Here is a 65,910-nt window from a genome sequence, read left to right on the forward strand (position 1 = left end):
TCGAGTGGGAGCAGTGATGTGAGTGAGCGTGAGTGTGGACTGTTCCTCACAGCGGCTTCTCAACAAAGCTCAGACTCTCCTGCTCATGTCCTCCACCCACCAAATCTGTGTGAATGGAATCAACTTGTCTACATTCAAGGTTTACTAATTCTGTAAATTTTGAGCAGTGAATAATCTGAGTGTTTGGGTATCTGTAGTTAAAATGTTCTCTCCTGTTTAATTTTGTCCTTACCATCAGATGTAGGGTCTCTGTGGAATCAATGCTTTTTTTTTTTTTGACTTTCTTTTTCTTTACTAGGATATTCTCTGTGTTTATTTGTTACGGTTTTCCAAGAAGCCTCATAAGTAACCCCTCAGAGTCTCAGGGAATTGGTCTTCCAGCACTTACTCACTAAAGGAAATCTTTCTAAAGAAGATCTTTTTTGGGAGGGGAAGAGGAAGATCAGCCCTGAGCTAACATCCGATGCCAATCCTCCTCTTTTTTTCTGAGGAAGATTGGCCCTGAGCTAACATCCGTGCCCATCTTCCTCTACTTTATATGAGACGCCGCCACAGCACGGCTTGACAAGCGGTGCGGCAGTGCGCGCGCGGGATCCGAACCTGCCAAACCCCTGGCTGCCGAAGCAGAGCGTGCGCATTTGACAGCTGTGCCACCTGGCCGGCCCCAAAGATTTTTTTTGAGACTACGGCCTCACTTAATCATCACATTACTATTCTTATTACTTGTAGATATTCGTTTCTTAAACATAATTTCTCCTTCTTGATTTGATCCTTCTTTTCTTTCATTTTCTACTTTTTTTTCTAGTCTGCTTGCTTCTAGTCAAAGTGTATTCCATGATAGGTAAATATCACTACTCACGCGCAATAACACAGATAATTCCTAAGACACACAATCTTATCCCAGGCCCAAATAGGGGTTCATGAATTATAGGTAAAACATTCGTTTATCTTGGACTATGTCTGTAATTCTTATCAAATTGACAAACTTCCAGATGGTTTGTTCTGATGCAGTGTTCATAGCAGAGCACTCAAGAACAATAATAGCTGTCGTTCACTGAGCCTTTACCAGGGGCCAGGCACTTACCAGGTTCTAGGCACTTTACCTATAATAAAACAACAACCCAAAGGGGTAGGCACTATTGGTATCCTCATTCTAAAAGTGATGAAACTGAGGCACAGAAGGTTTGTTAAGTTGCCCAAGGTCACCTAGGTAGCTGGGAAAGCTGCACACAGGCAGTGCAGCTCCAGAGTCCTCATTACTCACCACTGTGCTTGCTCTCTCTCCGAGGATGTTTTGGATCTTAAATAGGTGCACACTGAATGACAAACTTGTAGCCATTATTTGGTCTCTGTAATTATCAAATCCAGTTACCACTGGCTAGCAGTTTTCAAGTAACGGTGATAAGCTTGGAAAGTTTTATTTAGTTATAAAAATATGAAGAAAGAAAAAAATTGTCAGCAGAATAGAATAAGGTGGGGCGGCACTTTCTGAGAACGTCTAGATCAATCACTTTGCTTTCCAATGAGCAAACTGAAACAGGCCTGTAATTACATTTTGAAAATGACTTAGACCCATGCCTTTTCACACTGAGCTTGGACTTTTCCCTTGAGTCTGTTGCTTTTTAGAATCTGAGCACTGAAGTTCTATTTTGAGCTCTCTCAGACTCTAAGAAGCATTGTAATAAAACCATGTCCCATTGTCCTCTACATCTCTTTCCAGTGTCTATTTTCTCCTCCATCACTACTTTTCTCACCCAAAGAGTTTTTGAAAAAAAAATTACTATCTGCTAATGTAATAGTTGGTGATAGTCGTGAGTCAGTTCAGTTCTGTTCAGTTCAAAAGTATTTGCTGAAAATTTAGGTAGTGTTATATGTGTTAAGAGTTATGGGATAGGCAAAGATTAAATGGAGAGAATCACAGCTTAAAAAGCTGACAGAGAGTCAGACCAAGTAGTTACTTCAGGGAAAAATGTGCTAAATAACTTTGTAGTTATTTGATACAGTGCAATGTCTGGTTTCTTGAAATTTAATGAGAGATTCATGAAGACCGAACATCCTTTGAGACATGAGGACTGAACATCCGATAGTGGAATATCATAGTATGAAGTGAATTATTCCAGAAGAGACGTTATTTTTGGTGCTACATATATCATATTGTAAAGGCACTCACCACAAATACTACCAACTCAAAGGTCTGACTCTATGTCAGGTTATTTATGGTCTATCATCACAACCAGAGAGTAAGTTTCTGGAGAATAAGAACCCTTTTCCTGTTTGTCATTGTTGACTTCTGTGCCAAGAACTGACATAGTTTAAATAAGGTTCTATTAAATGCATGATTGACTGTTGGACCTTTCATTACTCTTCTTTACAGAATATCTGCTAAAATTTACAGATAGAACATCTTACTTGTAGCCTAACAAAATCATCTGAGGAGAAGTAGAATTGTCAAAGGAGGAGGTAATAGGCTTTTTGTTAGAACTCAATAGATATTTACTAAATGTTTATTGTGTGTAAACCACTTAGAAGACATAAGGATGAAGATGTGCTCCATAACATAATGGATGTATTCACGGTTGTGTTCACAATTTCATTACAGATCCCATTCTTCTGAGCTCTCATCCCTGAAACAGGCCTTATAGAAGTGTAAATGAGACACAGTAACAATATAACAGAACTTGTCCTCCTGGGCCTCACTCAGGATCCTGTGGGGCAAAAAACATTATTTGTCATGGTTTTACTCATCTACATTGTGACAATGGTGGGCAACCTGCTCATTGTGGTGACTGTTTTTGCCAGTCCCTCTCTGGGCTCACCGATGTACTACTTCCTTGCCTATCTATCCCTCATGGATGCAGTTTATTCCACTGTCATTTCACCCAAATTGATTATAGACTTACTCTGTGGTAAAAAGACAATATCCTTCCCAGCTTGCATGGGTCAACTATTTCTAGAACACTTATTTGGAGGTGCTGAGGTCTTCCTTCTTGTGGCAATGGCCTATGATCGCTATGTGGCCATCTGTAAGCCGCTGCACTACTTGACCGTCATGAATCGACAGGTTTGCATCCTGCTGTTGGTGGTGGCCTGGGTTGGAGGTTTTGTGCACTCTATGCTTCAAGTTCTCTTTGTGTACAGCCTCCCCTTTTGTGGCCCCAATGTCATTGACCACTTCATCTGTGACATGTACCCATTATTGGAGCTTGCCTGCACTGACACCTACTTTGTAGGATTCACTGTGGCTGCCAATGGCGGAGCAATCTGTATGGTCATCTTTATCCTTCTACTAATCTCCTATGGAGTCATCCTGAATTCCCTTGAAACTCACAGTCCAGAAGGGAGGCGCAAAGCCATGTCTACCTGCAGTTCCCACATAACGGTGGTTGTCCTCTTTTTTGTTCCCTGTGTTTGCATGTATGTTAGACCTGTTTCCAACTTTCACATTGATAAATCCATAACTGTGGTTTATACGATTATCACTCCCATGTTGAATCCTTTAGTATATACCTTAAGAAATCCGGGGATAAAAATTGCTATGGAAAAACTCTGGCGTAAAAAGTTAACCTTTGGTAGAATAAGAATGTGTCCTCCATGCTGAACACATTTGTTACTAGTTGCAATGTAACAAACAGAGGGTAAATTCTAAAATGGATGACTTAGTGAATTCAATGGATTATCTAGGGATGTTTTCTTTATTTATACAAAAGCATCAAATAAGCAGAATAAATTGTCCTCTGAGGTTAGAACTTCTCTAAGAGAGAAATTCTGGAGAATCAATAAAAGGCACAGATGTTTGTCCTATTACAAGGAAGAATAAACTAAGATCACCTTGTAACTTTATTTTTCTCAGTTTATAATGAAATGAGACTTTAGAAGAAGGAGTTTTTTCTTTTCAAAAGTGAAAAACAAGCTACATTTGAAAATTCATTTTCACTCAGAATAATGAGAAAGCAATTTGGCTAATGCTTAGAACAAATTTCTGGGGATGACGTTCATGACTATGAGCCCATTGTTTTGCTGTGATATGGGCTTCCTGATTAAAGGTAATGTTAGGTGGGATTTAATGGCAAGGAATAAAAGAGTTTTGTGAATCCATGTACAGGAGTGCTATGAAGAGAATGTGTCTATTCCTGTGTAGAGAAATCACTGTCTCTTTCATGATCAACTGGGCCTGATATAATAAGCCCAATACCAAATATTTGACTGGTGCTTTATTGTGTTCTCTGCAATGGCCTTTATTGATGCTAGGTCGAGCATTAAGCTGCAAAAGTTGCCAGAAAAATGTTGGCGAGGACAAATCCATATTGTTAAGCCCATGCATAATATTAGACTGCTATTAGATCCAATTTTCACATGGATCCATTTAGCAAGCAGTGAGAGCTTAGAAAGAGCTTGACTGATATTCACAGATGGGTCATCTTGTCAACTTGCTCATCAAGAGTCTTCTTCTTGATATCTGGTGGGCGTTTATGTGGAACAAATATCTTTACACATCACGCTGGTTCCCCGAGGTCCATTCACTGCCTTATTATCTCCCATACCTTTTTGTCATCAAACTTTCAATCTTTTTCTTTCTAGGTTGCTGACCAGCTAGCCAAACCACGAATGGGGTAGATCTATGCCTCAGGTCGTTTTTTCTTTGCAAAGATCATAATCAGATATGCCTCCTGAAATAATGCCAACTGGGGATATTTCTTTTCACTACTTCCTTTCAGGACCACCTTTGTACGACTGTATGAAATAATATTTTTCCTGAAGTCAGCACAGTGTGTAAACCCATCCATATAAGTGATTTTTTTTATCTTAAAAAAACATATAACTCTGTTAGGTGACCTTTTTTGATGCCCTAGATGTGAATGAGGGAGAAGTGATGAAGCAGAAAGAGCAGTTAATAAGGAACTTTAAAAATAGATTACCAAGTTTTAATCTTTAAAAAAACTTTATTTTTTAGAACAACTTTAAGTTCACAGCAAAATTGAGTGGAATATATAGAGTTCTCATAAACCCCCATCCCAAAATAGGCATGACCTTCCCCATTATTGACATGCTACAACACAGTGGTATATTTGTTACATTTGATGGATCTACATGGAAAGATCATTATCACCTAAAGTCCACAGTTTGCATTAGGATTCACTCTTGATGTTGTATTTTCCATAGGTTTGAAAAAATGTACGATGACATGAATCCACCATTGTACCATTGTACAGAGTAGTTTCACTGCCCTAAAAATCCTCTGAGCTCTGCCTGTTCATCCCTCCCCCCCCCATTAACTGATAACAAACACTGAACTTTTTACTGTCTCCACAGTTTTGCCTTTTCCAAAATGTCATATAGTTGGAATCAGACAGTATGTAGTCTTTTCAGATCAGCTTCTTTCACTAAGTAATATGCATGTAAGTTTCCTTCATGTCTTTTCATGGTTTGATAGTTCATTTCTCTTTAGTGTTGAATAAATATTCCCTTGTCCGGATATACCACAGTTTATTTATCCATTCTTCCGCTAAAGGACATCTTGGTTGCTTTGTAAATTATGGCAAGGTTTGGCAACTATGAATAAAGGTGCTATAAACATCCAGGTAAGACTTTGTTTATGTAAATTTTCAACTTCTTTGGATAAATACTAAAGAATACGATTGCAGGATCATATGGTAAGAGTATGTTTAGTTTTGTAGGAAATTGCCAAAACATCTTCCAAAGTGGCTTCACCATTTTGCATTCCTACCAGCAAGGAATGAAGAGTTCTTGTTGCTCTACATTCTTGCCAGCATTTGGTGTTGTCATTGTTTTGTGTTTTGGCGATTCTAATAGGTGTGTCGTGGTATCTCATTGTTAATTTAATTTGCAATTCCCTAATGACACATGCTGTTGAACGTCTTTTCATATACCTACTGCCATCTGTATGTCTTCTTTGATGAAGTGTCTGTTAAGGCTTTTCCTTATTTCTCGGAAGGTTGCTTGTTTTCTTATTATTGAGTTTTAAGTGTTCTTTGTATATTTTGAGTAACAGTCCATTATTAGATATATCTTTTGCAAATACTTCTCCCAGTCTGTAGCTTCTCATTCTCTTGCATTGACTTTCACAAAGCATATGTTTTTAATTTTAATGAAGTGCAGTTTATCACTATTTTCTTTCACGAATCCCACCTTTGGTGTTGTAACTAAAAAGTCATCGCTATACTCAAGATCGTCTAGATTTTCTCCTATGTTATCTTCTAGGAGTTTTATAGGCCTGCTTTTACATTTAGGTTTATGACGCATTTTGAGTTAGATTTTGTGAAGAGTATAAGGTCTGTGTCTAGATTTATTTTTTCCATGTGTGTGTCCAGTTGTTATCCTTTTGTTGAAATGACTATCTTTGCTCTATTGTATTGTCTTTGCTTCTTTGTCAAAGATCAGTCGACTATAATTATATGGGTCTATTTTTGGGCTCTCTGTTCTGTTCCACGGATCTATTTGCATGTTTTTTCATCACAATCACATTGTCTTCTTTATTTTTTATTTGATTATTTTTATGTATGTATGTATTATGTATGTATGTATGTATTTAATTTTTGCCGAGGAAGATTTGCCATGAGCTAACATCTGTCACCAATTGTCCTCTTTTTGCTTGAGGAAGATTCACCCTGAACTGACATTTTTGGCCCATCTTCCTCTACTTTATAGGTGGGTCACTGCAACAGCATGGCTGACAAGTGGTGTAGGTCTGCGCCTGGGAACCGAACACATGAACCCCAGGCTGCCGAGGCAGAGCACGTCAAACTTAACCATTAGGCCACCAAGATGGCCTCCACATTGTCTTCTTTACTGTAACTTTATAGTAAACTTTGAAGTCAGGTGTTATCAGTCCTCCAACTTTGTTCTCCTTCAATATGGAATTGCCTATTATGAGTCTTTTTCTTCTCCATATAAGCTTTAGAATCATTTTGTTGATATCCACAAAAGAGCTTGCTGGGGTTTTGATTGGGATTGCATTGAATCTATTGGTCAAGTTGGGAAGAACTGACATCTTGACAATACTGGAACTTCCAATTCGTGAACATGGAATATTTATCCATTTATTGAGATAATTCCTGGTAATGAGATAATTACTAATTACCCTCTTTGATATCTTTCATTAGAGTTTTATAATTTTCCTCATACAAGTCTTATATATATTTTGTTAGATTTGTACCTGAGTATTTCATTTTTTTGGGGGGGGGGAGTGCTAATGTAAATGATAATGTGCTTTTAATTTCAAATTCTGTTTATTCATTGCTAGTATATAGGAACCTGATTGACTTTTGTATATTAACCTTGTATCCTCCAACCTGACTATAATCTCTTGAGAGTTCCAGGAGTTTTTTTTAATCAGTTCTTTTGGATTTTCTACGTAGTTGATCATGCCATCTGTGAACAAAGACGGTTTTATTTCTTCCTTCACACCTGTTTATGTTTTATTTCCTTTTCTTGTCTTATTGCAATAGCTATGATGTGCAGTACAATTTTGAAAAGCAGTGGTGGGAGGGGACATCCATATCTTGGTCCTGACCTTAGCAGTTAAGCTTTGAGTTTCTCACATTAAATATGATATTAGCCATAGGATATGTTGTAAATATTCTTTATCATGTTAAGCTCCCCTCTATTCCTATTTTCCCAAGAATTTTTATCATGAATGGATGTTGAATTTTGTCAGAAGATTTTTCTATATCTATTGATGTGATCATGTGGTTTTTATTCCTTAGTCTGTTGATGTGATGGATTACATTAATTGATTTCAAATATTGAACCAGCCTTGCATACCTAGGATAAATCCCACTTGGTCATGATGTATAATTCTTTTTATTCATTGTTGGATTTGATTTGCTAATATTTTGTTGAGGATTTTTACATCTATGTTCATAAGAGATACTGGTCTTTAGTTTTCTTTTCTTATACTATCTTTGTCTGGTTTTGGTATCAAGGTAATGCTAATCTCATAGAATGATGATCTTAGAAGAGTTGTTGATTTTTCGCTTTGTTCAGCTTTTTACTTGTTGTTGGGATGGAGTGGTGAGTTTTAAGCTCCTTGTGTACCAGCCTGGCTAATATGGGAATATGAGCCTGTGCTCAAGCAAATTACTTATGTCTTCTGTGCCTGTTTGGGCCCAGAAATATACATATAATTTCTATTTTAAAATAGCAAGCAGTTATACATCCACAGTTTTATAATTTTTTGGATAAAATAATACCTCCTTAATGATAGACATTTTCTTTCTCATCGTCTCTTGGAATCCCGTGATTGAATTTTGTCTGTATCAAAGCCTGTTAGCAAGCTTTGAATTGCTTTGTCAAAGGGAAAATTTTTGCCAAAAGAAGAGTGTATTGAGTCATTAAAAATCCTAAGTGTCTGCACTGTGAGTCTCCTATGGAGGCTTGCCAGATACCCATATTATATCACTTTCTGACATAAAAAATTTCCAGTATGATTCATCTTCATCATCACAAGGCCTGTTTGTCAGGGTAACTTTTAGTACAACCAGGACATTCTGTAGAGTCTTCTCTTGCTCTGAACTCACTCAAAATTTGCAACTTTTTAGGGCATAAACAGAGGTATATATCTAATATTTAATATGTTGCTTTCAGAATCTGAGAAGTCAAGGGAGACTTGTTGCTTCATAAAAACAATGAAAGTACTGGTAAAAATGATCAAAATAAGCTTTTATAGAGATCTAGAAATCAATAAAAGGCTTTCAAAAATCCAAGGATTGTTTATTTAAAAAAAAAAGACAGCTGAATCCTGGTAATGACAGTGAGTTTTGTGGAATTTTAACTTGCTCTATTGCATGATCCTCTCCCCAGGACCATGATATCTTTGCAATCATGATACCCATGAAAACCAGTAGTCTGACATACATTGGAGGCAGCTGAACAGGTTTAGAGCTCCTCCAGACTTCACTCCCAGAGATTTATTTTATCTTTCAGCACCTTATATCCCCCGTCTGTAGAGCTTGTCTTTATCTAATCTGACTCAGAACTCACACTGTGAGAACATTTTCTCTGCGGCATTTGTCTAAGAAAAATTCAATGGAAAACATTAAACATTCCAGCTGCCTGAAGTGACAATAATAAATGAGACAAACAAGAAGCTGACCAAAAAACTTAACAGAAAAATCTGTGGAATGAGATATCCTTAGGGGAATTTGAAAATCTCCAATATATCCCTGGGAATCTAGAAGGCCATGTGCATGCCCAAGCCTGAATGAAATCCCAGGAATTACCTAAGAAAGCTCTAATCTTTCAATGCGAGCTAACCTTGAGGCTTCATACAAAGGAGTGAATGGTAAAGTATAGCTGTAAACTTTTTTTGTCTGTGTGAGGAAGGTAAGCCCTGAGCTAACATCCATGCTAATCCTTCTCTTTTTGCTGAGGAAGACCGGATCTCAGCTAACATCTATTGCCAATCCTCCTCCTTTTTTTTTCCCCAAAACCCCAGTAGATAGTTGTATGTCACAGTTGCACATCCTTCTAGTTGCTGTACGTGGGACCCGGCCTCAGCATGGCCAGAGAAGCAGTGTGTCGGTGCGCATCCGGGATCCGAACCTGGGCCGCCAGTAGCAGAGCACGAGCACTTAACCACTAAGCCATGGGGCCGGCCCTATAGCTGTAAACTTCTTACTAGAGCATTAGAGGCAGGCCCCAATACACACATATAACCCCTCACAAAGGCTGGGAGACTGATTGGTTTAACATGTTTAAGAAAATCTCCATCCAATAATTAGCTGGCTACTAAGCTAATTGAGCAAAGTCTTGAGGGGAAACGCATGACAAAGAATGCAGACAGTAAAATTAGCTCAGGAAAGCCAAAGAAAGAATAAGTTTGCAACAATGACAAAGAGGAACTACAAGAAATTCTGAGTGGTAGTTTTGGGGTAAATATGATTTCCAGAGTTGTCACAATATATTATTTAAATTTCCAGTTTTCATCAAATAAGCAAGACATGCAAAGAAACAGGAATGTATGGATCATATAAAGGAAAAAAATATTAGTACACTGTCCCTAAGGGAGCCTAGATTATGGACTTACTAGACAAAGACATTAAATTAGTTATTTTAAAATTGTCAAAGAACTAAAAGAAACCATGTCTAAAGAGCTAAAGCAAAGAACTATAGAACTATGCCTCAGCAACTGAATGATTTATATCCAAAAACAGATGAAAAATGATAAAAAAGAACAAAAAGAAATTCTAGACTTAAAAGTAAAATAATTGAAATGAAAAATTCGCTCAAGTGGCTCAATACTGGAACTGAGCAAGTGGACGAAACAATCAATGAAGTTGAAGATAGGTCATTGAGATTATTCAGTCTGGGGGCTGGAGAGAAAAAGAACAGAAGAATGAAAAGTCTCAGAGACCTGTGGGATGACCCCAAGCATAACAGCATATACGTAATGAAAGTCCAAGAATAAAAGCATACAGAGATATTGATAAAAAGAATATTTGCAAAAATAATGACTAAAATTTCAAAATTTCATGAAAACCATTTATCTACACATCCAAGACGTTCAACAAATGCCAAATGGGATAAACTTAAAGAGATAGACACCAAGATAAATCATAATGAAACTGTGAAGGCCAAAGAAAAAGAGAACCTTGGAAACAACAAGAAGAAAACAATTCATTACCTAAACGTTCTTCTCAATAAGATTCATAGCCAACATCTAGTCAAAAATCATGGAGGCCTGAAGGCAGTGGGATAACATATTCAATGTCCTAAAGAAAATAAAAAGCACTGACATTCCAGGATTTTATATCATGCGAAACCATCATTCAGAAATGAAGAAAATAAATATTCCCAGATAAACAAATTAAGAGAAGTAATTACTAGTAGACTGCCTTATAACAGGTACTGAATGAAAGGACACTAGATAGTATCTGGAATCCACATCAATAAATAAAGAGCATTGGTAAAAATAACTAATAGGCAAACATAAAAGTCAATATAAGTATATATTTTTGCTTTTAATTATTTTCTTATATGATTTAAAAAACAACAGCATGAACAATAAGTCAAAATCTATGTTAATGCCCTTATAATATATAAAGATGTACTTTGTATGATGATAACAACACAAAAGAGGAGGCGAGGGAATGGAGCTATATAAAAGAAAACCTTTTTTTTTGAGATATGCTTCACATATCATAAAATTCAACATTTTAAAGTGCATAACCTAGTGGTTTTCAGTATGTTTACAAAGTCCTACAACTATCACTATCTAATTCCAGAACATTTTCTTCATTCCAAAAAGAAACCCAGGGCAGAGGACTCTGGGAAGACGAGGGAGTGGGAAGAATCAGAAGTCTATCTTTTCGTCTAGACAATAATTGCACAGGCAGAATCTGTCTGATGTAACTATTTTGGAACTCTGGAGTCTGTTGAAGGCTTACAGCTTTCAGGGGAAGGCTTGGATGATAAATTGCAGTTAATTTCAACCCTTGACACAGTAGCGGCTATCTGTCCCCACGCTCCTCAGCCCTGTGGCAGGCAGCTGGTCATGTGTTCTTGAAGCAGCTTGCACACAGCTTGTGGGAGCCAGGATGGGAAACAATGACCTTACCCTCCAAATATCAGGATCTGTGCTCTGATCACTGATTGCTCTTTCTGATCACCCAGGCGCAAAGAAGTGGTGGTCACTGTTTTGAACCTCTCCCCATTGTTGAAAGCTCCTCCTTCTCTGGTTAATGTCAGTTCCAGGGTGTTTTAAAGGGAGAGATGTCTCCCTGCCTTCATTTTTCCCTTTTTCCCTTTTAGGGGACAGATACCAAAGAACAGAATATTCAAAATCAGCCGCATATACCAGGGAAATTAGAAAGTCCCCATGCACTCCCAGAGGAAGGAACAGGCTCAGAAAAGACCTGGAATGACTTAAGTTTACACCTCAAGCTGATCCTTGGCACAGAGACAACCTATAACAACAACAAAAAAAAACAATAACAACAGCAACAAAATCAAAAAGAAGAACCAAAAGTCAGCAAACCAAAAAGAGATCCCCAATTCAGCAAGCCTGGGGAAGAGGGGAGAATCTGATTTCCAGAGTTACCACATAGTTAGATTCAAATGCTTAGTTTTCAAAATAAATTGAAGCATACAAAGAAACAGGAAATTATGGCCCATTCAAAGGAAAAAATAAACTAACAGAAATTGTCCCTAAAAAGACCTGATGCCTAGATAAAAACTTGTAACACCACAGTTTTAAAGATGATCAAATAAATAAAGGAAGATGTGGCAAAAGTCAAGAAAAACATGTATGAATAAAATGGAAATTTCAATGAAGAGATAGAAAACTTCTATATCAATAAACCTCAATCAAGAGAGAGTATATTTTTTAGAGCATGTGTATGTACAGAGATTCTGATTTAAGGACCTGCCATTGTTATATAAAAGGCATCTGAATATCAAGCTTCAAATATTTCTGGATTTATTTTTTTTTCTTATTTTATAATAAGTCTCTTAAATTATACATCCTAGTACTTGTTTCTACATTTCTTTTTAAGAAAGATTCTTTTCTTTTGGGCAAAATTTCTAAGTTGGACTTTTATATGTGGAAGTTATCTCTGAGTTGAATTGAATATCTGAGTTGAATTGAAACTTTTACCAAATTGATAGCAATAATCTTGTGCCATTCTCATTAAGTCTGTCTGCCATACACAAAGACTTAATCTTTTTTTTTTTTTTTTTTTTTTGTGAGGAGATCAGCCCTGAGCTAACATCCGCCAATCCTCCTCCTTTTTTGCTGAGGAAGACGGCCCTGGGCCAACATCGGTGCCTATCTTCCTCCACTTTATATGGGACGCCGCCACAGCATGGCTTACCAAGCAGTGCGTCGGTGCGCGCCCGGGATCCGAACCAGCGAACCCCGGGCCGCCGCAGCGGAACGCGCGCACTCAACCGCTTGCGCCACCGGGCCGGCCCCAAGACTTAATCTTTTTACTTCATGCCAGTGCCTTCTTGGATTTGAGGATTTCAAATATATGTTGACCAATTGAAAATAAATGATTCTTGTTCGTGCAACCTTATGTCTTTGCTATTAACAAGTGACTGGCTCTTTGCTGTTAGATTGCTATTTTTTCACTTAACTCTCCTAAGGTGATTGTCCAAGACACGCCTCTGAAAATATAGAATGCACTCGAAGGATCATGTGGAAGGCCTCAGTTCTCTAGAGCATGATTCCTCGGTGAATTTAATTTTGAACAAGCAGCCTGGGGGAGAAATGGTTTTAACAACTCGGTGAAGTGATTTGTTGTTCACTGTTGATTAAGTGCCCAGTCACATCTTCCCTTACCTGGGAGAAGATTTCTCCTTGGGTATTAATGCTACTATCAAGATGTAAAATAAAAGCTATTACCTTACTAGACCTGAACCACATTAAAACTGTCATATGAATGCTTTAAAAAATAACCAAAACAAAACTCATTTCTTTGATTATCCAGCTCCCTGCATTATTGACTAAAAACACTTTTAAAGATTTGTTCGATTAATTTGGTCATTTAAACACAATAATTAGGTTTTAAATTTGATTCATGATAAATATTCTCAATGACAGCTTTCAAATTTGGTGATTCATCCTCACATCAATAGTATATTCTTAAAGCCAACTCTGAATAATTCCATAATCCAAACCGTAAAATGTTTATGAAAGTTGACGATGGTCATGCTTTGTGCAGGTATAGAGACATCTGTGTGTGACAGAGCATTTCTAGCTGCAGTGACTATGTGTACCCTGATCTTTCTCTCGATACACAATGTGGTGGCAATCCTGACTTGTCTTCATTAGACTTAACCATCATCTTCCAGGACCAAAGATAGAATTTTAGAAGCTTGGATTTGGAACAAGAAACTGAAGAGGAAATAGAAAACCCAGGTAACATATTTGCAAACACTCTTCACTGCTATGAGAATGGGGCAAAACAGACTTAGTTGGAATGAACTATGTGTCTTTCTTAAGAAGGAAGTTTTGTCATTTTATCAAAAGTGTTTTATGCCAGAAGCTCCTGGAATAAGATAACAGATGTATTTTCTCCATTTGATAGAATATTATTGGAATAAGCACAATGGAAATAATTTTCTCCAATATTTTATATTACAGTTGTTTAAATGCATACTGAAATACAGAAAATGTAGAGTGGAACATAACATATAACAAAACATACAATATAACATGGCATATATATGGTCTTAACAATAACTTTTTTAGATTGATATATATAATTTAGAGAATCCAACAAATATTTATTTTGAATCTTAATATATTGAAGATAATAGTAAGAATTACCATAGCTTTTTATAAATTGTTGCCTTGTGTATGGTATCTTTAAATGTTCTGGTTCTATGTAGATGTATTTCTGTTGGTAATTTTTTTATTGTGGTAAAGTATGCGTAACACATTATTGTGTATCCACCATCGTTATCCATCTCCAGGACTTTTTCATTGCCCCAAACTGAAACTGCACCCATTAAACAATAACTCCCCGTTTCCTACTCCTCCTAATCCCTGGTAACCACTGTTGTACTTTCTGTGAACATGACTATTCTAGTTACCTCATAAAAGGAATCACAAAATATTTCCCTTTTGTGTCTGGCTTATTGCCCTTGAAACAATGTCTTCAAGTTTCATCTGTGTTGTAGCATGTATCAGAATATATTTCCTTTTGAAGGCTGAATAATTTATTTTACTGTATGTATATACCACAATTTGTTGACACATTCATCAATTGGTGGACACTTGGGTTTTTACCCCCTTTGGCTTTTGTGAATAATGCTGCTATGAATGTTGGTGTGCAAATATCTGTTAGAGTTTCTGCTTTCTTTTTTCTTATATATACTAAAACTGATATTTAGATATGTAAATTAAAAGCCCCTTGTATATTACAGAGGGAAACTCAAAATCTACCATGTGGAAACCTGAGTTCAGAGAAGTTTTGTTACTTGTTAGACTCATTGAACTGTACTTATACCTTATTAGAAAGTGAATTTTGGTGTCTGTGGAAATAGAATTCATAAATTTTGTTAGAGACAAGATCTACAGAATCTCTTATTTCTGAGGAAGATTGGCCCTGAGCTAACATGTGTTGCCACTCTTCCTCTTTTTTCTTCTTTTTTCTCCTCAAAGCCCCCAGAGCATAGTTGTATATCCTAGTTGTAGGCCCTTCTAGCTCTTCTTTGTGGGACGCTGCTTCAGCACGGCTTGACGAGTGGTGAGTAGGTCTGCACTCAGGATCCAGAGCGGCAAACTCCAGGCCACCGAAGCAGAACACGCCAACTCAACTGCTACTCCACCCGGCTGGCCCCAATCTACAGAATCTTAAAGAAATTGCCAACATCTGTTTCTGCCTGTGGGTTAATGGCATAGAATTTTCTCACATTTTAGCAACTTAAAAATATTGTGAAAGAAACTGGACACATTGCATTATGCAACCCAGTTCACCTCTCAATTTATAAAAAGAAGATCCCTTAGATTAATTTTAGCTTTAATGATGCATTTCAAAGACGAGAATGAGATATGGAGAAAGACAGACGAGGGAAATTCCACACAGTAATGTGAAGGGTAAAGAAGGGACAGCTTCCGTAACTGTATGCAATAATGACCCAGTCACTCCATCCATCCCACAGGGAATGCTCCTTTGGATAATTAGGGAAGAGAGTGGACTTTGGGGAAATTCATGTAAAACTGATTGTAGAGGCTTGACACTAAAGTAACATGGGGAAACAAATAATATCTTGAATTTATTTAGTGCTTATTATTTGTCAGACAATATTCAGAGAGTTTTATTTGTATTATTGTATTTAACCTTTAAAACCATCCTATGTGTCAGATGCTATCATAAGGCTCATTACACAGATGATGTTGAGTAGAATACCGAAGGTCATACGGTTGGTAATTATAGATTCTGAAGCTCAAATTCCAAAGCAGAATTTAGACTCTGAATTCTCAAAAAGTATACTATGCAGGCATCCGGTCCCACTTGTGCAAAATTACAAAACAAAACTGAGAAAGACTATATATGAGATGGGCAATCCACTCTCTCTGATTATTGTTTTTTTGTGTTTGTCCCTAAAGTCTGTTCAACCACATTCAGGTTTTAGAGGTAGCATTTTTCCATTACCATGAAGAAATGGATTTGAAAAATATGATATTTCTTTAAAATTAATCTTTTTAAGAAAATTTGATGGCGTTTATTAGGACCTCAAAATTTTTGCTACATCATTTTTATGATCACAGCTCAATCATCTAAAAAAGGCTATTGCTTATATGGGAAACAGGTTTTACTATACAGATAGTTAAATAGAAACACCATTAGGCTTGGATTGTGATCATACGTTTCAAAAGGATCTGGACTAAAACTCAAAATTTCAGTCTATAATTTCTAATATCTTACTGATTGAAAATGTTTCCAAGTATTTTGCACCTTGCATACCATGTAAATGGTTTGTTTCTCTGCCCTATGCTGTTTAATTTGCCATAGTGTAGATCTACTTAATTTATCTTATTTTAATTGTCATGGTGGGATACTTCACATTATCATGGATTTATGTTGTTTAAGCATTCATTTATGATTTATTTATTCTCATTGAATGTGTGAAGAAATTTGAAGACTCTCATAAATATTTGAATCAGATATGTCTATTTTTAATAAGATACAATATTGATAAAGTATAGAATTTTGTACCATTCTGGGTCAAATTAATAGTTTTCAATAGTTTAGAGTAATAATTATGTTCATAAGAACATTTGCAATAGTCAAATATTTATTAATAACTAAAATGTATAACACACAATCGTAGCTTCTGGAGATACAATTATTAATAAGATATGTTTACTATCCTGACAGACCCACCAGATGATAGGGGAAAACACACTATCAAGAAGTAAGTGTTGTGAATACTCAACAGGTAAGTCAAGGGGTTGGATCCTCCTACTGGAAGCTATCTCTTGAATGCTCAGACTACTACTATAAATTGTGACTATTTTCCATTGTAAATGCAGATATAGATTCATAACTGTAAATGAAGCTATTTAATTCTGTATATATGCAATGAACTGCCAGAAGTCCTGACAATGCAACTCCTTCTTTAGGCAGCTGGTCTCATCTACTGATTCACATTTGATTTTCTCATTTTCATACTTTCTTGAAGTATAAGATTCTGAAAAGCAAGTCCTGATACAGATGTGGAGTTATCCTTCAGGCCACCTCATGATGGACAGCTCAGGAAATCTGAAATTTCCTCTACTCATAACTCATTCAAACCCCCCAAAGCAAACAGTTTACCAATTTCAAAGCATGTTTCATTCAGCTTATTGTTGTTGCTGGTTTCTGCCTTTTCTCTGTTATCTCTTATTTTCTGTCATCTACACTTATATTCTCTCTCTGATGTTTGAGTACAAATTTGCCTAAAAGCACAAAGGATAGAACAGTCTCTTGCTCTTCACAAATGATCATCTACAAATGTGGACACTGAAATAGAGCACATTTAATATAATTCTGCGAATATCAAGTTGCACACCTTACATGTAAAATTGGCTGGATCATTCCCAAAAGGCCTGACAAGTGATTTATTTTCCTCAAGTGAAAATGAATATCTTGTATTCAACATAGACTCAGATAACTAGAACTAATAATATAAAAAAGATAACTAGTCTCATATATTGATTATTAATAATCCATCTTCAACACATTGTAATTCACCCTGATTAACATACCAGCAAAAGTGTTATCGTGTCATTTAGGATAAAAGTTTCAATGACAAGAATTCAGAAACACACATCTGGAAAGATCATAGCATTTCAGACAAGAATATAAGTTGGGATGTGATTTTTCCCAAGATGACTGAGAAAAACCAAGTAATACTTCTGGATTTTTAGTATAGAATTCTTTCTACTGCACCATGATTCTGCCTAAAATCTTTATTTTGGCATTCCAAATTGAGCTAAGGATAGCAATAATTAATTCCAAGCAATTTTGAAAAGTAGGAGAAATGTCTATGTAGCACCCAAACCATTCATTTTGATTTGTATTATCCATTTTTTCCTCCAATAACCTAGGTTGTAATGAATGTAAATTTAGTTTGTGTGTGTGTGTGTATGTATCTTCAAACAAGACATTGCTTTCATTGGACTTTCTTGGCTGGGGAGAAATTAATACATTTATGTCTGCTCAGTTGCTTTCTTATGAGTGTTGATATTCAGTTTAATGAAAGAAAATTCAACGAGCATACAACGAGCACTCACAATGTGACTTTTTTTATTGTGTGGGTGACTTATTCTTCAAGTCTTGGTGCTCATAGTAAAGCAACTCAGAAAGGCAGTTATTTAAACATCGGCCTATAATTGCATGTTCCATGCAGTAGTTATTACTTTATATAAATATATAAATAAAGTTATTAGAGATGAGATTGTTTTCATGGAGGGTCTCTGAAGTCCAAAAAACATTCAAGAATAAAAGAAATCATATATAATGTCAAAAATGCCATCTTTATGAGAGATATTCGGGACAAAGTAGCTTTCTTGTTATTGGGTAGATCATCTCACAGTCACGCCCACTCACATATACCTTCCAGTTAGAGTACTGAAGTCTAATCATTGTAGTTGAAGCATGAAATTTGTGAAAAGGAATGGAGTAATTGTGGGAGGAGATTTCAAACTCTTATTTTCTAAAGAGTTACTCTGTGTGAGGCCCTGTGGAGCAAACATTGTTGAGTAAAGTGTCACATTTTTTATATAAAGCTTGTGATCCCCTCAAATTCATTATCGCCCCTTTTGTTTGCAGCCTCTGACACCTGAGTTCAACACCTTCAGAAGATCACATGGAAAATAGGAACAATGTGACTGAGTTTGTCCTCCTGGGGCTCACACAGAGCCCTGAGGGGCAAAAAGTTCTATTTGTCACATTCTTACTCATCTACATTGTGACGATAATGGGCAATCTGCTCATCATGGTGACCATCTTGGCCAGCCGGTCACTGGGTGCCCCAATGTACTTTTTTCTGGCTTACTTATCATTTATTGATACTGTTTATTCTACTGCCATTGCTCCCAAAATTATTGTAGACTTGCTTTATAAGAAAAAGACCATTTTCTTCCAGGCTTGCATGACTCAAGTCTTCGTAGATCATTTATTTGCTGGTGCTGAAGTCCTTCTTCTGGTGGTGATGGCCTATGACCGATATGTAGCCATCTGTAAACCTCTTCATTATTTGATCATCATGAATAGGCGGGTATGTGTTGTCATGCTGCTGGTGACCTGGTCTGGAGGCCTTCTGCACTCATTGGTTCAATATCTCTTTATTTATCAGCTCCCTTTCTGTGGCCCCAATGTCATTGACAATTTCGTGTGTGATATGTACCCCTTATTGAAACTTGCTTGCACCAATACCTACCTCATTGGGCTCTCTATGATAGCTAATGGAGGGGCAACTTGCACTGTCATCTTCTTCATTCTCCTAGTTTCCTATGGGGTCATATTATACTCCCTTAAGAGTCATGGTTTGGAAAGGAAACGCAAAGCTTTCTATACCTGTGCATCCCATATGACTGTGGTCTTTTTATTCTTTGTTCCCTGTATCTTCCTGTATGCAAGGCTCAATTCTACTTTTCCCATTGATAAATCCATGACTGTGGTTTTAACTTTCATAACTCCCATGTTGAACCCCTTAATCTACACCATGAGAAATGCAGAAATGAAAAATGCCATGAGAAAACTGTGGAGCAAAAATGTGACTTTAGTTGGAAGAGGGCTGTATCCCTCATGCAGAACATAATATTCATTCTTTCACAGAAGCATGGACTATTTTCACTATCAGCGATTATATTTAAAATCATTTCCTTTAGGCTGTTTTGTTTATTTATTCTGAAACAGTCATATAAATTAATCTTATCTAAGTGGAATATGTTATAGACCTCAAATGGCAAGAAATTGTATAGGTTTAATCTCTTATAAAGGTAACCATATTATGTTAAGAATCTTTAGTGGGCAGCAAGTTTTTGGTTTTATTTCAGGTTCTTGTTTGTGGGGTATGCTACCTCCCTGGTACATAAAAAATGTGACCTAATGGAACTTGTTCCCTTTTCTTCAAAGAGAGTAAAATTTTAAAATTAAAAATTCAGGTGCTAAAAAATGTTAACTAACTGTAATAGCAAATGTCTTAGTCAAATTCATTAATTTAAAATTTCACAGCACATCTTCATAGCTGAGGACAAATCCATGAGAAATGAACTTGGTTAATTTTATACTGTGATGGTAGCATGTAGTTGATTTTGTATATTTCTGATCCAGTTTTGGACAGAAAAATTAAATTGTTCAACCTCATTTTGTACATCTAGATCAATAGTCCTCCTCCAATAGTTGAAATACATATTTAAGTCATTCATATCACAGTAGAGCCCCGGAGTCTGCCTACATTTAATTAAACTCTCTGGGTATGCTTTTTTTTTTTTAAAGATTTTATTTATTTATTTTTCCCCCCAAAGCCCCAGTAGATAGTTGTATGTCATAGCTGCACATCCTTCTAGTTGCTGTATGTGGGACGCGGCCTCAGCATGGCAGGAGAAGCAGTGCCTTGGTGCACGCCCGGGATCCGAACCGGGCCGCCAGCAGCGGAGCGCGCGCACTTAACCGCTAAGCCACGGGGCCGGCCCTGCATATGCTTTTTTTAATGAAATGGATGTTTAACATTTTGGAACAGATTATTTTGTTTTACGTAATGAATGCCTTTCTGATTTTCTGTAAACTACATGTTGTTGGCCTAAGTGATAAATAAAAGGTGTCTTCTCTCTGTATAATTGCTCTATAGCAGTTTTGGGGATCAAATACCGTTTTAGAAACATCATATTTTTAAGGCTCTGGCATTACATGTTCTTTGTTAGAAGTCAACTCTCGACATAGATACTAAGGCAGAAAATATGCCTTCATCCTTTCTCAATTTGTAATTGCATTTATTTAGTATATGGCAATGTTAATGCCTCCACTTATTTGATACATACGGAATAGATGCCAGCCATTAAGTTTCATTTATTTTTCAGTGAAGGAAATAAAAAGTACTCTAGATGTTTTAATCAGGAAGAAATCCAGTACAGTGAGTTAAATACTTCGTAATGCTCAGGATTGGAGGAGCTGACATCTGGATGCTGGAGTGAACACGGTTGGGATCAAGGATGCACCACCTGAGCTGTGATGCAGAAACGAGGAGGCTGGACTCAGAGTGAAAGATCGCTGCACGCACTTCTCAAAGTCTTCATGCCCTGAGTTTGTAAAGATAATTTCCTTTAAGCGTTTTAGTTTTCCTTTTCACATTTACATCTTTAACTCACATAGGATATAAATTTTCAGGTATGGTATGAGGTAGAAATATATTTTCCTTTCCTATTATAAAGATAAATAATTTTTCCCAGCACATTTATAGAATAACCATTCTGTTTCCCAGTACCCTGTAATACCACTGCTTTCATATTTAAAATCTGTATTTCTACGATTCTATTTCTTAGCTTTCTATTTTGTTTAATTATTGTATCTATCCTTGAGTCAATACTATATTGCTGCAGTGTTTCAAATACTACTGCAGTATAAAAATCCCCAAAATTTCGTGACTTAAAATATCAGCGTTCACTTTATTATTTCAGATGGTTTTAGTGGGTCAGAATTTGATCAGTTCAGCTGCGTAATTCTGACTCATCTTCCCATGAAGTTGCAGTCAAAAATTGTCTGAGACTGAAGTCATCTAGGCTTGAAAGGCTTGAACAGTGGGAACTGGAATAGCTGGTACTCCTTGCGATCATAAGGGTATAGCTCTAATTCAATAGAGTTGGTGTCCTTATAAGAAGAGAAGGGACACCAGCGCTCTCTCTCATGTGTGCACAGAGGAAAGGCCATGTGAGGACAGAGTGAGAAGGCGGCCATCTGCAAGCTAGGAAGAGAGGCCTCACCAGACACCAACCCTGCTGTCCCCTTGATCTTGGACTTCCAGCCTCTATAACTGTGAGAAAATAAATGTCTGTTGGTTAAGGTACCCAGTCTGTGGTATTTTCTTTGGCAGCCCAAGCCAAGTAATATGATGATGATGATAAAAAATAATCTGGTTTTGGTGAACAGAGCCCTGAATTGAATCACCAGGTTCAATTGAGAAAAATCATGGTTTTTCATCCAATCACCAGATGTGAATAATTTCCAAATCCAGAGCTTTTTGAATGAAGGAGTCATTTGTCAGGTATCCTTGAATAAGAACTCTATGACATCACCACAAATAGGTGGTATAAATCTTCATCATAACCTTTCTCTGAGGGATCTGAGACCACTTACTAGGGTAACTGCACACTGAGCAAAGAGAAATACTCAAATCTTTCTGGATATTACTGGAAATAGATTCTAAGCTAACGCTTATTTCTGGGTGGCGGAATGCCACTATGGTCCACTAGTCAGAAAGCCAACTGAAAGTGAAGGAATATTGGCCCAAAGCTATCACAGTGGGCCAGTTCTACCTATATCGTTAGACTAAAAGTATTCTGTAGGAGGCATAAATTTCCATAGTGGGTCCCTGATCACTGGAGTAAAGTTATCTTGGCATGAAGGACTGTGTAGAAGTATTTGGAACTAATCTTTCTTTCCAAAATAGTAAGCAAAAAGCAGCTCCATATCCTTGTGTACCAGAAAGATCTTAGAGATGCAGGGAGTGAGTCTTATCACATTTCCACTTAATTTACTTGTTTGGCTTAGGAATAAAATGGAGAGACAGGCCAAATCTGTGTGGAAAATGGAAGCTTAAAAAAATTCTGTAACATTAATCTTTGTTTTGTGATTTGCCTTCACATGAGAAAATCTTATAGGAGAGCGTCAAAGGCTACAGTTCCTTATGATCTTTCAGCGTCTTCATTTCCCAAGGCAGATCTCACTTGGAAAACTATGAGGTTCATTGGAGAAATTATACAGATCAATTAGGCAAAAAAAACAATGTCTTTACTTTGAATTACTGTGTAACAAGTGAGAATTCCAGCTATTCCATCTAGGGAAAAGATAAACAGCTTAGGATTTAGGAAACCTAAATTCTTATCCTGAATCTGTCACCATCTGAATGTGCAATTTTGGGAATGTTTCTTTTCTTTCCTGGGTCTCAATTTCTTCCTATGAAAAGCAAATAGAGTGAATCAGATACTCTCCAATAATCCAATCAATTCCCAATGCCTAAGATTTTTTAATTTGTTTATCTATGTATAGATAAAATTATGGCCTCCATATACTTGAATTCTCAGAATATTCTCATTACAATATAAAATTGAAATCTAAGATTATTATTCTGCTTAAATTGAAACATGGCTCAACACTTTCCAGAGACTTCTGATTTTAGAGATCAGAGAACACTGTGGAACTGAAAGAAAGAAACTGCCTTTTAGTTCTACCGCTTGCTAGTTACACCATCCTGGACAAGTGGAAGTCTAAGCCTCAGCTTGTCTATGAACTGGGCAAAGTGTATTCATCTCATAGCGTTATTCGAGATTAAATAGGAAAGAGAATTGCAATAGTAAGTGCTCAATATCTGATGCTTCCTTTTAATAGCAAATTTAGGGCAGATTAGAAGTGAACAGGCATAGTATTATGTTATTAACTGACTTAATGAAGTAAATAAATAAGTAATAATAATTCTAAATTCTCCTGAGAGGGAAGATGGGAAATTCTCAGAGGAAGAAGTTGACATATTTCAAATTCCCAAGTGTTTTGTGAATCCATTTTTGAATGCCTCCACAAGGTAGAATGAGAAAATGTCTTTTTAAAGCCTTTGTTGAAAGATGGATATTAAAGAAGGAGCATGCTAACCATCTTTGTAAGTTTTTACATAGGAGGTAAGGTGGGACCAACATCAAGATCAAGACTTGAGGCCAGGCAGACTTGAATCATATCTTCTAGTCTGCTCCTCACTAACTGTATGTCCTGGGGTACAAGTTTTAACCTCTACTCATCTCAATTTTCATGTCTGTAAAATAGGAGGAACCTTCCAACCACATATAACTCTTTTTAAAATATATTAAATGAGATAATTTGTGTAAATTATTTTGCACAATGCCTAGCATATATGAAACAGTCAATATTAGTTTTTGATCATTAGTTATAATAATAATGGTTAACCTTCCCACAGAACTCTATAATTTACAAAATAATTCACATCTCTTAAGATGAAAGTAAGCTTAATTTCCTTAATTATCCTGAGATAATTTTAATATTTCTGACACCACAAAAATCAAATAGAGGTGAGAAAGAGCTGTTGGAACATTCACAAGGGTACTAAAATTTCTTTCAAAAGTGTCTTTTCTAAAATTAGAATAGTAAATAATCATCAAATAAAAATATAATATACAGAGAAGTAAAAAAAGAGAAAAATGTTAGTTTCAGCATTACAATAAACCTAGAAAATGATAGTTTTGCCCTATTTACTTTCTGTATTTTTTCATGCAGACATTTATGCAATTGTGCTTATATTATTCCAAAAAATGTATAACATTTAAAAATGTAGTAAATCAGTTTATTTCTATCAAGCTAAAAGATTTTGGAGAAATGTTTCTTTAATTTGTGAAGGCAAAAAGGGATGCCTTATCTAAATGTGCTGAAATGACTTATAGCCTTTGTACTAATAGACTGTTCAGTAGGCCTTTTCTTTCTTGAGTCACAGGTAGTTTGGTTCTTAATGAAAGAGAGCATTGCTGGGTGAGGTGCTCTTGGTTGTTCCACGTGTTATTGTACGAGAGAGGTTAGTGAAACACCATGGTTATTGGTGGAATATGTGGTTTCTGGTACCACTTTTGAAAACAATCAAACCTAAGGATGTCCCTCTCTCCAAGAATTGAGATGATCTTACTTGATAAAATATAGGAAATAATTGGAGCCTCATCGCTTCCAAATTCTTAATCCCTTTGCACAAGAAATTGCAGTCATTTGCTTTCTGAAGTGATGGGAAACTCGGGTCGTTCTTTCAAGATTAGGCATTTGGAATTCTAGTCCCTACTTTAAGTGTTCACTTAATCTTCAGTGCAAAATGTTAAAGTGCCTATCTTAGCACGCTAGTCGCAAGGACGTGATCCAGTGCTGCATCATCCTGGGCGTCTGCATTTGATTATACGGCCTCTCGACAGGACTTGAGTACATGTCTCTGACTCTTTTAATGTTTTCTCTCTTTTTCGTTGGAATGTACGTTGTACATATAACAGACCAGCAGCTCTTTGAGAGCAGGGTCATGTCTCTGCATCCTTCCTTGTAGAAATCTTCCAGCACCTTACACGTATTAGGTCTTAATAAATGGTTATTGAATTAGCATGCGAATCAATGAAAGTTTGGACAGTAAGAAATTGAATCAATGGATGAATGAACGAATAATGGGTTCTGAAAAATAAAGGAGTGTTTTTCGTAAAAGGAACAAGTGGTTTTTATCTGGTTGTGATAATACTGCAACCATGTCTTATTTGCTAACTTCTCTATTAATTCTCCAGAATATTTAGATGATATCACTGCAAGTGAAAGCCAGAGACCAAAGCAACTCTGTTTTCAAGAGAGAAAACATTGAATTTTTTAAACTGGGTTCTCTCTCTCTGGCTCACACAGAATCACACAGAAAAAAATTGTTATCTTGCCTTATCTAATCAATGGTGATATTGCCTTTTAATATATCTTTATTTTTCAGCTTGGGGGCTGAAAAAAAGAGGCTAGTTGGAGTCCTAGCTGTATAGCCATCTTAGTTTCTATATTATTATACGCGTCGCTGATGGGCATGTATAGGATCTTCACATTTCCTTGCCCTCTTGGTAGCTATGCCTCTACTAGAGGCTTCTCAGATTATTCTCCCCAGGCTTTATCCAGAAGGTACTGAAGCGATGTTTTCTAGGGCTCTAAGGGAAGAAATATTATTTACTTGTCGAGTACACATTGTTATAGGTTAAGTAACTCTAGGAAAACAAAATCTAGAGGTATGAGAAGGGGATGGAAAGAGTGAACAAGTAGAGATCTTTTTTGTAGAGGAGAGAGGGTGTTGAGCAAAAAAATAGAAAAAATGGGTTTGAAGCAGAGAGTATCAGTGAATGACAACACTTGTAAGTAAATCTATTTCTTTATGTTAGAATATTACACTTGACATTCATATTAAAACTGTAATCATGTGTGACAAACACTGTCTCTATCTGTCTAATACCACAATTAACTAATAATTCTGATGCATGCAGAATGTGTGTGTGTGTGTGTGTGTGTGTGTGTGTTAAATAGCTTACAAATAGTCATGTTGGTTAAGAAGAAAAAAGACTCATGCTGGGTGTTTAAAAACCATGCAGATAAATGATAGACAAACATGTTCTCATTCTTTTTAATATTCATTGCTTTGGATGGCATATAGAACCTTATAGAAAGAACACTATAATATTAATAGTCATAGTCAAATGTCATCCATTTTCATAGTCAGTAATGATAACCTACTCTTCTAAAAATATTCAAAAAGAATTAAAATAGCTGATACTGCCAGCTTCTTACTTTGTATCTACTTTATGCCAGTTACTAAGCTACTAGCCCTCTCACTCTCAGACACTCTGAGCCAATTATCTTCATTTTACAGTAAACGGTCAAGAGTTTCAAAAGTTAAATACAGTTTATAGAATTTTTGTGCTCTTTATTTCAACATAAGGCAAGGATTGCAGCCTACTCTACTGACTTACACTGAACAGCTTCCTTACCCTCTCCAAGTCTTAGTTATTTCACCTGTTAAATAAGGATGATACAATGTCTGACTCAATGTTGATATAAGGATTAAATGTGTCTGGCACTTGATAAACATTCAAGCAAATATTGACCATGTTAGTTGTGAAATCTAGATGTGAAATTGCCTCAGCAAATGAAAGCACTGTCTTCAGATGATGTTGTCCTAAGCTTTGGTGTACTTTTTACTCTTTTATCTCTTTACCTCCATGTCAAGTCCATTGGCAAATTCTATTGGCTCCACCTTCCTAGTACATCCACCTCTGCTGCCATCCTGGTGCAGACCTCCATTACTTTTCAGCTCGATGGTCACAGTAACCTCCTGATTAGTCTGCCTTCTACGCCTGCTCCTTTATAGCATACGCCCCACAGAGCAGCCAGATTTATCCACTTGACGTTTGAGTCAGAACACGCCATTCTTCTGTGGAAAACCTTCCAATGGCTTTACTTGTCACTTGGAATAAAATCATCTCTCTTGCAATGCTCTACCAGGCTCTACAAGATCTACTCAACTAGTCCTTGTTCTTTCCACTCCAGCTACACTGGCCTGCTTTGTCCAATTATACCAGCCATGCTCCCTCCTCGGGGACTTTTCACTTGCTCATCCTCCTATCTGGAACTTTCTTTCCTTAGATATCTTTGTGGCTCCTTCCTCACATCCTTCGAGTTTGGCTTATGCATTCCCTTCTCAAAGAAGCCGTCACCAACTACCTATAGAAAATAATCCTTCTTCCCAGACTTGATGTATCCTTCACCCTGCTTTATTGTTCCCATAGCAGAGATTACAGTTTGACATACTATATAATTCCTTTTTTATTTGTTATTTTCTGTCTCATCTATTAGAATGTAAGCTCCCTGAAGTAGACACTTTATCTTTTTTTTAATTTTCTTTTTTTATTTGTACTTCTATATCTCCATTTCTTAGACCACTGAGCACATAGTAGATAATCAATAAATATTTGAAAATGAACTTATAAATGAATGACTAAATAGAGCTTAAAACTGTACTCCATTACATAATCCTTCCCCTACACACATATACACACTGGCACACACACTTACATACACACACCATGGCCATATTGACGTAATTCGTTCAACAGCCTGGTTTCATTTTGATTGATCAGGATCTCCTATTAGCAAAATCTGGGTGGCAGTGGAATTGGGAGGTTAATGAAAATGCTTTCTAATAAAGTACTTTATTTCCATTTGATTTCAAAGCAAGTTTTAAAGGAGATTTTTAATAAATTGATAAATGGAAAAAAGTCTCAAACAAAATAAAACAGAAAACCCATGGTGAAATAATACACAGTGTAAGAATATCTGGATTTTTATAAGTCTTTTAGTTTCTCTCTCTAAAATATAATGATCTCTTTTCTAATATGCAAAGGGAAAAGAATTTTTTAAAAAGTAAAATCATGACTCTCATACAAATCTAAAGTGAACACGACAAATATTTTTTTAGCCCATTAATTAAGGAGGGAACTAATAAGATATTATAATTAGTCTAAAGGATAATTCAACCTACCACACTTACATTGTTCAATCAGGGACGCGTAATTAATTTAGAAATAAATGCAAAACTGGTTGTATCTGTAATGGTCAGAGAAACCAATTGAATTTCTACCAGACAATATATGCATTCCTATGGTCAAGGATTATTTGAGTTATCAGTTTTATACAACTGAGAGAGCTGTAAAATAGTTTAAAGGTAGTGAAAGGTACAAAGCCTATAGAATCGTAAAACCCCCAATAGAGTGCTATAGATAATGTACACATTTTCATTAAAGACACCCAATATCTTTATGTTACTTTTCAAAGTCCTATGCAATATTTTTTCCTGACAAATTTAAGTTTATTTAGTAGCCAAACATCAAAAGAGGTACAGATGCTTTTTAAATAAAATAAACTTATGCAAGGTGAAAACTATTTTCTCATTTATTTTTATTTATTTACAAAGGAAAAAAATATGAACTTTCTGCATGCATAGGAGTCTTGAAACAGCATACTTAACAAGAGAGATTAAAAAGAGTGTAATTATGATTACTTATCAAGGTATGGAGAGGGTTAAGGGAAGCTAATAGAGGATAATAATGCACCCCAGTGCCGATAACAGTAGAGAGCCATTCCCACAACTGGGGCTGAGAGAGAACGGGAGAGAGTGGTCACAGGAAGCCAGAGGGTCCTCCTGGAAGAGTGCAGCCTCAGTTAAAGGCGCCCAGCCTTTGACAGACCACAGAAGGGAACCAGGACAATAAACACCCTGACATTCTTTTCTTCTCATCGGCCCTCTAACATTCAGCTGGTACTACCTGTTGGCCAGAAGGTAAGGGGAGCCGACTAGGGATGGCAGCTGCTCAAGGTGGAGAGAGTGAGAGCAGATCTGAAGGGGTGAAAGGAGCACACGTAGTTCACATTCCAACAGATTGTCAGTTTTTTTCTAAGTAAGAGAGTGAACACTTTTTTTGGATTTAGCTGGAAAAAAGAAAACACAAAGGAAATAAGTAAGGAGTCATTCAATTTATTTATTCACTTCATGTATTGAACAAATAAGTCAGTCAGATATTGAACCAAGTGCTGGGGATAAAGAGGTGAACAAGACAGACACAGCCCTATTTTTCTGTGACTTATTTAAAGGACTTTGAAATGGAAGAGGGGGGTGAATTAGACTTAACCTGTGTATCAACAGCGTGCAAAACCACAGCCAATAGTTGTAGAGTTTTGTTTTCTTTTTTTTTTATATATATTTAAGGAAGAGTTTTTAACATTTATTACTGCCTGAGAAGCAATCCGGTTTATTGTATGGTGAGCTCCCTGTGCCTGGATGTCCTCTAGCAAAGGCCCAGTGACAACCTGTCAGAAGGTGTTGAAGAAGGATTTCAGCATCCTTGTAAGAAACTGAATTAGGCAGCTTCAAAAGTCCACTCTTTTTATAAAGTAAAAATAAAGTAACATGTTTCTTCTCCTCTGGCACACTGTGAAAGAAAATTGCTTATGTTATTGAAATGCTTTGGATTTATCTGAAAACCCAAAATATAAAGTTATCATCATCTTGCTGTTGAAAATATTGTCTTGACAGGTTAATTCCCTACTTCTGAATTCATCATCAGCATTGAAATGAAAGAAGACAGGATGAATGTGACTGAATTCATTCTAATGAGACTTACTAATGAGATTCTCTAATGAGAATCCTAGTTTTGGTGTTACTTATCACCTACACTGTCACTGTCCTGGGCAACCTGCTTATTGTGGTTACTGGAATCTGCAGCCAGACTTTGGACTCCCCAGTGTATTTCCTCCTTGCCTTCTTGTCTTTGAGAGATGTATGCTATTCCTCTCCCATAATCCCTAAAATGCCAGCTGATTTGCTCTTGGATTCAAAATGTCTCTTTCCATGGCTGCATGACACAGCTCTTTATTGAACATTTCTTAGGCGTTTCAGAGCTTGTCCTTCTTGTGGTCATGGCCTACAACCACTACATGGCCATCTGTTGACCTCTGCACTATGTGACCACATAGTGATCACATGAGCCACCACATATGCTGCCTCCTGGTGGGGGTGTGTTGGGCAGTGGGTTTTTTCCACTCTATTGTAGAGATTGTAGTTACTTTCAGGCTTCTATTCTGCGGCCCCAACATTATGGATCACTTCATGTGTGACATTATCCCCCTGATACAACTTGCCTATACTGACACTTTCCTGGTTGGTTCCTTGGTTGCTACCAATGGTGGGTAATTCCTGTGATCACATTTGTAATGCTATTTGTACCCTATGTGATCATCCAGTGCTCCTTGAGGACTCACAGCTCTGCTGGGAGGAAAAAGGCTCTCTCTACCTGTGGCTCCCACATCACACTTGTCTTGTTCTTCATGCCCTATACTTTTATGTACCTGTGACCAGCAGCTACCTTTCCCCTGGATAAGGCCATAGCAGTATTCTATCCTCTTGTTACTCCCATGTTAAACCCAGTTATCTACACACTAAGGAATGCAGAGGTAAAAAATGCCATTTTTAGAAGGTAAGTAAACGGAAATACAATTTCAGACAATAACTGACACTGACCCAAGATGATTTTTTTTCGACCATGATTTTTATGTTTTATTACTTTAAAGCCCTTCCCATACCTCTCATTTGACACTTACAACACCTTTGCAAGGTAGGTGTTATTATGATTATTCCTATTTTACAGATGAAAGAAAATGAAGTTCAAGAAAGTTAAATAACCAGCCTAATGTCAGAGACAAAGCTAGTATTCAGGTCTATGTTCTTCTAAATCCAAATTTGATGCTCTTTCCACCATTTCAAATGTTATCAGAAAAAAAAGCAGCATTTATATCAAAACCTCTCTTGTTTTGCAGCAAATTGAAACACTTTCTTTTCTAATTACAGAGTTGTATAATGTGCCTGCATGTTGGTATTCAGAAAGCTGTTTTGCTTCCTGCTACCTGGGACAGTGTGGAATATAATTAAGAAAAAGATACTTGCCAATACCCTCTTGGCACACACTTGATATACCTAATGCTAAAAATTATATTAGGTTTCTCATTCTGTTGAGTAAAAATTGTCAGTGATTATAAAAATTAATTGTATTTAAACCAATGAGAACTTTTTAAAGTGTTCTCAGATAGTCACCACAATCTTGTAAAATTGAAATTTAGTGTTCTTATTTTACAGAAAAAATAAAGGATCAGAATGGTTAAATAACTAGGTCATAGAAGACGTAAGTCAGTCTTGAACTCAAATATTCTTACTCTACATCCTATGACCTTTTCATTATACAGAATTCCTTGGGACTAATATTTGGTCAAGGCTTGGCAAGTAAAAATATTTTTAGAGGGGCCAGCCCATGGCTTAGCAGTTAAGTGTGCACACTCCACTACTGGCGGCCCAGGTTCAGATCCCGGGCGTGCACTGACGCACCGCTTGTCCACCCATGCTGAGGCAGCGTCCCACATACAGCAATTAGAAGGATGTGCAACTATGACATACAACTACCTACTGGGGCTTTGGGGAGAAAAAGGGAAAAAAGGAGGAGGATTGGTAATAGATGTTAGCTCAGGGCTGGTCTTCCTCAGCAAAAAGAGGAGGATTGTCATGGATGTTAGCTCAGGGCTGATCGTCCTCCCACACACACACACAAAATTGATTATATGCCACAGGAAGTGACAATTTATTAGATTAAAGATCATTAGTGGCAATTAAATGAAAGTATTTTTCAAGAACATATGGTAAAAATATCTGAAAAATAATTTTCCATTAAAAAGTTGGCTTTATACTTAGTTCCTTGAATCTGGAATCTTCTTTGAAACTGCTTTAGAAGATCATTTATAAGGGATATTAAAAAAAACAGAAATCATTACTCCATAGTTGACCAAAGAAAGTATTTCTTAGCTAAACAACTGACCTAAATTAGAAGACATTGTTGTGAATTAATTTGGGCTTTTTTCAAAAATTAAGTTTGTTAACAAAAGACAAATGCACATGCATGTCATAGATGGGTTTATAGCTTCCTCCTTTGACAGAAAGATCTAGCCTCCCATCTCATGAGCATCTGAGTTTTACTGAAGAAATCAATGGACTCCATGATGTAACAATATTTAGCAAGCATATCCTGATTGTGGAAACATGATAGAGAGTAAGAACACCAGCTTCAGGAGCAGGAGGCATGGATTTTATTTCTCACTGTGGCATCATCTCATTCCATGAGGTTAAACAGCTTTTCCCATTTCTATAGTTAGTTTACTTTGATAATTTAGAAGGTGTTTCTATGTTCTGTGATTCTGTCCGTGTCAATATTTTCATTACCATAAATATTGTTATATTTCTTCTACTTCAGTAAGAAGAAGTAAAATTGGAAGAGTTATGAGACATTATGTGTCTGTAGGTTAGCAATTGACCCTAGCCCATCTCCTCAAACTTAAGAGAAGTCCTTCTGGGATGAAAGCGTCTTTGGATTGGACTACGGCAATATGAGCTCTACTGTTGAGAGCTGTGTTACTTTGAGAACATATTCCTCTGCCTATTTAAATGCATGAAGTTGCCTATAAGGAAAACACTTTGGCAGGTACCCGGTTTTTGTGAAATTAGTCCTGAACCTATCAAACATCAAACCATACCTCAACTAGATTCTGACCGACTGGGATATGATCCGTATATAATTTCTACTGCTTTCATTCTGGTTTACCCTTTCAGTTTGAAAAATCTGTGTCGCTCTCTCTCCAGGGTTTCAAACCACTCTATCTTTAGATTTGTATTCTGGAAACAGATTTTCCTGGAATAGCTCCAGGAATTTACCTTTTGAAAAATTACCTTCGTGGTTTAGGTAATCACTCACTGATTTAGACCTAACTCCTCTGTCCTTGCTAATCTAGGCCTTGGGGAACTAGAGTAGACAGGTTTATGGGTCCTAGGCAATCTTTCTACCCATCACTGTAGCTGTATTGTTTTCATCATTATCACGTTAATCTAATTCCACAATTGGCACAAGAAACAACTACTTTGAAGCAGTACTGTAAACTTCACCTGGTGTGAAGTGGCAATATTATAATAGGGTTTGTAACTAATACTTAATGTACATCTGAAAACAATATTTAAAAATTATGATCAACCTGAATGGTAGATCGGTTAAAAAAACAAAATATTATAATGAAAAATTTTAAAGCCGGATAGTTACTCACCTAAATGTTTGATTTATACAATATCAAATATACAAATTCAGAAGTGGTTGACTTTTTTTTTCTTTTGTCATGGTGTTTTGTCTTCATGTAGACTTAAGGAAGGAGTTAAAAATTAAAGATGAATGCTATAAAAGTTCTCTTTTGAAGTTCACTCTAGTTAAGTGAAATAATTGGATGTTCACAAGATCTGCTAATGGTGGTGAAATACCCTTGAGGTCTAATTAGCCACAGCTAAGAAACTTCACAGAATTTACCTACAAAGAGGATATGTGTTAGCACTTATGAAGCTCAAGAGAAAGGCCTTATCCAAAGGTGCCATTTATAAATCAACAAAGACACTTATCGTAGCTGAGCAAGTTGGCATTTTTAACCTTACAACTATACTACTTTCTTGGCGAACTAACAGCTGCCTGGGGCCCTTGCCGTGGAGCTATGTCAGACAAGTTCATAGGTGAGGGTTTTTTTTTTTTTTTCCAGGAAATAATATAATTATAGAATCTCAGGTTTAAATGGGTCTTACAAATCACAGAATCACTCCTAACCCCCACTATTCTGAGTTTTAAATCTCTTCTTCAGCATGTCAAGCATCAAGAATGATGGAATCAATTACAATACTACAAATTTAGAAGTAAAAATATTTTGGGGTCTTTTTTTCTTATTCATGTATATTTAAATTAGAATCATATTATCAATTCAAATTGCATTCCAATTTTTCCCCACTTAATATTACAGCATAAGAATTTTGTTATGATATTTCACAATTTTTAAAAACATGTCTGTTAAAAATGACACATTATTCAAAGAGGTGTACTATAATTTACTTATCCATTTCTCTAATGTTGCATACTCCACGTAGTTTCTAATTTTTCACAGCTCGTAATAATTGTATTCAACATGCTTGTACATAATGATTTTTCTCTTTTAAAAATATTTTGTTTTCGGGTTTATTTCTAGAAAGATTATTGTGGAGTCAAGGAAAAAGACAAAAGTCATTTCTATTTCTCCACGGTCATTTCTAAATCACTTTTATTAATTATGTCTCATTCTTACTTTACGTCACTGCGCTCTTCTGATCTGCTGACAGTCCACCTCAGAACAAGGGAATGCAGTGAGGCTGTGCACATTGTGCTCACGTATGTGTAAGATCCTCATTCTGGATACTTAAAAAATAAAGCTCTTTATCCATTATCTTTGGAAAGAAGAGAAACTTATTTTTCAGAGTACATTTTATTATAGCAATGTTTTCTCTTTTCTTTCCTTTGGAGAATTTGTGTCCCCAAATTTCCTCATTCTATTAGCGATGTAATATCCTGTAACCAGGAATGATGGATGACGGATATTAGGGGTGGGGAAGACCTGAGAGTGCATATGGCAGAAACATAAAGGAGGGGGGGATCTCATGGACGGAGGAGCTGCTGCTGTTTGGTAATGAAATGTCGCGGTGGATTAATAAGGCATTGAACAGGGATACGTTTTATGACTTTATATGGACAAACATACATTAATGTACATAGTAAATGTCCAATAAATGCTTATAGACTGAGTGAACAAGTAATAGGTACTTATAGTAAGTAATAGATTTTATACATATTTTTGTGTATATACATGTATAGTACTTTATCTTATCTAGTAGACTATTTCTTTCTATTTTCTATATTAAATTTATATATATATATATATATAGACTTTTTTTTTTTTTTGGTGAGGAAGATTGGCCCTGAGCTAACATCTGTTCCAATATTCCTCTACTTTGAGTGCAGGTTGCCGCCACAACGTGGCTTGATGAGTGGTGTAGGTCCATGCCCAAGATCCAAACCCTGAACCACTGAAGGGGAGCACACTGAGCTTAACCATTATGTCGCCAGGCTTGCCCTAAATTTCTACTTTTGAAATTTGAAAATAAGGGTTTCTTTTGCTTGTGAGAGCCTTATGTATTGAATACGTATCTAAGAGTTTTCTTTGTTGTTGTTTTGTTTTTTTAATCCCAGTCTACCAAAGCTGTAAATAACTGAATATGGCTATGTTAAATTGTATGCGGAACAGAATTTTGAAGAACAAAAAAATATTAATTAAAAAATCACAATAATTATCTTGAAAGTAAAATGACCTAGTAACGTACTCTTTCCTAGAGGCAATTAATATTTTCATCCTTACCTAACAAATTATGTCAGAAACTATTAAACTGGAATGCAGCTTCATTCAAAAGTTGACTTACGTTTCTCCTAAAGTAGAGTAATGATGAACAGAGTGGGAGGATGAGAGCCCTTGAATGCCTGGGTTTATGGGCCGGGGAAGCATGTGTATTTTTACACATGAAGAAGTGGCTATTCACTAAGCATTTCTGCGTCACCCGATAGGTGCCAGACACTGCAGACATTATGCCAGACGCTGTGGTAGGCACAGCGAGGAAACACACATGAATGGCATATGTGTTATGGTAGGTACCAGGGAGGGTGCATCACCAATAACTTACACATTTCCCTAATCTGTCTGCTGCTTACGACAGATGTTTATTCACCATGTCTTCTTTCCACATTGAGAGGTGTGGGTTCAAATGTGAATTCTTCTGGAAGAGAGAATAACTCTTACCTTACAAAATACATCTGAGAGTTACAATTTATAAGCTGAGAGACACAGAGGAGGACTGAGAAGCATGGGGCACTGACATGACTAAGCAAAGTCACAGAGTTGGAACCGGAATAAGAATCCAGATCTCATGTATATAGCACAGTATTTTCTCATTAAATTACACATCAAATGTTACCCTATAGATGATTTATAGGTGACAGACACTAGATATCTGAAGAGATTGAAGACATCATGGAGGAAATAAGAAGTATCGAAATAACTACTGAGGCAAGGAGTGCCGGGGACATGCTCCACAGTGACAGTGACAGTGCCCACTCTATCTCTGTGCTATCAAATGCAGACTACAATCCTTTCCTGATTAATAGGTATCTTTCTTTTTCCCTTTGTAGGTAATTCAGGCCCTGGGAAGGTGTTATTTCCTAAATGGATCACCTCACATCTCCCAACAATGTGACTGAATTTATTCTCTTGGGACTCACGCAGAATCCACGCTTGCAGAAAATGCTCTTCATTGTCTTTTTGTTCATTTTCCTATTTACCATGTTGGCCAATTTGCTCATTGTCATTACCATCTCCCTCAGCCCCACACTTTCGGCTCCCATGTACTTCTTTCTTACTTACTTGTCCTTCATGGATGCCTCCTACACCTCTGTCATCACCCCCAAAATGATCATCGACCTGATGTACCAGAGGAGAACCATCTCCTTGGGTGGCTGCCTGACCCAGATCTTTGTGGAGCATTTCCTGGGAGGATCAGAGATCATCCTCCTCATTGTCATGGCCTATGATCGCTATGTGGCCATCTGCAAGCCCCTGCACTACAGGACCATCATGCGACAGGGGCTCTGCCGCCTCCTGGTGGTTGTGGCCTGGGTCGGGGGAATACTGCACGCCACTGTGCAGATTCTTTTCGTGGTTCACTTGTCCTTCTGTGGCCCCAATATCATTGACCACTTCGTGTGTGACTTCTTCCCACTGCTGAAACTTGCCTGCAGGGACTCCTACAGGCTCGGAATGGTGGTGGCAGCCAACAGTGGGGCTATGTGCTTGCTCATTTTTTCCATGCTACTCATCTCCTACATAGTCATCCTGAGCTCCCTGAAATCCCATGGCTCCAAAGCACGACGCAAAGCCCTCTCTACATGTGGCTCCCACTTTACTGTAGTTGTGCTCTATTTTGTGCCTTGTGTATTCACCTATGTGCGTCCTGTGGCCACCTACCCTGTGGACAAGTCGGTGACAGTGTTCTTTACAATCCTCACTCCCATGTTTAATCCTATGATTTACACAGTGAGAAACACGGAGGTGAAAAATGCCCTGAGGAGTTTGTTGAAGAGGAGAGTAACTTAGGCTGTGCATAATGCCAAGAAATTGATGATATATATAAATAATGTGGATTATATGTGTTGTATACTGTGAAAGAAAATGAACAAATTTTGCAGATCACTGACAGAAAAAAAATCCCAGATACTAACATTTATTGAGTACTTAATAATAGCTAGGCTCTCTGACATGTACTTTTGATAGCTTTTAATGTGCTTTACCAAGGCTTCAATGTTCGTGTGCACAGATTCAGGATACGCAATGGAAAGAACAACTATAAATCCCTAGTTTGATGATTCTAGAGTATATTTTTCTCCAGAGTCCCACTGCTGCTTTACTAAATTTTTCATGCATATGTTACTTGGATGAAATTGGCTTTTTCATAGAACCTTGATCTCAGAACTTCTTTTATTTTTGCTTTGTCTGTGGTAAAGCAAAAAAGAAGATAGAAATTCTTAGATAGATATATGCAGAAGGAACAGTTGGGGAGTGAAAAATTCACTACTCATTCGTTTTTTTTGCCATTATGAATTTACCAAAAGCAAAAACAGAGACACTCAAAAAAGGAAGAAAGAATAATTTATAGCCTATCTTTAATTCTTTTTCTTGGCACAAAAAATAAGCCAGGGCCGGCTGCATGGCTTAGCAGTTAAGTGTGCGTGCTCCGCTACTGGCGGCCCGGGTTCAGATCCCAGGCGCGCACCGACACACCACTTGTCCAGCCATGCTGAGGCTGCGTCCCACATACAGCAACTAGAAGGATGTGCGACTATGGCATACAACTGTCTACTGGAGCTTTGGGGGGAAAAAAAAGGAGGAGGATTGGCAATAGATGTTAGCGCAGAGCCAGTCTTCCTCAGCAAAAAAAAAGAGGGGGATTAGCATGGATGTTAGCTCAGGGCTGATCTTCCCCACACACACACAAAAAAAGCCAGAAATTTTTAAATTACTCTGAATTTGGTCTTATTTTCTTAATATCATTATGGCACACAGCTTTTGTTGAGCATAAAAGATGTTTTTTCTTTTTCCTTACTAAGACTTGAGGAGCCATTTGAAGCAACAAGGGTAAACAGTCTTTAATCTCAACATAAAGGCATATAGTTATGTTCCAAAGCTATTGCTCTGTAGGTGTGACACATATATTTACATTAGATGAACACTTAATTATCTATCAGGCATATTCACTTCAGTTAGGTGATTTATCACATACTAAATTGGTAGTTTCAATATTGCTATGCCCATTTTACAGAGAAATTGATGTCAAGAGAAGTTTACTAATTTACTTGCCTCAAGTCGTATACCTAAGAGTTTCAGCTACAAAATTTGAATCCATGTTTTTCAGATCTCAGTCCTACTTTCTTTGAAATAAAACACAGTTGCCCATGGTATGTTTATATCTTTAGATAAGAAACTTTTCTGCAGTCTTAATGATTCACCTTGTCCTTCAAGAAAGATGGTGTCAAATTTGTTGTAGCCTTGTCTCACTTGTGGCAATATACCTAAGCAGTAACGCTCCTCTGTGTACATGGAAAATTTCAGATCTTTCTACGTTACTACATAACGCGTTATATATCAAAGCTTCTCTGACTATAACATTCCAACTTGTGTTACTTCTCACAAATTTTCCTTTCTCAAACTCACTGGTCATCGAGAGCTGTTTTTTAATTTGACCATCCAGTAATGCCAGAACATAGTACACTGTTCTTTGGGGTGACTGGGTGTTCTAGCTTATAAACGGCTGTCTCAAATTCATAAGAAATAGGACATTTTCCCACAAGGTCTAGGCCTGGAAGATGATGTAAATAGCACTTAGTCTATTAAAAATGATCAAATTTGCAATTGCTAGTGAGAAATAACCATTTAAGCAGAATCTAGATTAAATGACGTGGTTCATTTTGACTGTCAGACAGGAGATGAGTGTAAGCCAGGGGTAAGGATAGGAAAAGTATACAGTAAATGTTGTTTCTACTCTAAGACAAAAGAGAGGATTTGAAGAGGGAAACTAAGGCCAATCATTATGTCTTAGGGGTGACACCAAGTGCTCAGTGCAGGGGTGAGAAGATTAATGAGACACAAATTTTAAATTGTGAACAGCAATCTTGGAAGGTGTGAGAACTGAAGGAGGAAGTATAAAGCAGTCTGACATTCTCAGTAGATGAGATCTTGCTGGTTTGTGAAAAATTTCAAGGAATTTTAAGATGTCCCTTTGTACTCATCATCAAGAATCTCTCTTGAGGGCCAGCTGCCACCTGATTTTTCCTAATACTTAAAATAACATATAAGGAAACAGGTATATTTACTCCAAAAATTATTAAGATAAATAATATTTGGATCTGTTGTATAAGGAAATTTTGGTTTATATGGACTTTTAATTCAGTGAAAATATTAGGCATTAAGTGAGGGGAGTGAGCTAACCCTTGTTTAAGGCCAACTGTGAGGCATATATTTTGAAAGGTTCTTTACACACTTTAACTCTCTAAATGTAGCAACAAGTTTTATTAGTCTTTAGTCTATTTTATATAGGAAGAAAATGAAACACAATGAAGTTAAGCAAGGATATCAAATCTTTTAGACCCTGTCATCTCTACTCTTCCCACTTCACAGTACTCCTTGCTAGCATGACGTGAAAACATCAAAACACAGAACTGATCATTGGCTGCCTTGTCAAGAGCACCCTTGAGGCATTCTTCCCTTATTTCAGGGGCCACTTTCTTCCCTGAGCTGTCCCTTGACATCCTTCCCGGGTTACTTGCACTCTCTTGATTCCTCATGTGTCAAAGGAAAGCCGTCTGCTAATCTCATGTCCACAGATGTATTTCCCTTCATGGATATCACAGAAAGTGGGATGTAATGGGCTCAAGAAATGAAATTCAAATGGTTGAATTTCAAAGAAAGTGACACATGGTGAGAGAGATGTTTGGAGAAAGAATAAGCATCGTAATCATTGAGGAGACTGATACTCGGGGCATGAAGGTAGCGCCTTGAATAGTTAAATGTTGTTTCTATGGGACTTTTCCCATTGTTATCCCATAGTGTTAATATTTATTACTTGAAAAATGACTCCATGGTCATTTAAGTTTAGGAAATTTTAACTTATTTCATTTATCCAAAAAATATTGTTTGGTGCCTACAGTGTGCTGGAGAGTTCTGGGGGCTCTTGAATACCACAGACAAGGGCTGTGTTTCTGTGGAACTTAATTTCCAGTCTGGAATAGATGGATAATAAACAAGTTAACAAATAACTAAAAAATGTAATTGTGTTAGTAATAAGTTTTCTGAAAAACGTTTTATTAAGAGGGTGATGCAGAAGAGAAGAATTGGATACAGATTTGTATAGTGGTTTGAAGCACAACTAGAATTTTAGTTAGGCCCAAGATTAAATAACCATGTTATTTCCCCCTTTCCTTTTTTTTTTTTTTTCGATGAGGAAGATTAGCCCTGAGCTAACATCTGTTGCCAATCCTCCTCTTTTTGCTGAGAAAGATAGGCCTTGGGCTAACATCCATGCCCATTTTCCTTTACTTTATATGTGGGACACCTGCCACAGCATGGCTTGACAAGCAGTGCGTAGGTCCATGCCTAGGATCTGAACCCGCGAAACCCAGGATGCCGAAGTGCACTGTGCAAACTTAACCACTGCCCCAGGGCCGCCCCCTCCCCTTTCCTTTTATACGTAAGTTACTCTAACACATGCATTTGCAATGGGGATGTTTTCCCTCCCAGGTAGGTAAAAATGGTTTCTTGGGAGATGAAAGTATCTTACTATTTTTACATAAATAACATAGATATACATAAAGTACATAGATAGTAAATCTGTGGTGTCAATATTTTGGGAGAGTGATTAGGGGAACGGAATGTCTAAAAAGTGCCTTAAGTGGGCAATGATGAAACAAAAAGATTGAGGAGAACTGCTTAATCCATGGTTAGGTGAGAACATGGAGTAGTTTTAGAATGTTAGTAGAGAAAATACAAGTGCGAGGTTGGCCCATTACCTGTGAGGATCATATTTAGTAAAATTGAGAAATTCTTCCTTCTCAGGAGGCTTCCCAGGGTGTATGGTCAACTATATTAATGAACCAGTTGTAATCTGTGAAGTTCATTGTAAATGTAGGATATTGGTATTTTTTAGCATTGAAGGTGGAAAAAGAATAAAGACTATAACCACAAATATTTCTAAATTGAAAACATGTCATATGAGAGTACAATTTGTTATGGAGGGAGACTGAATCTAGTTCTTATTTTTTTCTGGCTGAGGCACTTTTCTAATCCTTAATAATGTCCACTGTCCTTCAGGTAGATGTGACACAATTTTATTAATACTCTTAAAAGATGAAAGAGCACCGGATTAGGTGATAGAGAAATTTGGTCTTGGTACTTGCTAGGTGGCCAAGAATAAATCCTATTGACTTTTCTTCATTTATGTTATCAGGCAGATGGATCACTCGTGGCCATTCTGTTATTGAAGAAGAGGTCTTAGTTGTGGAGCAAATAATTGGATGGTTAACACCATGATCTGGTTTTGTGTTTGTGGAGCATCAGCTTGGCCTGGCTCCAGTGAAGTTCTGCCCCTGGGAAACATGGATCATTGCAGGGGTGGATGGGAATTCAACGGAATGGTGATTAGCTCCTGAGTCAGTAGAGACACAGCCTCAAAGGGATGCAATTGGAATGATGCAAATCTGCACACTTTGAAATTCTGTGTCATTTGTAGATGACCCTCTGTCCTCTTTTAGCCCAGGTCTATTACCCAAAGGGGGACATCTTATTAATGATGTTTCTTCTAAGACGTGGATTGCAAACTGTTTGCAAATTAAGCTCAAAGTGCAGCCAAATGGCAGACACAGTTCTGTGAATGATTTTGTTAACAGCTTAGCTGGCTGTCTTTTTTGGCAAAATTTTCTATTTAGATGAAATTTAAATTCCTTTACCAATCGCAAGGGTTGTTTTCTACTTAAGTCCTTGGACACTTAGAGCAGCTGTTTTAAATCTTTCTTTAAAATCATTAGAAACTCTGGTCCTACCAAAATAACTTCCCCTTAAGTGATTGGATAACTTGTTCCCAGTGAAGGTCTCACTTGCCTCCACACTTGGATTTGCTACATTAAAACTCTCATGTCATGCTTCATAGCATTTTGGTAGAAGAAAGTTCACGTTGAGTACATCCTGGATGGGGCCAGACCTTTGGTGACCCTGACATGATATTAGAAATTTTACTTGCACAATGTCTACCTTCTACTTCCTGGGTCCATCAGGTAACTGGCTTTTAGAGATTGCAGAGATGACATCTGACTGAGTTTTGGAGGTGACTTCAAAAACTTATTTGAATATTAAACATGTTCTTATTAATTTGAACTATTTTGAAATCATTGAAATAATTGAATCACCTATGCACATGCAATTATGTTATACTTAAAATACGCCTGTTTTATCTATATACACAAATTGTGGCCTTGGGATGAAGCACCTTGAGCTATCAACAGTTTTTAGCTTGATCTACTTTATTTTGGCAAATTATCAAAACTCAAGTGTCTACCTTTTGACCTCTATCTAGGTGATGAGATTAGCAAATAAAAGAGTGTGTTTATGTTTCAGAGATGAGCTCTTAGGAAGGGAAGGAACACATACCTCAGTCTCGTTAGGATAGTGGGAAAGGTCATGGGTTCAGAATGAGCAGAGTTAGTTCTCTATCCCAGTCAGACCACTGACTGACAAGGTAACCTTCAAATCCTGCAAAAATAAAACAATGCAATAGCAATTAAAGTCAGTAGGTCTCAAGTAGTTATTATTTGAGGGTACTGTGATAAGAGCTGCATGATTTTGTCTTAATTCTCACAAAAGCCATATGAGATAAGAACTAATATTGTCCTGATTTTTTGAGGCAGTGGATAAGGCTTAGAGAACTTGTGCAGCTTGCTCAAAGCCTTTTGGTGGCTATGTGATCAAGTTCGTAGCAGAGGCTACTGACCACTATGCTTGGACATAACAGGCATGAGAATGTTTGGAGAGTGCTATTCAAATATTCATCATGATTATTTTCCATTTCTATAAGCTCCTGACTTCCTCCTGCCTCCGCCTATGCCATCTGTTATCAGCAAATTCATTACCACTCCTCCTTCACGCCTCACATCCTCCCCGATGCCCCCTGCACCACCGTCATCTTGGATATTTGTTACACGCATCTGCACAGACTTCATATCAGCAATAATTCAATGATCGTCTTAGCTAAGGAACAGGACTAGCTGGTATGTCTAGGGCAGTAAGAGGTGGGCTTGACTGCAGTGGGAGGGAGATACATAAAATGATGAAATTGATTACATGGGGAAGGGTCTTGGATGTCAGATTGGGAAGTTGAGATGTATACTAGTAATCAAAAGAGATTTGTGATGAATTCATAGATTTTTAAAACAGAAGGGGCATTATTATCTTTCGTAGTGCAGTTTGTTTTAAAATGTTTTAAGTCACGAGATGGCTCAAAGGAAATCTTACTTGAAATGTAAACATTTAATGCAGGTAAGAACCATATTGCTGTGTTTGAAAGGGACAGAGTCTCTGAGATGGCTCCTTTGAAGCCCTAGATTTCCATTCATTTGCCATAACTGTCTCATACCCAGAGTAGTGAGAAATGTAACAACAGATTAGAGCAGTTAGAGGGACAACCTGGAATAAAACCTAGCTATCTTGATTTCCCAGAAGGTGTTTCTTCTACTTCATTAGGACTATTAAAGAGCTTCTGAAGTTCTTAGGCTGGAGATGGGAGAGGCTGGGGTTAGTCCATATTGTAGACATGCAAAGAGTGTCTAGGTAACTGCATACTTTGTTAAATAGAGGGATAATTCTAAGAATATGCCTTTGAGTATTTAGGGGAGTCTAAGAGAACATGTAGTTTACATCTCCATTTAAAGCAATAATCTAATATATTCCCACCAAGTCACAGATAGCCCTTGCTTAAGTAACCCTAGCAAACAGAAGTTTGCTACTGAAGCAGTTCTTTTACCATATCATTTGTCTGCAGTAACAATTGTATTTAGCTAGTTGAGGCCACTGCTCACTTCTTTAGTGGTATAATGTAATGGTTGAGAACTTGTGTTTCAAAATGAGATTTCCCGGATTCATAATCCCCAGTCATTTTAGATGAGATGTTTAATGTCTCCAAGTCTCAATTTCTTCATCCTCAAGGTAGGATTTGTGATAGCACATATTTCATATGATATGAAAAATAAATGCAATAATGCATGCAACGTACCTAGCACCTTGCTGTAAACAGTGTGAAATAAATGAGTTGTTTTACTGAGATTTTGACTATTTAGAATTCTTTGTTTCGTATGGAATCATCCCTTCACAAGGAACAATGGAAGGAATGATTTACACTGAATCAGGCTCGTGTTCAGAGATGGTGTCAGCTAAGTTGGATCTGGATCTTCCTGGAGCAGAGAAAGAGACTTAATGTTTTATTTTCTTTAATCAGCGTATCTGGAAAATGATTAGAGTCTTGGAAGCTTAGTCAGTACTTGTAACTTCTAGTTTCAGGATTGGATTTTATATATGTATGTATATAATTAGAACATGCTCTTTATTGTGGAATTGTCATTGAAGTTTAACAATTGTAGAATTGTTTAATGAAATGAGCACAGAAAGCATAAATCTATCTCACTTGATTGTTATGAAAATGAAATTATACCATGAATCACAGTGTCTCTTTCATATTGAGCACTTGATATTATCATCAGAGAAGAAACATAGCTTGCTATTGGTATTGATTTTGAATCAGGAAAAGCTGGATTTGAATTTGGCTTCAATGTTTACTAGTTGTGGAAACTTGGCATCATTTTTCACCCCTTTAAGCTTCAGTATCTTATCTATAAAATGAAGAAAATGTATCATAAGATAATCCACGGGCTGAGACATAGCAGAAAGTCATTGAATATGAGCAATACATAATAATAAAAATATAACTCAATTTGAGAAGGAAGAAATGTAGATGGAAAAAGCATAGTTATTAAAAAAGAGAGAGTCCTTGGGTTATGACCTATCTGTCTTAAGAGGCTCTCCAACTACCCCATTCAGGTGCTCAATGAGTATATGGAATAAAAGACTGAGAATTCATATGAAATGTTCCAAATTCTTGGCTCTTGGGTGTGTCTAGTGATACATTGAGGTCAGCTTCCCAGCTTGAGGTTTCCAAAATGCAGAGGCTGAGAGAAGGGTTTGTATGTGGGTAGGCTATTTTGGAAAACAGAATGGAGTGAACAGGGAGAGTGAAGCAGGGAAGGAAAGAAAGTTAATCCAAGATTGTGTTAAGCTGGTTACCATTTATCCACTGGTAAACGGTAGGCTTCTATCTACCAATACTCTAGGGTCTCCTTAAAGTGCGTTAACTCCTTCATCTTTCCAGGTGTGTGTATGAACCAGAATGATGAAGCAGGGTCTTCTAAGCATTTCAAGCAGCAAGTATCAGGACAGAAAGCAAGAGATACACCGGTGAGAGAAGGTGTTGTTGGGAAGATCAGTAGGATCAAGCTGTTGTCAGGCTAAAATTGTTAGCATCTGGTTGCTGTATCAATGGTTGGAGAAAAGGGCAGGTCAAGAGGGTATGAGATAGAGTTCAAAAATATCCAATACACTCAGTGATTACTAATAAAAAATGCTCTTCTTTTGTAGATTTTCCAGTTCAGAGCAATGTGCTTACATCAACCCATAGCAAATGGAGAATCCAAACAACATGACTGAATTCATTCTTTTGGGCATTATAAAGAATCCAGAGCTGCAGAAAATACTCTCTGCTATGTTTCTAACCATGTATGTGTCCACCATTTTGGGAAACCTACTCATCGTGGTAACCATGATGACAAGTCAGAGTCTGAGATCACCTATGTATTTTTTCCTTACTTCGTTGTCTCACATGGATGCCACCTACTCTTCTGTCATTGCTCCCAAGATGATTGTGGACTCCTTCTCTGAGAGCACTAAGATCTCCCTCGAAGGCTACATGGCCCAGCTCTTTGCAGAGCATTTCTTTGGTGGTGTGGGGATCATCCTCCTCACTGTGATGGCCTATGACCGCTATGTGGCCATCTGTAAGCCCCTGCACTACATGACCATCATGAGGCCTCAGGTGTACTGCCTGCTGCTGGGAGGGGCCTGGCTGGGGGATTTATCCATGTGGTAACACAGCTTCTCTCCATGTATCAAATACCCTTCTGTGGCCCCAATGTCATTGATCACTTTATGTGTGATTTGTTTCCATTGTTGAAACTGGCTTGCATGGACACCCACATCTCGGGCCTCTTAGTCATCCTCAACAGTGGGGTGATGTGTGTGATCACCTTCCTTGTCCTCATCAGCTCCTATGTGGTCATCCTCTGCTCCCTGAAGTCCTGCAGCCCTGAAGGGTGGTGCAAAGCTCTCTCCACCGGCGGCTCCCACCTCGCAGTGGTCGTCTTGCTCTTTGTGCCATGCATTTTCTTGTACATGAGAGCTGTGGCCACTTACCCCATAGACAAGCAATGGCTGTGTCCTTTACTATTGTCTCACCCATGTTAAATCCCTTGATCTACACCTTGAGGAGCACAGAGGTGAAGAATGCCATGAGGATGCTGTGGATGAACCAAGGGACCCTGAGCAATCACTAGCTTACATGCTGAGAACAAATCTTTCCTGCAAGGACAATGAGGTCTTGCTCTCCCCATTCATTCCAATTCACTGGGGACTCAGCAGCCAAGGGCGTGTTTTATGCATGCAAATCAGGTTAAGGTACTACGATCAAGTTGCTGCCCACCTCTCCAGGGCATTTTGTACTCCCTCTCTTTTCTCACAAGGCTCTGGCCACTCTCTCTCTCTCTCCTTGTATAAACTGTCTTTTGAATAATTCAAGCTTTTTCCGGTTCAGGGCTTTTGTTCTTAATCTGATCGCTGTTAGAATTCTCTCCTCCAGAGATTTTGCTCTGCTGGCTCCATTTTACTTTTATCATTTTCAGATGAACCTCCACCTACATAGACAAGTCTTTACTGATGAGTTTCTCTAACTGTTCCCCTCAGTTTTTCTCTAGCTCTTCAGCTGCTTATATCCTTAATTTCAATGATCACAAACTGTTCCTTAAAAATATTTCTCAGTGCTGACCCAGTGGCCTAGCAGTTAAGTTCGCATGCTCTGCTTCGGTGGCCTGAAGTTTGCCAGTTCGGATCCTGGGCACAGACTTACTCACCACTCGTCAAGCTATACAGAGGCGGTGTCCCACATAGAAGAACTAGAAGGACCTACAACTAGGATATACAACTCTGCACTGGGGCTTTGGGCAGAAAAAATTGTTTCTTGACTTTTATTTTCTCTGTTTTCCCCACAAGATTGTAATCTCTTAAGGGCTAGGATGGTGTTCATTCACTCATGCTGTGGGTAGAATAGTGCCAGTCACCTAATAGGTGCTTAATAAATATCATTGAATGAATATAAGTCTAAAATAGACTATTTTTGATATTTGCAATTTCATAGCTTGAGTAAGCAGTAGGGAAGAATAAATAAATATAAACACTTTATGAGTTCGAATTTGCCCAGTTTGCCTGCTGTCATATTTCCTTTTGGAAGCAAGTATAATCTCAGATTAGTAATTTGCTATTTAAAATGGAGGCCACCACTTTACCAAAATTTTCCACTACCTTTTTTCATCCTTTTTAGAAGCAGACTAATAATCTATCATGCTGGAGTCAAGATACCTCAGAATTTAGTGTCTATATCTTGAAGATATGTATTCTTTATGAAAAAAGTACAACTCTATAGATCTATTTCTTTTTAAACTACGGGAGAATGATTCTTGGTGATACGTTTCTAGATTTGGATTTCTAAATCCAAAGAGTATTTATTTTCTCCCACATCCTTCTTTGGCTGTCACTAGAGAGACACATGTCTTTTTAAACTGCCTCCCTTGACTAGATATATGGGAAGCCTAAGGTCGTAGCATGATTCAGCATTCTCTTATGGTTGTATTACAAAAAAATATATGTTGCTAAAACCGACATCAAAGAGCATACTGCCTATGTTTTCTTCTAGAAGTTTCATGATTTCAGGTCTTACATTTAAGTCTTTAACCCATTTTGAGTTAATTTTTGTGCATGGTGTAAGATAATGGTCTACTTTCATCTTTTTTGCATGTGGCTATCGAGTTTTCCCAATATCATTTGTTGAAGAGACTTTCCTTTCTCCATTGTATGTTCTTGGCTCCCTTGTCAAAAATTAGCTGTCCATAGATGTGTGGGTTTATTTCTGGGCTCTTCATTCTGTTCTGTTGATCTGTGTCTGTTTTTGTGCCACTACAATGTTGTTTTGGTTACTATAGGTTTGTAGGATATTTTGAAATCAGGGAGTGTGATACCTCCAGCTTTTTTTTTTTTTTTTTTTCCCCTAAGGATTCCTTTGGCTATTCAAGGTCTTTTGTTGTCCATATAAATTTTAGAATTCTTTGTTCTATTTCTGTGACAATATGTGTTGGAACTTTGACAGTGATTGCATTAGATCTTAGCAATGTATTTTCAAGTACCATGCCTGACTGGGCAGGGGAAACAACGGAAAAAATAAAAAAATTAGACTTCATCAAACTAAAAAGTTTCTGCACAGTAAAGGGAACAATCAACAAAAAGAAAAACAACTTAACAATTGGGAGAAGATATTTGCAAACCATATATCTGATAAAGGGTTAATATCCAAAATATATAAAGAACTGATACACCTCAACAGCAAAAAACTAACAACCTAATTAAAAAATGGGCAAAAGGCCTGAACAGACATTTCTCCAAAGAAGATATACAGATGACCAACAGTCACATGAAAAGATGTTCAACATCATTAACTATCAGGGAAATGCAAATCAAAACTACAATGAGATATCACCTCACACCAGTCAGAATGGCCATAATTAACAAGACAGGAAACAACAATTATTGGAGAGGATGTGGAGAGAAGGGAACTCTCATACACTGCTGGTGGGAGTGCAAACTGGTGCAGTCACTATGGAAAACAGTATGGAGATTCCTCAGAAAATTAAGAATGGAACTACCATAGGAGCCAGCTATTCTACTGCTGGATATTTATCCAAAGAACATGAAAACATGCATGTTTAAAGATACATGCACCCCTGTGTTCATTGCAGCATTATTCACAATAGCCAAGACTTGGAAGAAACCTATGTGCCCAACAAGGGGCGAATGGATAAAGAATATGTGGTATATATACACAATCAAATACTACTCAGCAATAAGAAATGATGAAATTCAGCCATTTGTGACAACACAATGGACATTGAGGGTATTATGTTAAGCGAAATAAGTCAGAGAGAGAAGGTCAAATACCATATGATCTCACTCATAAGTAGAAGATAAAAAACAACAGCAAACAAACACATAGAGACAGAGATTAGATTGCTGGTTACCAAAGGGGAAGGGGGGAGGGAGGAGGGCAAAAGGGATGATTAGGCACATGTGTGGTAATGGATTGTAATTAGTATTTGGATGGTAAACATGATGTAATCTATGCAGAAATCAAAGTATAACGACGTACACCTGAAAAAAAAAAGAAATAAAAAATATAAATGATGACAAAAATTACAATATTAGTTACAGTATTTCAAACAATATTTAAATCAAAATTTTTATGTTTAAATACCAAATGTGTATATTTAATAGATATGTAGCATTAATTATCACCAACTATTTTCAGTAAGTATGAGGTTCATTTATTTATTATAAAATATTTGCTGAGTTTTATAAAGTCTCAGATACTCTTCTAGGATCTGGGTGTACAGTGATGGATAAGAAAATGGTTCCCTTTTGTCCTGGAGCTAACATTCTAGTGCATATGTGTAAACTAAGTCATGGAGTGATAACTAGTTCTCAGAAAATTGTAATGGAGTGGTGCATGTGTGACTGGGTAAATCTAGTTAGGTGGACATGAGGGTTTTCTGAGAGGTGATTTCTAAACCAAGATCTGAATGATGAGATAGAACCATCCTTTAGCATATCAGTGGGAAGAGCATTTAAGGCAAAAGAGAAAAGCTTGTGCAGAAACCCTAAGGTAGGAACTAGTCTAAACTGAAGAAGGTCAGGGTAATCAGCACACAGTGGACTAGGGGGAATGTGGTCCAAGTAGAGTGTAAAAGATAGGCAGGGTCCTGATCACAGAATGCTATTATTTTTTAACTCTCAAAGTAAAAAAGAGCACAGACATCAAAATGACTGTATTAGTATAATAATGAAAAATCAAATCCTTCATAAGCTTATAGATGACACAACAATTTGGCATCAAAACTCTTTGCACATAGCTTCCATTTAACTTTTGCTATGTCAGTAGTAGAACACAATGTTTACTTCTTGCTTACAATACATTAAAATTAAATTTCTGGATTCACTTTATGATTCTTCACTCTGCCTCATGTTAAAGAAGAAGAAAACACCTATGGCAATGTAATAACATTGGTTTCTGTAAGAACATTTTAATGATCATTTTCTATTTTAAATATAGAATTAAAATACTGGAAGGATCATAATGAGATCACTAAACTTAAATATTTGTAATCTTTTTGGTAATTTTCCTAGCTTCAAAGTAGGTCCAGAATCTACATCTTCTATTACATAGGTGAGATGTGTTCTGACCGTTCATGCTGAAATTATTACCTGTCAGATTCCATAAATTTCTTCTTTTGTCTGTTCTATAGGTCCCCCAAATTAATTCACATTAAAGAGTTTTACTTATTAAACATAGGACTTAGCAGCTCAATGTCTGTCTTTTTTTTTCTTTTTCAGCAGCCTGACTGCGGAAACAAATCTCGGTCTTACTACTTTTTTATAGAAACTTGCCGTTACTAATATTAGATTGTAAATCATATGATTATCTCTAAATTAAAACTGAAAGATTCGGTATTTTTCGTGAGACAAAGGCATAGCAAAGTAGGAATAAAATGGTGCTTTAATTTGAAGAAGGGTATTGGCCTAAAAAAGCTACTGCAAGTATCAAACTTATTGGGAAACATTACATGAATTTGCTTCCTATTTCAGTGAAAAAATTTAAGCCATTGGAAGAGAACTTCCATAGACTTTTATACTATATCTACCAATCTGCCACCACCCATCCAATTACATGCTACCTTCCTACCTACTCTATAAATGCATTATCTATGCTGCTATGCAAATGCAACCAACCTCTTTACCTACACAGTGGACCTCATCTCCTTATGGCCTGTACGAGGACATTGGTCTAAAAATCTCTTCTATAACCCTTATTTCATCCACATTTCCTTATCTACTAGATCATTTACATTCTCAAAAAGCAATCTATTATCTCTTTCGTCTTTAAGATAATCTCTTCCCTTGATCTCATTTCCTTCATCAGCCATTTTATTTTCCCTCTATTGTAGAAAAACTCAAGAGGTTCTATAACATCTGTCTCTCCTTTCTCTCATTCCATTCTCTTTAAACACTTTTCAGTAACACTCCAATACCTAATACTTATTGAAAATGTTCTTTTCAAGGTCATTGATGACCTCTGTGTCACTAAATTTAATTGTCATCACTCACTTTTCATCTTACAGAATCCATCAGTAACATTTAACCCAGTCTACTGTGACATACTCTGTTTCCATATCCAAGATTCCCAAATTAATATCTGCAGCCCAGATTTCTTTCTTGAGGTTGAGATCTGGAAATCCAACTTCCTCTATGATATTTCCACTTGAATGACTAATAGACTTCTTAAACTGAATACATCTAAAGCTGTATTTCTGGTTCTTCCCCCATCATCAAACATACTCCTCTCACAACATTCTGTACATCAGCTCATGGCACATTTGGTCTTTCCTTTACTCATTCACCACATCCAGTCTATCAGGAGATCTGTAGGCTGAATGTTCAATATATATCCCAAATACAACCACTTCTAATCACTTTTAGACCTGTTACCTAGTTCCAAGCCATCATCATCTTTCAACTGAGTTATCACAATGGTCTCATACCTACCTCCCTGCTTTATCTTGGCTTTATCTTTTGCTCTAACACTGTATCCTCAACACAGCACTCAGAATTAGCCTTTAAACCCGTAAGTCAGATCATATCACACCTCTACTCAATACTCTTCAATGGCTTTCCATGTCATTCAGGTAAAATTTAAAGCCCTTACAATTACTAAAATCAGCAGTCATAATCTAGCTGCCCTGTCACTCCCTTAAACTCCTCTCTTATGACCAACCCCTCACTGACTCCCCTTGTTACTCTGGTACCTTTCTATTCCTCTTACTGGCCAAGTATGTTCTTGCTGTATGCACTTTACATAGGCTGTTCTCTCTGCCTGGAACATCTTCTCCCTGTCAGCTGCATGACTAACTCACTTTAACTCACTTTATGTTCCTCGATGAGAAGAACTGATATTTTAGATAGTACTGCCCTTAGACCTTGGCAAGCAGGGCCACTGTTCTTGACTCCACACTTTGAAGTGTCTTCTGTGAAATTTTCAAGTTCTCTTCCAGTGTTTGGGACTTGGCAATGCCTTCTGGTGGCGCACCCCAACCTAACCCAGACAGCATGGGTATCATTTTTGTTTTCCCTCTTTGGGGTGCTCTTCAACACTCTATCTTGCCCATGGAGTTAATTGGACAGCCCCAGAAGCTCTGAATTCTGTACCTATGAAGTTATTCCAAACCCTGTGGCCAGAACCTTGGTTCCAGTAGGGCAGTGTGTCAATCAAATGATTTCCACAAGATGGTGTATTATTTCTTTCATAATATTTTACTAAGCTGATTACTAGAATGGCATATACGTGCTGATTTTGTGTAACACAGGACAAGTTCAAGGATACAGGCTATGAATGGTCCCCTGCTGACTCTTCCTTGAGCCAGATGTGTGGGCTTTTCTCAGCTCTCATTTGTCCTTGGTCTGATTACAGTGCCATCATCTACAGCACTGCTGATGGTGGGGGTGGTGGCAGGCACACTGTATCCTGTCCATCCCTCCTGCTGACAACCAAGCAGGTCACCTGAACCCTTGCACAGGATGCCATGTGTCAGACAGTTCTTCAGAGGTGGCTGCACTTATCTCCTTCCAGGGTCTTTAGAATTTTTGCTCTGTAGTACTGACTGGCCATTCTGATTAATGCCACGTCTTACCTTCCCGATATGGTGGCACTGTGCTCTCATGTGTTGGTCTTAAACCATGTGTGATGAGGGACATAACTTGCATGTGAAACAACTTTTCTTTGTCTGGGGTCAAGTCTTTTATCCATCCTCCCTGCTGGTGGTGGTGTGTGGAAGGCAGGGCTGTGGTCAGTGTTGAAAGACACCACATTCCGGGAATGCAGTGGTTATGGTCCAAACAGTTCAAGGGAAGACGTGGTTGGAAGATGGGTGGTTCTCTACTTTTGGTATAAATTTCCAGTCAATTTAACATGACCGGGAAATGAATTACTGTTCACATTTTCTCGCAGATTCTGGTCATCAGATTTGTATTTGTGCTCATTATCAAGAAAATATTGTTAAGAGAGTCATTGGAAGCCAGGATTCTTTGGCAGTCCAATAAATGGTGCAGTATCTTTAGTTATGATGTAAAACCCCACTAAATGTACATTATTAAGGAAGTTCAAAGGCATTATTCCAAAATACAAAGGTTTGATATAGAAGAAGAATAGATAGATTCTGGAACTGGACAGGAAGAGAGAAACCTGGACACCAGGAAGAATCTTTCTGTGCTCTGACTGGACAATAAACAAATACATAAGTACCTGCTCTCTACCTGTGATCCTAAATCTCCACCAATAAATCACTATATCTTACACTGACTCATGAATTTTGTAGTATACTCTTTAGTCAATAGTTTGTTACTATTAATTTTTTTAGATCAAATTGTTTATATAGTTGGGTTCTGTAAAAAATATTTGACTGGTTCTGCACACCCTAGGGGAGGACTTGCTTTTAGATACATCAATTCTGTGATGACTTAATAATACCTACCCCAAATGACAAAGCATATTTTCATGGAAATTGATAAACCAGTTCTAAAATTTATATGGATCTGTGCCTGTGTTTCAATAACCTTGGTGATACACACAATGTGAGAAGAACAGAGATAGGGATTAGATCTACTAGATATCAGAGCCTGTCATAAAGCTCTGGTTTGTAAACATTTTGCTATACCAGTAGTAAAGAATTTTAAAGAACAGAACAAATGGCCCAGGAATCGAATCATCCATCTTTGGAGACTTAGTATTTATTTTGTAATTCAATAAATGATGGTGGTGAAATTTTAAATTTGTGAGGGAGAACTGATTATTGGATAAATTCTGGAAGGGAAAATTGCTGTTTATCTACCCCCATTTTATCCCCCCATTTCACACGTCTTTGTGCCTGTCTCTGTCCTTCTCTCTCTTTTCTGATTTGTAAAGTTTTTCTGAATTCACCTTATTTTTGCACAAATAACATGCTTGTTATATTATCTGCTCCACCCTATATTCACACTATTATTTCAGTGTTATCCCATTCGCTTCCTCTAACAGAAGGAAAAAATAAAGGATTAAGCAAAGCAGGGCATGGGATAAAGTAGAAGATGCTAAGTGTGGTCTGAACTAGGAACCAGGGTTCCAGGATTCATTGCTGGAGTCCTGCTGTTGAGTCATATTTTTAAAATATCATCTCCTCTGGGAGTGTGGTCCATGTCAGATGGTTCTTCTATGTCGGAAAAACCATCTAAAATTTCAATTAACCCAACAACAACCAACAACCCCCCCCCCCAAAGAAAATAACAATTGTCCTTTAATACCACGGGCAATTAAAGTGAAGGTGCTTCCAGGTGTTCCCTTTTCTGATGAGTCACTTCAATTCTACTTCTTTCTGTGAGGAGTGAACAGACATAAAAATAGGTGGGATACAAGAGTGTATAGAGGGACAAACTCCTTGGTATGGACCCTCCCTGAAGGGACCTCGTAAGCTAAGTCCAAGTTTTCCCTCAAGAGTCCATCCCAGTGCTACATTCCATCAGAGTCAACAGACCGGTCATTCCTTCTTTTAAAAAAAGTGAAATGAGAAAAATTCCTTTATAACTAGAAATTGTGCTTTTATTTTTAAAGACATGGCATATCAAGATGAGCTACTATAAAGAAAAAAGAATATTTTGGATTAATCTATACATCTTTGCACATTTATATATAAAATCTATAACTATCTAACAAGCACTTATTGCTAGTCTACTCCCAAAACATTACATGTCCTTATGGATTGATGCTGTGCCTTCTCCCAGAACTCAGCTCTTGTATTTAGAGAGAGCATAGGCATTTTACCCCAACCCTGCACAGACACTGTATTCCATCCCAGTGTAGACGATGATGTCCTTCTGAATATGAAGGGAAATGAAAGCATCTTCAAATAGAAACCCAGGAGCAGATAAAAAAAGAAAAACAACAAAAAAAAAACCTCTAATTGTTTGGGGACATAAAAGTTTTGCAAACATTTGAGCAAGTCAAACCACAGATAACTGTGTCTTGGAAAGTCATACTGATGGGAAATTTCCAAACCCTGAAGGGAACTGAGAGGCAATTCTACAGGTTCATGACATCTCAGAGAAACCTCTTTAAATTCCAGTTGGAAATCAAGGAGGAAACTTTTGCTTCATTAATTCTTTGTCTGGGAAGCTATATTGAAGACAGCGCTTGAGAAGCAGTGGGGAGCATTCTTTACCACGTCTGCCAGAGATGCTTTTCCTTTCTCTCTCAGATGCCGAAGTGAGGCTTGGAAACATACTTCACATTTTTCCAGCCACGGAATGGGCTTTTCTCCATAGAGAAGAGGAGATTGCCATGACCAGAATTTTCAAGTAAGTGACACATGGTAAGACTTACAATTTGCATTTTTGCATTTTCGTAGAATGTTTTAAAGTGTGATGTTGTATTTAGAAATATGGGTGTTGTGGTCCAGGCTACCTAGGTTAATGCAATGCATGGGCTTAACTATGAACATCTGAACTAGTTACATAACCTTTCTGGCCTCAGAATCTTCACTTTTAATGGGGATTATAGTATTATCAAGTTCAAAGGATTTGAAAACTCAAATAAAATTATACATGTGGAGTCGATAGGACAGTACTTGACACATAGTACGTGCTCAATAAATAGCAGCTGTTAGAATGCAAACTTTCGAGGGCCGTTAGGAGGACCTATTACCTCAAGTTTAATGAAATTAGACCCATCTTCAGTTTTTCTTCAAGTTAAATCCAACAAACCAAATATGAGATGCAGCAAGTACAGATTTTTGTTTTAGCTCTCCAATAGCGCTTTATTTATTCCTTCCATATGTGTTCTCACGTATCATTCTTCCTCTAATGCTCTCCCATTGTGATGCTTTAGATTAAAAAGTGGAATTTTCTGAGGCTGTATAAAAAATGCTGATGTAGGAGCATGGCAATTCAAGTGCTGTTTACCGTTTGCAGAGTTATTATATATAATATCGCACTTAATATTTCCACAACAAAACCCAAACAAATGGCACAGGGAAGGATGTCAAGGGTAAGAAATAGTTACTTACTCAAGTCGCAGAGCAGTCTTCTGATTTTACATATGTCCACTTAATTTTCTCTAAATAAGTCCACTAAATTTTCTTAGGCATTTGATGTCATAAATAACATTAGATTTCTGCATCAGAATTGTTAAGGAATATTTAAATGGCTGAAGCTCTGAACTGCTTTAGTGCTAGTTGTTGTGGCTTTGTCTCTCTCTTAAAATCAACTAAATTGCTAAGACAATAGACAAGAGGAGGTCAGGCATCCATCAGGAGGGACACAGATGGAAACAGAGAAGCTTTTTTTTTTTTCTTTAAATTCCAGAAATAGCAAGAGTATTAAACTAGAGATATTGAGGGAAATCAGCAGAATAATATTGAGGGAAGACAAAAGGATCTGAAATCTGGAGAAAACATATTTCCCAGATTATCATGGAAAGGAACATGCTTAGCTAGAGAGACAAAGAATAAATCTGTTATTGCTGAAGTAAATAATAATCTCAGATCAAAAACATAGTGGATTAGGGGGCCGGCCCGGTGGCACAAGTGGTTAAGTGCGTGCTCCGCTGCAGTGGTCCGGGGTTCACCGGTTCGGATCCTGGGCGCGCACCAATGCACCACTTGTCACCACTTGTCAAGCCATGCTGTGGTGTCATCCCATATAAAGTAGAGGAAGATAGGCATGGATGTTAGCCCAGGGCCAGTCTTCCTCAGCGAAAAAAAAAAAAAAAGAGGAGGATTGGCAGATGTTAGCTCAGGGCCGATCTTCCTCACAAAAAAAAAAGAAAAAAAATACAGTGGATTTAAAGAACTTAACAGAAAGGGTAATTAAGAATGGGGTTTTATTCTATTCTTTTAATTTGTAATAACTATTTATTTAGAAAAATATATGCAAATGTGACATACATCCACAAACAGGTACATATAAATGCATCTAAAATTTAGTGCTTGATATGTAATTAAAAAACACTACTCATAATGACAACCTTACTACTAATTCCTTATATAGTTTTAAATGTTATATATATACTTCAAAGTGAAACAGGAATTTCAATTATTTTCAGAACGATTGATGCTACAATTAGTATGCTGCCGAAATGAACGGGAAGGAAATAGTGGGTACTGGGGATAGTGAGGAGGCAAAATTCCCAAGGTCACAGCCCCACGGGATGGCCCAGAGCCCACAGTTCACGGCCATGAAGGGCTCTGAGCAATCTCTGCTGCAGTTCCAGCATATTAAAGAGCATGGCTGTCAAGAAAGGAAAGACCACGGAATCTTCTAGGAGAAATATGGACAGAATAAACTACTTCCTATAGGAGTAAATGAAGTTAAAATTGATCAAAGTGAGGACAGAGGATGGGGATGGCTGGGCCCATGAGACAACCATTTATGGAAGGTTTACAATAGTTTAAAATTTTTAGCATAAGATTTTATGTTATGTTAGCACGTTAGTTCCACCTATGCAAATTTATTATACTGGATAGGTGATAAAATTATCCTCAAACCCCGTCTCCTTTTTCTGAACTGTTTAGATGATGGAAAATGTGGTCTTGTGGGTTTTAACTTGATTTTTGATTTTAAATATTCTTATAATTATATCAAGATACATATTGAAAATAAAAAGTCTATACTATTTTCAGACGTTTCCTTCTAGGTTTTAAAGTTATATTAAAATGTCTGTGCACATGTGCATAGCTATTGTAATTTTTCTTGTTTTTCTCATTTAACATATTGTAAAAATGCATTACCATGTATGTCCTCATGTTATTAATTAGTGTTTTATTCTCAGAATCATGTGCTATTAATCTATAGCAGTCTGATTTATATAAACACCTTCCTAATATTGAACATTTTAGATATTTCTAAATTTTTACTATTATAAATGACACATCATGTTCCATTATAAAACTTACACTTCATCTCACTTTTAGAATAATTTTTAGGATTGGGGTTACTAGGATAGGGAGTACAAGCATGTTTATTATTCTGGAAATATCTGCTAAAACATTTCCCAAAGGATAGAATTCATGAAGTAGTTTCATTGCAATTTTAGAATTGATATAACTTAAAAAATGTGATTTTAAAAATACATATTTTATTTTTATGATAGATTCAATTTTCCAGCTCACCTTGTGTGTGTAGACACTGCTTAAAAATAATGCTGGCATCAATATTTCACATCTTCCTTTTGATTTGTACCTTGCAAAGCACATTCGTAATAACTGTCTTATTCGACTCTCGTGGGACAGGCAGCTTGAATAAATGTTACTGTATCTATTTTATGAGAGAGGATGCTGAAGCTTAGTGGTTTCTTCAATGGCACATGGCTATTAGGCGGTGAAGGTGTGATTGCTAACTTTTTGATAGCAGAAACTGAATAGTTATTATATTATTTTTATTTGTTTTTACTTTGGAGTAATTTAAGATTAACAGGACATTTGCCAAGATAGTGTAGAGAGTTTCTGTACACTCCTCACTTATTTTCCCTGACTATTGTCATTTGGCATTACCATGGGCACAGTTGTCAAAACGATGAAATGAGCACTGATATATTATTCTTAATGAAACATCAGATTTTATTCATATTTCACTAATATCTTCACTACTGTTTCTTTTTTGTTCTAGGATTCAATCAAAGACAACACGTTACGTTTAGGGCAATTATTTTTTAAATGGCTTAAAATCATAAACCTTGTGTATACAAACCACGAGGACATTGTACTCTCCATTGGCAAAGTTTTAACACTAATTTTGGAAGTTCCTTTTATCTGAAAAAGATGAGATTGATTTGTTTATATCTAATCAACAGTTTAATTCTAAAGTGGTATTACTCTTAGAATTCCCAGATAATGAAAGTGGAAAGCCTAAGAATTAACTATTATATTACTATAGAGGCTTGGTCTTCCTCTCCACCACCAGCCAATTTTTTTTTTTTTTTTTCCGTACAGTGAAGCTACCTGAAAAAGACGTGGACACATGTGGGTCTGAGGGCCACAATAATTTATTCAGGGACTATTAAGGACATTTAAACACATTTAAACACATTGTTTAAATGTGTGGTACATTTAAGCAATACCATGTCTGCTGTATGAGCAACAAAATATCATATGTAAATAAATAAAAGGATGAGTAACAACACTTGTCAGCCTTGGTCATGGTAAAGCAGCAATTAGGAGTAAATATGCTGTCATTTCTGCTCTGCGTCAATGGCTCTGGGGGCTTCTTCTCACCATTCACTGTGATTTTCTCCTTTGCTTCTAACCACGTACATTTTTTTATGTTATAGCCTTATCTGATTCTCACAAGAACCCTATCAATAGACATTCTTATTAAACTCATTTACAAAAGGTAAACTTGAGCTTTGAGAATTTTAAGTAACTTGTTCCATGACATAATACAACTAAGTAGAAGAGTCTGGATTTGAACCTAGGTCTGTGTGAATCTGGAGCTGATGTTCCCGCTCACTTCATTTTGTTGTCTCTCTTGCTTTGGCCACAGGAAAAGCTGATCACTGCTGGATCATATATTGATGGCGTTTACTTTTTCATAAATGGTTGTTGACTAACTCAGTGACCTTATAGAGTTAGTTTTTTACTCTTGTTTTCTTGATGCCAGCTTGTAGCTCAATACGGAGTTTACAGTGCAGTTTATAGACCATTTAAGAATGCGTAGAACCCTGGGAAAATAATGGAAATGGTTATTTTATAGTGAAAAAAGGCAGATATTAACATACACAACAATATATTTTTTAGGTTTATTAGTATTGTTTTTGTTAACTAAGTGGTATTCCTAAAAATCAGCTTATTTTTAATTATCAGAATAAGCCTCATTATTCTTTTATTCACCTATTTAATAAATATAGCATATGTTTATGTATACACACATATGCTATTTGACTGATAAATTTCTATGTACAGTTGAGGACAGAATCATTCTTTGAAGCTGTCTACCTATGTAAAATGAGGTCAAATGTTGGAATAATTATCTGGATGACTTATGGAAAAGCTTTCTGTGAGTTAGGTGGCTGGCTTTTTAAGTGAGAGAGTAGTAATTACAAACGATAAGGGCATTTTATCATAAGCAACATTTTCACATTTTCCACTTTGACCCTTATCTTAATCCTGTGAGATGAGCAGGTAGGCTATATACAAACATCCCTACTTTACAGCAAAGTCATAAATTTGAAACATATATACTTTGGAGAATTGTCCTTGATCAGATTGAGCCACATTATACAAATGATTAGCAAGTAATTAATAAAACCTCAAGACTGGCTATATTTGACATGTTTCTATTCCTTACCTGTGTGGTTGTTGACAATTTGTAAGTAATTGGACTGTTACCTTCTGATTCTACATCATTTGCTCTGTATCCTTTATCAACGGCCTCTTTCAAACATCAACAAAGGAATCAGAAGGCTTTAACCTCTACAGGTGGATGGAGACAGTAGAAAAGCCGTCTCTACTCTGAAGTTCTTGGTAGAAAAGAAAAATTTTTACTTCTTTCCCTGTTCCAGTGGGAAGGACTTGGGTGTGGAAACCAGAGTTTCTGTCTTATTCCAGATCCAGCACCTGTTCTCTGTTATTATCTCTTTCAACAAGATAATAGGGATAATAAGACCTACCATAGACTGTTTCCTACACAGTAGGCCTTGAACAATTGCTTTCCTTGCATTATTTAACTTAGTCATCATGACAACACTCTGAAGTAGATATTATTTTTATAAACTCATGTTCTTATTTTGAAATGATGAATGAAGAAAACCAAACACAGTATATACATATTATGTGTTAATTATAGAGCAGGGCACTCTTCCATAGATCCTTCTATTTCATAAAGAATGAATTAATTCATCTTAAAGACCCAATTCAATTCAGACTTTCAAAGAAATATTTGGGGGAGTAGCCATGATTTTCAGGTGGCTCTTAAACTGGATGTTATTTCTTCTTCTATTTGTAGATAAGAAAATGCAAATGGCAGGCGTGACGAATAAACTGCAGTCCTCCTTTCCTCAGACCTTGGATGTGGCTTCAGAATCTTCTCAACAGTTCACTCCAGGAAACCACTACTAAGTGATCAGAATTAGCAGTTGAGAAAAAAAAAAATTCTCATCCCTACCACATGCGGATACCTCTCTACCTCCATATTGAAACTGTCTACTATAAAGTATTAATAATTTATCTCCACCTCAGTTGAGCCTGACCTCCCACTACCACCTTCAACACATTTCTAATTTTGTTTTGTCAGTAATGACAGAAATATACAAGGTGGTTTTTCATATGGATGCACTAACTTGTTGATGACTATGATAATGCCATAAACTGGTCTGAGATGAATTCCTCTCTCCCGTAATTGTAGATTCCACATACTCACTGGGGTAGCTTTTCCTTGAAAATCATGCAAAACCAAGTTCTGTAACTGAGTTCATACTCCTGAGGCTTTCCCAGAATCCGAATGTTCAGAAAGCAGTATTCGTTGTCTTTTTGTTGGGCTACATTGCAACTGTTGGGGACAATGTGCTAATTGTGGTGACCATCAGCAGCCGCCCAGTGCTCCTGGGCTCCCCCATGTACTTCTTCTTGGCTTTTTTGTCCATTCTGGATGCATGCTATTCCTCTGTTATTGCCCCAAAGATGATCGTGGACTCTCTCTATGAGAGGAAAACCATCTCCTTTGAAGGCTGCATGACCCAGCTCTTTGCTGAACATTTCTTTGCTGGGGTGGAGGTCATTGTCCTCACTGCCATGGCCTATGATCGCTATGTGGCCATCTGCAAACCCTTGCACTACTCTTCCATCATGGCCTGGAGGCTCTGTGGCATTCTGATGGGGGTAGCCTGGACAGGAGATTTCTTGCATTCCATGATACAAATTCTCTTTACCTTCCAGCTGCCCTTCTGTGGCCCAATGTCATCGATCATTTCATTTGTGACTTGTACCCATTACTGGAGCTTGCCTGCACTGACACTCATGTCTTTGGCCTTTTGATGGTTGCCAACAGTGGGTTTATCTGCATCATAATCTTCTCCTTGTTGCTTGTCTCCTATAGCATCATCCTGTTCTCTCTGAGAACCCATAGTGCTGAAGGGCAGAAGAAAGCCCTCTCCACCTGCGGATCTCACATTGCTGTTGTGGTTTTGTTCTTTGTCCCATGCATATATGTGTATGCATGACCTCCATCTGCTTTCTCCTTTGACAAAATAGTGGCAATATTTTACACCATCCTAACTCCCCTGCTCAATCCTTTGATTTACACTTTCAAGAATAAGGAAGTGAAAAATGCCATGAGGGAAGTGTGGAACAGAATCGTGGTGACTTCTAATGAAAAATAAAACATTTCACTTTGAAAAAATTTTAAAGTTAAGAGGAGAAAAGTCAAATTTTCTTATATAAAAACTTTATGTGGATGGGTTTTTTGACAAGAGGTAATGAAATGCAATAAAGAAAGCATTAACATGGGAGTCAAGAAATAATGCTTTCTCCCACAGATCATTTATCATCTCTGATTTGGCTACTCAGTATCCTCGTATATAAATTAATAAGAGTTGGATTTTATGCTTACTTAGAATCCAATAATCAAAAAAAGAATGAAAAGAGAAATAACCTATTAGACTGATTGCCATTCACTCCATGCTTTGAAAAACCTTCATGAAGGGAAGGCAAAAATATCTTAGAGATTAGGAACAGAAACTTACTTAAACTATTTCAAGTGAAAAGAAGTTTATACTTAGGACACTGATCTCAGTGACTGATGAAAAAAACAATCAGGACTCAAGAAGGGCAGAGACCAGAGGATTCTCAGATTTTAAACTGTACCTGTTATCACATGACTCCATCATTTAACATGATCCATGGCCGTCTGCTACAGAATTTGAGTCACTTGGTGAATTTCTTGGAAGATAAAACCTGAATGGCCCAGTTTTGTGTATGGTCGAGTTCCTTTTGGAACTCATACCAATACCATACTCATACCCCATACCAATCAGCTATGGGAGAAGCAGTGTGACCAGATTCCATAAGGGAATCAGCGATGAGTATCTCTTATGTGAGTAAAATCAAAGGGAACTATTGAGAGGACCTGTTACTAGCAAAACCAGTAGTAAAGCTGCAGATGTAGTAAGCTGATTTTCCTCCCCTACAGGGCCAATAGAAGCCAGAGACATCTGAGAGTAAAAAATAAGTTTCAAGAGAGGATTATATTTTAAGTTACTTGATAATTTGAATTTTCTTGCCTTTACCTGCTACCCAAGTCAAAATAATTGTATTTGAATAATAATTGATGAAGAGATCATTCAAATTTAGACACATCTTTCATGGCATTTTCATAATTAAGGTTTATTTTTCTTAGGTTGCCAAGTGCCTTCTGAAATAAATGATTTACAGTAAAATATTTCAATTTATGGTAAAATATTTCAGTTTCCCCAAGAACATCAACACTAATAAAATACTTATTCATTGAGTATTCTGGACAAAAATTCTAAATAATCATTTTTTTCTTTATTTAATCTTCCATTTCAGGTCCAAAGAAGAAGAGTGTATGATAAATTTTCCGCCAGAGTTTCTGAATTATTCACTGGAAACCTTACCTTAGTAAGATACAACTTTAAATGAGCAGAGTTTAAATTAGGGCCCTAATTCATCCTAAGACTACATGTGAGACAGATGTACATCAAACTTAAAATAGTACAAACCTCAGTTGTCATCTATTCCCATTTTCACAGTTTCCTTGACTGAATGACCATAGTCAGCTGCATTCTATAAAACACTGGCATTGATTTGACAGAAGCTGGAGTTCAGTTAGGTAATTCAGTCCTTCCATCTACAATGGATTTTAGTGAGCACTCAGGGTCAGTTCACTCCGAGCTGGAAGGAACTCCAAGAGATCATTGACTCAGCTTCTAGCCTTCGGCCAGTTTAATGGTCTCCTTTGAAACTATCCTCTGCAAAATGTTTCCACCACAACTAAGAAGCTGAATCATTCCCTCAAAGGTAGGGAGTTAATTTTGGGCTTTTTCACTGGAAGTTCATTGACTGTTCTTGTTTTCCAGGCCAAGAAATCTTATGACATCACTGTTTATCTTCTTAAAATAAAAGATTTAGACTTATACTTAAGAGATTTGGATTCTAGGCTCGTTTCTGTTACTAATGAGCTGTATGACCTTAGGTTATTCATTTCACTTCTTTGGTCTTCAATTCCTCATATTTAAGGAGGGTTAACAAAAGTACAAATATTTCCTCTACACTTTCCCTGAGCCAGGGATTCTTTCCTTTCATATGTTACATATTTTAGTATTTCTAGAAACTTTCTAAAAGTAGGTCTTCACATTCCCATTTAATTGATGGGGAACTTGAAGCTCAAAGACTTTAAATAACATACCAAAACTTCCTTCAGGCTTCTTCTAGTCCATTTTTTAAAAAAAGGCCAGATGTTGGTGTGTGATTTTCTCTGAGCCATTTGAGATTGCTGGTTGCCACTAGACACTTCAGCAAAAGCGCAAGGTTTGTTACAATCTATTCATGGCATTCTCCCCCCTCAATTCTGTCTCCCACCTTTCTCCCTCCATTCCTACCCTGGACCTCTCACTTCATCCTCATGTAAGGCACCTAGCATGCTGTGTCATACCCTGTAGGCAATTCTAAGGCCAGAGGGCTGGGTACTAGTGTGGTTTTCCAGGTAACAAAGTAATTTTGTAATGTACTCTATCCATTTTTAGTAGGTTGCAACCATTTCGAAGCAAAGATCTAACTCTCTTCCCTGTAAGTGGACAGGCATATATCTTTAAAAATAAAAAGAAATTACATAAGACGAGTATTTAAGAATTCTTTTCTTTTCTTTCTTTCCTGTCTTCCTCTCTACACTGATTTATAAACATAGAAAGGATTAGAAATGGGAGAACTTAACATTAATAATGTTAAAATAAATAAATAATCATATTACTTGTTGTCTTTTATAAAGAGAAAATCGGGATTTAAAGAAGTCGAGAAACTTGCTTAAAATCACATAGCAGATAAATGGTGAGGCCAGGATTCAGGTTTACCTTAGATATTTCATTTATCTGAGCCTATAACTGGTTTCAAAG

The 65,910-nt window shown here is 37.1% G+C and overlaps 4 protein-coding genes and 1 pseudogene across 4 annotated transcripts; all 5 read left to right on the forward strand.

The window, feature by feature from the left end:
- The first annotated feature begins 2,650 nt into the window (after positions 1-2,650).
- Positions 2,651-3,598, forward strand: LOC131395433 (olfactory receptor 4A5-like). Its single transcript, XM_058527310.1, has one exon. It carries the CDS (start codon positions 2,651-2,653, stop codon positions 3,596-3,598), a length of 948 nt encoding a protein of 315 aa, XP_058383293.1.
- Positions 3,599-13,839: 10,241 nt separating this feature from the next.
- Positions 13,840-19,773, forward strand: LOC131395777 (olfactory receptor 4A15-like). The gene is made up of 2 exons (XM_058527599.1): positions 13,840-13,879; positions 18,783-19,773. The coding sequence occupies exon 2, from the start codon at positions 18,820-18,822 to the stop codon at positions 19,771-19,773; it is 954 nt and encodes a 317-aa protein (XP_058383582.1). The 5' UTR covers positions 13,840-13,879; positions 18,783-18,819.
- Positions 19,774-36,419: 16,646 nt separating this feature from the next.
- On the forward strand, positions 36,420-37,346 carry LOC131395778 (olfactory receptor 4C3D-like). Its single transcript, XM_058527600.1, has one exon. The coding sequence runs from the start codon at positions 36,420-36,422 to the stop codon at positions 37,344-37,346; it is 927 nt and encodes a 308-aa protein (XP_058383583.1).
- Positions 37,347-45,973: 8,627 nt separating this feature from the next.
- LOC131395779 (olfactory receptor 4C6-like) lies at positions 45,974-46,948 on the forward strand (annotated as a pseudogene).
- Positions 46,949-57,114: 10,166 nt separating this feature from the next.
- On the forward strand, positions 57,115-63,162 carry LOC131395780 (olfactory receptor 4C15-like). The gene is given in 3 exon segments (XM_058527602.1): positions 57,115-57,128; positions 62,242-62,729; positions 62,732-63,162. Coding segments are annotated over 3 exon segments (933 nt in total).
- Positions 63,163-65,910: the final 2,748 nt, after the last annotated feature.

This window comes from Diceros bicornis, chromosome 31 (genome assembly GCF_020826845.1).
Source record: "Diceros bicornis minor isolate mBicDic1 chromosome 31, mDicBic1.mat.cur, whole genome shotgun sequence".
Classification (NCBI taxonomy): domain Eukaryota; kingdom Metazoa; phylum Chordata; class Mammalia; order Perissodactyla; family Rhinocerotidae; genus Diceros; species Diceros bicornis.

Bases quoted from the DNA above. Each gene is read 5' to 3' on its own strand.
- LOC131395778 (XM_058527600.1), top strand. From the start codon at position 36,420: ATGGATCACCTCACATCTCCCAACAATGTGACTGAATTTATTCTCTTG.
- LOC131395777 (XM_058527599.1), top strand. From the start codon at position 18,820: ATGGAAAATAGGAACAATGTGACTGAGTTTGTCCTCCTGGGGCTCACA.
- LOC131395433 (XM_058527310.1), top strand. From the start codon at position 2,651: ATGAGACACAGTAACAATATAACAGAACTTGTCCTCCTGGGCCTCACT.